This window comes from Centroberyx affinis, unplaced genomic scaffold (assembly GCF_046629955.1).
Source record: "Centroberyx affinis isolate AG114_WGS23_722 - 3 ecotype Tasmania unplaced genomic scaffold, CSIRO-AGI_Caff_v1 ptg000560l_1, whole genome shotgun sequence".
NCBI lineage: Eukaryota > Metazoa > Chordata > Actinopteri > Beryciformes > Berycidae > Centroberyx > Centroberyx affinis.
In genome coordinates, this window is record NW_027279203.1 from 1 (window position 1) to 72089 (window position 72089).

The 72089-nt window shown below is 41.9% G+C and overlaps 3 protein-coding genes across 3 annotated transcripts; 1 reads left to right on the top strand and 2 right to left on the bottom strand.

The window, feature by feature from the left end:
• Positions 1–132: 132 nt before the first annotated feature.
• Positions 133–37753, bottom strand: LOC139643094 (inositol 1,4,5-trisphosphate-gated calcium channel ITPR1-like). Its single transcript, XM_071518251.1, has 31 exons — positions 37662–37753; positions 34183–34253; positions 19425–19534; positions 18642–18728; positions 17342–17500; positions 15324–15422; positions 14815–14898; positions 14411–14557; positions 14100–14195; positions 13937–13981; positions 11568–11722; positions 9773–9872; positions 9428–9588; positions 9182–9323; positions 8584–8742; positions 6167–6339; positions 5431–5550; positions 4775–4969; positions 4103–4354; positions 3816–3957; positions 3550–3703; positions 3256–3446; positions 2912–3044; positions 2360–2414; positions 2109–2274; positions 1584–1757; positions 1387–1461; positions 1096–1233; positions 866–991; positions 543–743; positions 133–393 (listed from the first exon to the last, which is right to left on the bottom strand). Exons 1-31 carry the CDS (start codon positions 37751–37753, stop codon positions 133–135), a joined length of 4263 nt encoding a protein of 1420 aa, XP_071374352.1.
• Positions 37754–39350: 1597 nt separating this feature from the next.
• On the top strand, positions 39351–47642 carry sumf1 (sulfatase modifying factor 1). Its single transcript, XM_071518243.1, has 9 exons — positions 39351–39891; positions 41273–41446; positions 41653–41727; positions 43560–43642; positions 43873–43995; positions 44094–44208; positions 44998–45111; positions 45249–45308; positions 46364–47642. Exons 1-9 carry the CDS (start codon positions 39631–39633, stop codon positions 46463–46465), a joined length of 1107 nt encoding a protein of 368 aa, XP_071374344.1. The 5' UTR covers positions 39351–39630; the 3' UTR covers positions 46466–47642.
• A 2243-nt stretch (positions 47643–49885) lies between these two features.
• LOC139643089 (leucine-rich repeat neuronal protein 1-like) lies at positions 49886–52033 on the bottom strand. Its single transcript, XM_071518244.1, has one exon. The coding sequence runs from the start codon at positions 52031–52033 to the stop codon at positions 49886–49888; it is 2148 nt and encodes a 715-aa protein (XP_071374345.1).
• Positions 52034–72089: the final 20056 nt, after the last annotated feature.

The following is a 72089-nucleotide window of genomic DNA, read 5'->3' on the forward strand; positions in this document are numbered from 1 at the left end:
AAAATAAAACCTGGGCCTGTATGTATAGTGTGTCATAGGAGCACTGATCTGCAATCAGTTTGCCTCATCATTGCCTTATTGTTTCTCGTGGCTGCCAGATCCTCAGCACTTCTCTATTTGGGCAATTGTAGTTCATCTCACCTCAGGGATGCAGTCCTCATGGGTCACCACCCGTACTATGTCATCCAGTGGAAGCAGGGAGTTACACTTGATCTCTGTGTAGACGTTCTTGCCCTCAGTGCAGACAGCCAAGAGCTCCACCAGGTGAATGTGGTACATCAGAGGACTGTTTTCATCCATGCGATCCCGCTCCGAACGCATCATCTGGACCAGTGTCTGGAAGGAGGCGCGATCATTGTAGAAGACCAAAACATCTTCGCCGGCATTCACTAGCTATAACAGAAACAGATACACACAGTTACAACATGACAAAGGGAGAAACTGTGGCATAGTCCAAACAATAAAAGGTCTTGTTACATTGATGTGCTAGACAACAGGAAATAGTGGGTATGAAAATTGTGGAAAGAGCGAGGAGGTGTGACCTCAGCCATGACAATGTCCTGACACTTCTTGATGAACTTGTTCTCTGCTTTGACTATAGTCTGTAGGAACTTGAGGTATTGGACGTTGCGGCCATGTGTTTCGATGCAGTGGACAAAGTGCTGAACCACACGTTCATTGATCTCACTGCACAGCTGGAAGTTGTTCATGAAGATATGCTGCATGGTGATTGCTTCTAAAATCTGAAGAAGAGCAAGAAGGGTGGGGCACCAGAAGACAATGTTTGTTGTTGATTAAAACCAAAAGAAGTGATTTCTTTAAATGATTGGCATGAGGTGGTGAGTGTTCTGGAAAGACTGCTCACCCCTGGGTTGAGGAAAAGGTTGATGTGCTTGTGGAGGAGGGCTTGGTTCTGCTGGTTTCCTGCACAGAAGTTCTGCAGGAACTGATGGGCTAGCTTCATGATGTCCTGCATGCGCAGATCTTCCCCCTGGATTGGAAAAATGGCTGAGGTGAAGGTGTGTCCACTTTACAGACCCATGCACACACATACAGTACATCGCTGAACGACATCTCCTAGAGAGACATTGGTACCTTCTCATAGGGGATCTGTAGGAGCTCAAGGACCACAGCATGAGCCCCCATGTTTCTCAGCAGCCTCTGCTGCTGCTTCTTACTCTTCCTGCCCGAAAGACCTTCTTGGACACACAGCCTGCTGAGCCGCAGCAGGATCTGATAAAGGAGAGTGAGAGCAGAGAGAGGAAGAAAATGTGAGGGAGCGGGGTAAGGGAAAAGACGGTCAGTCTCTGCACTATGGGCATACAACAACATTTGAAACAACAGCAGCTAGTAGCTTCTTAACCATTTAGGATGTAAGATAGTTACCTCTTTCACCACTCTGTAGTTGTAACTGCTGGTGCTTTCTGGTTTCTTTGGTTTGTCTGAACCACCTGAGTCACCCTACAGAATATACCAGAATAAACCAGAAACACTGTATTGGTAAACAAGGCCTTACTGTAGAGATACTTAGTGGAGACTGGCTTTCCCGTGGTTATGTATGACTTTTGTGATGCATACTGTACCTTCTTATGCTCTGGCTCAGCAGAGAGCCCCTCTCCTGCGTCAATGCCCTCATCTGGCCCCTGTCTCTTATACACCCAGAGCTCAGACTTCTCCACGATAGAGCGCAGCTGGTCCAGGTCTGACTTTATCTGCTTATAGTTTTCTACATCTTGGCTGGTGACCAGTAGCTGGACCTGGTAACACATAGATGTTCCAACATGAGAGACAGAGACAGGCAGACAAATAGGAATGGAGGAATGATGCCGACTGTTCATTCCAATGTCATTGTGAATGCATTTGTATGTGTATGCATGTATGTGTCAGAGCTGTGCAGAATACTAGCTAAATATATTTAAATATTTGAATATGTTTCATATATTTGAGAAAAGAGTGTTGATGAGCTTATCTGGCAAGTGATGTGTCCACTTTCGAGGATGTTCAAGCACTGGGTAAGTATAAAGTACTTCAAAATGGTACAATTTTCATTGCTGCAGTTTTGCTCCAGGTCTGGCGTGTGTAGATGTGTATATTCACTGTGGAGGTACCTGCTTGAAGGCCTGCAGGACTTCCTGCCTTTGGCTGAAGTGTCTGAAGAGCAGGTGGAGGGCTCTGGACACCAGGGGAGGATAGTCATGCATGGTTAAGTGGAGAAGGACCCTCAAGAAGGTACGGCCACCGTGGTCATCCAGGTCCAATGGGGTGTTTTCTTCACTAGACACATACACATACACACAGATCAAGGCACATCCTCTATTTGTGTCGTTTATGACTCTTTCTGCATTGAAACTATGACTACCTTCCACCAAATATCCCCTCAGCCTGCTCTTCTATGTGCTCGAAATCCAGTGCCCCTGGAATAAAAAAAAAAGATATTTCCAACACAGACTTTACCAATAAATGGGTATTCACCAATTCATATTTAGACTGTTCCCACTAAGCAAAAGACGTGATTTCAACGTCGCGTCTATGCTTTAGCTCTCATATAGCCCAGGATCATTACGGCTATGTATAGACCTATTTTAGACCAAGCAGTAAATACATTATTACAATGAATAAACATCTGTAAATACCAAAAATATGCACCAGAGAAGTCCTGTAGACTAGCCTACAAGATAACTATCTGAGCACAAGAAGTAATTTAAACATTGCGTCTATGCGTAGCTCTCATATAGCCTAGGATAATTTTGTCTATGTATAGACATCTAATAAACTTTCACTTTTCAACCCCATTTAAACTTAATTTAGCCTAGACGGCTATGGGCCATTTAGACGTGTTTTAAACGTCTAATCAACGTAAAATTGCTCAGTGGGTTCAGTTAGCTCAGTGGGCCACACTGGTTGATCTGACCTGGCATATTGTTTGGTCCTTCCGATGTTCCAGCTATAGACAAGTCAGTCTGGGAATTACTCTCATCAAATTCCCTCTTAAAGATAGAAAGCAGACAGGAGATCCTGTAGTCCAGGCGCACATTCAGGATGAACTGCAGGACCGAACAGAAAAACACAGGACATCGATGATTGTTGTGATTGTTACGAGGTGAATATTTGGGAGGCAGCGAAGAGAAGATTAAACAAGAAATTAGGAATATCGTAACAGGCCTGTACCTGGTGGCAGCTACTGTATGTGTGTGTCCGGTATGCATATCTATGTGTGTGTGTGTATTCATGTGGATTCTTATGCACGCTCGTCACCTGTAGGATTTCGATGATCTTGAGTTTGGTGTCCATGACCAGTATGTCCTGTTTCTCTGGTTCAGTCTGGGTCTTGACAGCCTCTCCATTGGGGGCATTGATGTGTGTGGTGGGAAGAAAGCCCCCTCCTCTCAGGACCACTTGGGTCATGAGCTCCCCTACCCCATGAATAGACCTCATCACGTTAATACCTGGAAACACACACACACACACCCACCCACACATACACACACACGTCAACTCCATGTCCATGAAGTGTTTGGTCCTTCCCTGTGAAACCCAGGGTTCTCCTACCTTTACTCTCATCTCCTTTGTCCAGCTTGTTGAATGGGAAAATGGTGCTCACATGGACACAGTCTAGAATAGCCAGCAGGATCTTCGTCAGTCTTAGCAGGTCACTGAAGTTGTAGAAGCCAAAATAAATCAGGTTCCTGGCCAGATTCACCACCTGAAGGAGGAAAATAGGCAGTTTGGACAGGCTTGATGACTCCACCATTATGATGTGACCACTGTGGTGTGAGGATGATTCTAATGTTATATCCACAATGTGTCTGACTGACCTCAAAGGTAAGCTTGTTCTTCTCCCTGTCTGCAAATGGGAAGCTCTGACACACCACATCTCTCAGGTAGTTCTCCACAAACTCCATGGTCTGAGAGAAACGCTCCTTGATCTCGTCTTTAGACGTCCCATCATTGTCATAGCTACAATGAGACAAAAGATAAGAACATACAACCTGAAAACACTGCAAATACGTACTTTTGAGAGATTTTTGTTTTCCACATAAGAGTCAAAGACACATCAAATATGCTACAATGCTTGACCCATTGAATTTGTCCATTGACTCACTCGTCAATGGCAATCTCTGAGGGGATCTCAGACCAGAGTCGTGCGTATTTGACAGGTGTGACCTGTTCCTGCGGGTCGCGATCCACATGCATGTGCAGCATCATGCGGCAGAAGGAGGCTCGCAGGTCGTAGGGCAGGTCTTCGTCCGACATGCAGCGCAAGATCAGGTCCACATCCAGCTGCCCAGAGATCTTGTTGATTGCCAGGTACTGGCGGTCTAAACACATCCTGGCAAACAGGTTCAGCTGGTACCTGTTGTAGTAACACAGAGATACACTCCAGAATCAGATCTATACTTGGAACAGCAAAATGTGACCAAATGCACTTTAAACTTCAGAGGAGACCCATTTTACATGAGAGGTTTGATCAAAATCTTCTTGATTCAGTAATTAATAATTAAAACAAAATGATTAATTTACCTATATTATGTAATATGCTGTTTAAATGTAACAAACAATAATCTATAAAAAATATTATCTCCCAAAATGTGACTATTTTTCGATGTGGAGTCACAATTGCAAAACTGACAGAATTATCAAGTGCACCATGTACTGATTCTAATACAGAGCCACACCTTCCTTGGCTGGTTCAGTTCAAAATAAAGTCAGGTTGGGGCAGGTGTTATCCCCTTCATCCCAGCCAGCCACATGAAACGTGAGGTCCAGTTAGTACCTGTAGTAACTGACCACCTCCTGGTCCTCCTTCTGGCCCTCCTTGGCATCCTGGGCCAGCTCCCGGATGCTTTTACTGCGGATCTCCTTATTGCTGTCCTTCCAGAACAGCCACACCTCTTCTTCATCCTCCTCTGACTCCACAGAGTTCTCCCCAAGCGACGCTCCCTCAATCTCAAATCGGGACAGCACCAGTCTGCAGGAACAAGGGGGAAAGAAGCGGGAAGATACAGATATAAACTCTGATTACACAGGTAGTTCAAGCTATCAAAATTTTGTTTGTTCATTTATAGAAATTAGTATTTGTGCTAACTTTAAAAAAAAGTTGCGCCACATTGAAATGTGAGAACTGCAATGCAAAGAGAGGTCTCTGGGATCATGTTTGAGTAAATGCAAAACCTTGGCCCATCTTGCCATGAACATTGAAAAATGGCTGGATCAAAGCAAAGCTTAATATTGTTTCAACATATTAGCATATATTATTCAGTGGTCAATGAATGAAATGTATTTTACTTTACGCCCTGTGTGGATATCACATGGTGCTTTTATGGCAGTGGGCATAAAATGACCGGCATACTGAGTGGGAGAAGGGAGTGAGGGGCAGATGGGTGAAAAGGAAAGGGGGGGGCGGGGGGTATGTTAGGGGAAATGACTCACTTTGTCTCTATGAGGATGTCTCCATTAGCCGGGTCCAGCACTGCATTACAGATGAGCTCCTGTGTCACTGGGATGGACTTATTCATTGACACACACAGGTCCGACAGGTAGTCCAGAAACCTGGAAAGAACACACACACACACACACACACGCAGAAATACAGGCACACATACATCAGTTGCCCCAAAGGCTCCTTATAATAGATAAGAATGTATATACGTCTGACGTAGGACAAGGCACACAAAATTCAATCACTCATGATGCTCTGAAAAAATCCCCCCATTAACTCAGCCACCAGACTTCAATTATGGGACCCTGCAAAAACATAACATCTTCCCAGAGAGAACAATGTGCCCTTTACATGGTGTGTTTAGTATGTTTAATGACCAAAACATTCCAATCCACATTCATTTAATCACCAGACTTCCATTAAATATACTCTCTATACCAATGTGAGTTCATTTCAAGTGCCGCATGTCCTTACTTGTGGGTTTCTGGCTATGGTTGTTTTTCCCGGTGTGTGAATGCTCTGTTTCCATGTTCATATTAAAATTATTCTGTACATTCATAAATACAGAGATATTAGTGATTGGGATATGAAGATGCATATAAACTGCTTATCTCAAAAAATACTTTAACAGGGATATTGGCTAGTACCCGGAGAACACAAATTCACACACACACAAAAACACACATACACACACACACACACACACACACACACACACATACACACCTGGGCTCGCGGTTCTTGCGGACCAGGCTTACAAAAGTGTCAATCTCAGCGGCAGTGATATGTTTCTCCAGCAGCTTGCGGTTGTTATGCAGCAGAGCTGTGATGGTGTCCTCAGCCAGGACATCATAGCCAATCTGCTTCTGCATGAAGCGGAACTGTTTGGCTATATACTCCTGCAGGACAGACAGACGGTCTGATCATACACAAACATCAGCACAACCTCAACTAAGCACAGCTGCCAGACTCAGACTCATTGTGAAATAAAAATCTCATTATTCACAACAGGAATAAATCATTCATATTATTTCCATATAGCAGTCCATCCTAGTCAGATCACAATCTTTGCCAGAAATTTGGTATATAATGCATAATGCCTTAGCCTATTAACCTCTTTACGGTCTCTTGGAAGGTTATACGGCATAACCTTGTTAAATCTGCATCCATTACTTTATTGGCTAATAGTGGTACATCATAGAAGCCCGAGCTCTCTGGTCTTTCATCTATGACCAGGAAAACAGAGCTTGCTAAGAAGGACCAGAACAACGTAATGAAACGACCACTCTAACAATTACACTGTAATCTGTCAGAGGGAAATGCATGAGCCTTATAAAAAAGGAGTGCTATGTTTTCCTTGTACATGCATCTGTAATAGCATTAGTCTGTGAGCTACTCTAGCTCTGTGTTCATATCAGAGCAGACAATTTGATAAAGGGGCCAGGCGAGTGAGTCTGGTACATTGCACAGGACATTCAATTACAGATCTCAGATTCCAGGCATGATTTTTACATTCTAAGCCATGATAATCACATCAGTTCTGCCACAGAGACTGAAGGTCACTGTGACTTTCTGTAAGTTAGTTAAGGACACAACACTTCAGTAAAGCTCCTGCTGCACAAGAAATGAGAAATATCATAACAGGTCTATACCTGATTTGCTGATTTTTGCCCACTGAGCTACAAGACATGCTAGCCAACTGCTTTGTGTGAAAAGGCTTTGACTGTCCATTTACTGTAGCTGTCCGTTTACTAATCACAGCCAGTGGTCCCTTCAAAAATATGTTTTTTGGAACTGATCAGTTGTTTAATGTGTGTTTGCTTGTCATAGGTGATGACATTTGAAACATTATAGCCTAACCTAATCTTTTGTGGAACTGGTAAATTGTTTGTTGATAAATTGATTATTTGCTCAAAAAATAAATTTGCCCAATTCAATTCAACATCAGTTTAATGTTTGTTCATTTTCAGATGGTAAAGGTATAACTCCTTATAATATAATATAATCCATATAATATAATATAATATAATATCATATCATATCATATCATATCATATCATATCATATATATTATATATAATGACAAACAAACTGACAGACCACATACTTTCCCTCTAATTTCATGGTACATTTTCCTATATTATTGGTAGATTCCTACAGGTTGCATAAATTTGGTATCCTGAGATTCATCTCTGATGAATGGCCACCTTGTATACTTCAGTGTATGACTAAGAAATACCTTCTAATTTTCTCAGAAATTCAGGTGAACTGTGATGAAGGTGTTGTGTGTTCCCATGGAATTACCAGGTTCTTAAAGCCTTTATAATTGGTTATATACTTTTCAATTCAATTAAGGCAAAAATGTACCAGTATGTTCTGCAAAGGTACTAAGTAAACATTACAGTTTAAGTAAGCTTGTAAGTGCAACAAGTTTCAACATGCAGCAGCATAATGTTGCCACTTTGTATTCTTGCATTATTTGATTATGCTGCTTTCAGGTGCTGTACCAGAGTTGTTAGGATGGGATGTTCAGCACATTGAATCTGTGGCAACAACCAATGGTAAAAGTGAAGCATGACACCATAGTGGGCATTCTATCTAAATAATTAGTAGGCTTTTATTGTATGTTTCCATTTAACTTAAAGTTGTCATATAAAGCAATTTGCTAATAAATTAATTAAAACATCCTATTGATTCTCTGCAGCACAAAGTATCTCAATGCCACTTGATTTATAAAACAACAGCCAACAACATTTTTTTTAAAAGGTCTATTGTGTTATTATTTCCAACCAAAACAAATTAGAGTAGAATCTAGTAGCATTATACAACAGCATTATATCATCCCTGTTTCACCCCAGCCTATTAATGATGGGCTGGACATGTCAAACCAGCACGACAACATTATGTGAAGGCAGTTTAGATGCCACTCAGGCTGTTAACTTTTTGCACTTCGCCCACCTCTTCAATCCAAATGATTATCCTATCTTACGAAAAATAATTATGACACCTGCAACTATTCACCTCTGTGATGCATACCTCTAGCTGTATGGGACCTCTAGTGGCACGCACACCCACGTCTTGCGGGGCCCTGTCTGCTACTCTTAAGCAGACTTAATCGAGCTTGCAGACCTGACAGACAGTACCTGGTTCTTGCGGTAGTCCTGCTGGGAGTGGCGTAAGACCCGGTAACACAGGCGACAGATGTGTCTGAAGGGGGCGTGGCGCTGGTCAGCCAGCTCCTCCAGTCGCAGCATGGGCCCGTCCCCACTGTCTGTGAAGGGAGCCTGCAGCAGCTTGAAGATCTGGACACAGATGTTGTAACCATATTGAAATAAAAGCCAAAAGAACATGTAGATAGACATAACTGAACAGGTTTGTGTTATGATAAAGATTATAAATGTTGAGGTTAGAGGAAATTCGGTCAAGTTCAACAATCATTTTTTTTTTTTTTTGTCATTTAAGTATTTATTAATTTTCTTTCAAACATTACACACACGTGTGATTTGTAAATATGACATTGCAAACATTGTACAATCAGACATTCAAAAATGAAACAAAACAAAAAACAAGAGTAACGGAAAGACAGTCATTTAGAACACTCAAAGACAGCACCTATATTAATACATCGTACAGTTCCAACCGTAATGATAAGTTCAACAATCATTAACAGAAAACAAATCTATGGTAAACTTAATCAAATGATGTGGTTCAAAGTGATGTTACATCTACTAAAGGCAATACCTGCTTGAGGATATTCTGCTCTCTCATGAGTTTCTGTCTCTCCCTGTTAGGTTTGTTGACCATGATCTCTAGAACATCCTGTCCATTGTTGGGAATGTCCACCACAAAAAACACCAGATCCTCCAGTAGTTTGGTAACCGCTCTGGACACACACACACACACACACACAGACACACATCATAATACATGAACATCTTATGTCCTGTGTTAGAAATTCACAATCTTGTCCCACTCTGCACTCTGTACCTCCTCTCATTCTGTGTGATGGTGCCTTTTTCCAGCTTTCCTGCAATAGAGGCCAGCACTTTACTGGCATCATTGGCAAAGTCGAGGTCTCTCACTTCGGCTGGGGAGACAGGCACAATGGCAAAAGCCTCTTTGTCCTCTTTGAGTGTGGAGGTGCCAATCTTGAATTAAGAAATAATAGAAAGATGTGCAATAAATTTACAACTTTGTCATCTATCGGGTATTTCTTGGGTTGCCTCCTAAACATAAACACAGATAGGATTGTATCTCAGCATGCGGTACACAGTCTAGTGGTGGTGAGAGCTACAACACTTAACCAGTGTTGTAGAATGAGCTGTCACTCACACGCAGCATGACAGGCTTTTCCTCCTCCTTGTCAATGGGGTGGTTGGTGCTGTGGACCCATGTGTTAGTGCATAGGTGTCTGAGCCGTACATATGAGTTCCTGAAAACAAATACACATACACACACACACACACACACACACACACACAAGCAGGTCATGTCAGTAGTTTTCACTCTCATCAGCGTGACTCATCTCATTCTTTCCCTATACAAACTATCATGGTTTTCTCTGATTATTAAGAACGGAAATTTCTGGTTTCTAAATGGTTGGAACATTTCTAAATAACTGCAACAGAAATTGTAATTATTGTTCGTGACAAGTGCTTTGTTCAGTGGTGGAAGAAATACACAAATATTAGTAATAGTAAAAATACATTGATGTAACAGTAGTCGGGTTCTCTATTCACAGTTATACTTCAATGGAGGTAATAAAGAATTTGCTGTTGTATGTAAGAAACAGTCCACGTGCAATATGACATCCTTGCATTTCAGTGCTAGGTACAGCAGTGTTCCATCTTCAGAGGATAATCTCTTTGGGCCAAGCTAAAGTCACAGGTCTATTCATGCTTGCTCAGATTGCTTTCTCTCTCAGATAGCTGTCTCAGAGAAAAACATATGCATTATTTTATGATCACGTGTTGCATGCAAAAACTCTTTATTAAAGGTAACAAGTATCTGATAACTAGTGAAGTAAAAGCAGTTCTGTAAAATTGAAAGACTCAAGTGAAGCACAAATATGTTTAATTTCAACTTTGTACTTAGGAAAAGTACTTGAGTAAAAGTACTTAGTTACTGGCTTTGATGGTTATACTGTAAAATTGTTAGGGTTTCAGTGAATTGCAGTCACTTTCACGGTTGAAGCTGATTGGTCATCCTGTCCAATCTTTGTAGTAGTCCTGTTGTTTACATGAAAGGATCCTTGCATTTTAACAGTATATTGGGATACACAGCAGCACAGTGAAGCATAACAGCTTTTACTTCAAGTTGTTGTAAGTCCCACATGCCCAGGCACACGCACACACACACACACACTCATGTGAATTATTAACTGTTTCCTCTTCCTTGAGCTCTTCTAGTGAAATTCTGTAGATACTGTGAGTCAAACACACACTGTTGTTCTAATGTGTGACTGATGCGAAACTAATCACGCCGCAACACACACACACACACACACACACACACACACACACACACACACACACACACACACACACACACACACACACACACACACACACACACACACACACACACACACACACGGTTCAGGACCAAGATCTGGGTTTGCTGCAATTCATTTTACAGTGTGAATAATCCTTGTCTGCTCCTTTAGCACCATGAATAACAACTGAATAAGAACTCTCTAAGAACTCCCTACCCTTATAACCAGCATGACATCAGTGTTCACTGTGAATTACAGTAAGTCACAAACTCTTTTGTATACACAAGTGTACAGGCACACACATGCACGCACACACACACACACACACAAACTCTTTCCATGGTTTATTGTTTTGTAACCATAATAAAATGACTTAGATATACAGTGGAAGTCCCCTATTTCAAACATGTCTGTAGTCTCTTTGTCAGTGGAAAGAATGAGAGACAAGGGAATAGACCATGTATTCTACTTGACGCAGACACAATAGCACAGGTCTGATCAGGTTTGAATTCATGCAGATGGGTTTCTCCGTGGAAGAGCAACTTTTGTGTGTATGCACTGTGTTTGTATGCACAGAGTTGCTGGTCTCGGACTTGTTTTCACTGCAACACCTTCATGTTGTGGCCATCCTACCTGGGCACCAGGGAGTCTCCCCCTCTCAAGGTGGTAGGGTCGAGCTCAAATATGGAGGAGATGTCATTTCCGTCGGGGACAGAGACGAGGGTGTACATGACCTTATCCTGGGTGTTTCTCAAACGCGCTCGCAAGGCTTCCTGCTCCGAGTCCAGCTGGAGGGGAAGGAGGGCCACACCACAGTTTCATCAGAAATTACCAACATAACAGATATCATCTTAACACCACACACAGACGCTCACACTCAGTGACTTAGATATCTTACGTATGTGTAAAGATCAACCATCATATTGTGTGAGGTATTCCACAGTGACCCATGTCTACAGTAAGACACTGCAGGGCCACAGCTCAGTATGGAGTCAAAGTGGCTTAAATAGTTTACTAGTGTGGAAACATTTCTAGACACTGACCTCACATGCTCATGGTGTCAGTAAACAGGAACTGACACAAGATAAGAAACGCACAGCTCAAAGAGACCTTTCCACCAAAGAGCACAACTATATGATCTAATTTATTTTTGTTTAACTGGATTTGTACCAGTATAGTGTTATAGTCTTAATTCAGTAAACCCATAAAAGGTAGCCCAGCAAAGACTTTTGACCGACTTATAGCATCAAATCTTCCCGCTGTAGGGGGCAACCTGGCATTTCATAATAAAAGCTGTGGTATTGAATTAGTATAGTGTGCTAGTTTATGATACAGTCAGAACTTCAGAAAATAGTTGTTACAGTAAATTGGGGGTTATTTTCTTTTGTCTGGGATCTTTGTTATGGTTCTGTTCCCTGGGTTACTATTTTGTAATGGCGGCCCATCCCACTGTAGTAGTGAGCCAGTAAACTCATGCACAGCCATGCTCAGAGCCAGTTCACTTGACTGCCTGGCCAGCAGACGTGAACAACCTTGTGTTGACTGCCACAGCTTCTGTGCTGAGCTGGACTGCTGCGCAGAACCAAAGAGCTGTGATATGCATTCCCAGTGGAAGGCTACCATCTGCTGGTCACCAACACACAGAGCATTTCATACCCTCTCACTCTGCAAATACACACACTGCCATCTGCTGCTGGAAATAGGAAATACCACTTCTGAACCAGTGACTAACCTTCCATACAGTCCACTGACACTACAGGGTAATACTTTACAATAACCATCATTAGTAAATGAAAAGTGTTCAACTTGAATAATAACATATGTTGGCCAGGATTTATTAACAGGCTTACCTGGCCTATAGAGTAGGGGCCCACACCAACAGGGGCCCTGAAATTATCCTTAACAGTGTATAACAGTGAATATACTTTATATATATACATATATATATATATATTTTAAATCACATAATTCCCAGGGCCCCTTTAACTAAGTAGAGTTTATACATTTAATCCAATAAGTGATGGATTTCCAGTTTTCTTTAAACATGGAGTACGTAATTTACTGGTTGCTGACTGGTTTTCCCTCTGGTCAATCAAGGGGTTTGAAAGGTTACACTGTGTCATACAAATAAGGCAATAGGTAAACAACATTATTAGCATTGCTGTAGCAACTCTGGAATTTGGTTGTCAGTCATCATGGTGGATTTTTTAAAACATGAGTGTGGGGCACATAAAATGCAAATAAGAAAAGAACAAAACCACAATTTTCAAGCCTGTAGCTGAAGCAACATAGCTGATCGCTATCCCAGCAGTGATCGAGTGATCCGGGTAGGCCTACCTTATGCTACCTGTTACTAATGCAAGTGAATGAAAGTGCTCTTTCTCTAAGCTGGCAAAAGTGAAAAATAGACTCAGATTCTCAATGACACAGGAAAGGCTGAATCGTCTCACCCTGATCTTCCTTGAGAGTGACATACTGTGAACAGTGGATTTTACCAGGCTGACTAAGGACTTTGTTTCAAAGAAGTCAAGAAGAGGAAACTTCTAAAGGTAAGCACATAGTTTTCTCTGCGCTGCTTTTTATTGTGTCCATTTGTGCCATGAGTAAATATTGCATAGGATGTTGTGGATACAAATTTGATGTAGGCTCTTGCTTTATAGCTGTTGAATGGGACCTATTGGCTGGGTGGCAACAAGCCTTGTCCAGTGTGTGTGTGTGTGTGTGTGTGTGTGTGTGTGGGTGTGTGTGGAATGGAAGGCTTCTGTGTGTTGTGAATCATTTGTCATGTTTACTATTTGTATTTTGGTTGTTGTTAAAGCCAGAAGTTTTGAGACAGGACATGCTGTGCACATAATTTCTATGGTCTTGTCAGATCTGCACTGATGTTTTTCTGTTGCATTTTGTGGAATCAGTTGATGTGTGCTCATCCAATTTAATTTTATAATGTATTTGGCATTTAAGTATTACACACTCTAGACAATTCTCCCTCATGGCTCACTTACTGAGGAGCGTGACTCCAGGCACTCCTCTTCATAGTCTGGATTTACCTGCAATAATACAGAGTGATTCACCGCCTGGATTAAAAAGCTATATTAAAGTCTTTCATTGAAAAGTTCACAATGTTTGGTGATTAGTCATGTTATCCATAAGTGAACATGTACTGACCTCAGCAGCCAGGTAGTGTCCAGTGGCCAGGTGTTTGAACCGGAACAGGCTGTTCCAATAGCCTGCCCCGCCTCGACATGGATCATGCTGCACCACCTGACACCAGCAGACAGGACAGAGACTGTATCATACTGACATATATATATATATACAATATATTAAACAGGTGATTTGCGCTCTTTCACTCAAGAAAGGAGGAGGCTGATTTAAAAATCTGAGTCAGGCTTACTTCTTGGACACTTCTATTGCATAAAGTGAACAGCTACACTTTCAACATCATGCATCTTGCAACTAAAAATACTCTTCCTCACCTCGACCTCCCATAGGGCTTTGCTGCTGGTTGCCGAGGTAGCTGACTGCCGTCCAGTGGTGCGAAGGAAGACATACTGTTTTTTTCTGTGGTCGTCGCAGGTCAGGAATTTCTCTTGCTCTGCATGAAATAACCGTACCACGTCACCCTAGTGAAAGAGAGAACATTTGTTACTGTTTGAAAGATAAAACCTGCTTTAATACATCAATTACTCCTGAAGAATCAAAATAAAATATTTAATCTTGTGGGCTGTTTGTGGGCGTTTCAAATTCCACAACATTAAAATAAGAAACATGGCTCATAGTAACTGGAAGAATGGAAGGTATTGGCTGGGTGAATTAGGGGAATTAGAATACAAATTGTAAAATTAAGATCTGATTGTCTGGTAGCTGCTGTGAAACAAACCCCTTTAAGGACGATCTCCTGATTGTCGCTCCATTTCATAAACAAGACAATCTTCCAGCTGGTGTTACAGTTGACTGAGTTCACCTGAAACACAAATGATCACAGATGATCCAAACACAAATGATCCATATGACTGCAGGTACAATCAGTATATTCATACTGCAGATATGATCCTGCTCAATGGGAATATTGCACCAACACTGCCATGGTTAGTTGTCCCACTGTCACTGTAAGGCACTTTGGATGACATGGGTTAAGTGGTTCAGTAACTCAGACCATTCTAGTACTGTGAAAGAGAAACAGGATAACCTTCCAAGTGCAGTGTTAGCTGTCCCGTTAAACCTAACTGAGGCGAATCTGGAGAGCGGTGGAACAATGCTGTAGTGTTTCACATCAGGCAGCTAATAACCAAGCAGGGCACATTTAAAGCTATAAATAGATTCTACACCGCAGACACTCCCAAAGAAACATCTAGGAAGCAAAGATGAGTTACAGCAGCTCAGCCAAACCTCATTGCATCCTGGATTATCCACTAGCTGGTGTGTGCTGGCATGGAGCGGCTGACCAGCATTCACAGGGTTCAGGACCACTTTGTCCCCAATCACCACCTGCCATCACACACACACACACACATACACACACACACACGAAAGAAAAGAAGCACATAAAAGTGAAACATGAAAGGAAACTAAATGCTATAGTACAAGTATGAGCATCATTTCACAATATTTTAAGTGAAATCAAGTAAACTCGCAGTAAGCAAACATGATTCAATTCAAACAAACTCTGCAAATCACTAGAATTTGCACTCTAGTTTTAATTTTCATTTTATGTTATTGGGTTTCATATATTTATTGATTGATTTAGTTGTATATAGTAATGGGTACTCTATGTGAGCCTATTGCTGTTGTCATGTGAAAACAACCCCAATCTTGGTGTTCTTCATGTTTTAACTTTAACTTCACTTCACGTTCCTCTGTGGGTTGACGACATTCTACAACAGTCTTATGAAACCATTTAAAAGACCAATGGATAAACTCAAAAAGGAATTGTGGTCAAGTTGAAGACGTTGAATTTCTTAGTTCCTGAAATATTGGCATTTTGGAGATACAAGGTTTTAACCGGACAGTGATGATATCTGATGTCCTGTTTTGTGTCTGTCTGAGCACACCGCAACAAATTCCTAGCAACCTAGTTGACATGAAATAATTGACTGAATCTTGACTCTCACACATAGGCACAGCTCAGAGAGGGTTTTAGCTAGTACCCCTTTGCCTGCAAGTTTCCATTCTCAGAAGACAGAGACTGACTCTTTGACAATTTGTGTATCTCCGAGGCTTGCTGCTTAAGCCCTGTGCCATAGCTCATCCTGCTCTGAGAGGAGCTTAGAGAAGCCCAGTCTCTGCCCTGGGGCACTTTGTCCTTGGGCATCTGCCCATTACTTCCCGCAGCAGAGAAGGAGAGCTGGTGCCAGCAAGAGCTTTATGATCAGGTAAACACCAGTCGGGTGCTGGCCCAGGCCCATCCGGGGATAGGTGTGATCAGATAGGTGCCATATTGAGGCTTAGGATGGTAAAGAAGACCCGAGCCTGCCCTGTGGAACTGTCCCAGGAAGCTGCATCCCTTTCTTCAATCCCAACCTACTAATGCTGATCAACTGAGCTCAAATGAAGAATTTAATTCCAAACTAAGATACTATAGGGGACTATAACTGTGTCTTGCTGAGAGCAGAAGCCCAGTAGATTTTTAATCTGGGCGCTATCTCTCCAGAGGGACTTAATGAGGAAGTAGATTTCTAATGTTTTCTCTGATTTTGCTTCTGATTTTTTTCCTGTGTGTTTATATACAGTATGTAAACATATTTATATTTACTATTTGTATACTGGGGTTATATGTATTTTGGGGCTGTCACCGTTGATATCCCTTTTCTTTTCATTGCATGTACATAAGCCTTTTTTGTGTTCTTCCCTTGCTCACTTATGCGTTTTTGTTAATTTGTGTGCTTATATGGAGCTTATGTTTTGCATTCAAGGTACTTCCTATCGGTTTATTATTTTATAAGATACCACCATAAAAAGGAACATCTGCTACTGTATTACAAACTTATTGCTTGTATGAAATGAAAAATATTTTTGAAAAACAAAGGAAATTCTTGGCAATTTTAAGGCCTTTGCCTTAAAATTAACCCTAACAAATTCTAATATTTAGCATTAATCTAGATTCTGATTGATTTCAACAAACATATTTTTCTAAATATGCGTATATGCCACTTGAGAATGAAAGACATCAACTGTTCATGACAACATAGATGTAGCTCAAGCTATCCATAAGATACATTTGTGATGTCTGAAGTATTACACAGTCCAGATTTGTGATGCGGGGGAATGGGGAGGAGACCAACAAAATGGAGCAGAACAGGCTTCATCCCAGGCATGTTTAAAACCTTTGCTTTGCCTGTCTGATTGACATACATTATGGTGTTATCACAGTGCACCATGCCCACGGACTTGTAAACAGGATGACTCACACTGTCTCCAATGGAGCGCAGCTTGTAGAAGGGCTGGATGTAGAACCAGGATCCCTCGTTTCCAGCAGTGTCCAACATCACCCTCATGGCATTCTTCTCCAGCAGCGCGGGCAGACGCTTGTTCACCGTCAAGTATTTGTTGCTCTTCAGGTGGAGGAGCTAAGTGGCAATAATATACAAAGTAAAACATGACAGTACAGGTAATCTCATGGATTAGACATGATGAGGTGTGAGGTGGGGAAGAAGTGCTTCTAATGACGTCCTTAGGTGTGAGAATAAGAGTGGCAAGAGTGGTTTATCAGCAGTATGTTGTCTACAAGGAGAAAGCAGTTTTGCCTTCTATTTACCTATAAGGCACTTCTATAGAAATGATGTCATCACTTGTTATCCCTCTTACAGTATAGATCACAAACCACAGTAGTTGATAACCAGGATTTTAATGGTTTTAGAGTGGTGTTAGGAATGGATACAAGAATTGAGCAGTCTACTTTGAGAATGCAACAACAAATCTGTCAGTTACTCTCACTCATTCCCCTCTAACAACTGACAATGATTGCTTGTATGACTACTCTGGAAATTATCTTCTTATTATGTCTTTGCTTATGGATTGTGTAGTGTTCCATGGTTTGGTTTGATTTGTAATTTACATGAATTTTATATTTTATTATGTCACTATGTATTCTGGCTGTTTTCACACTACACAAAGGACTATGCCAAAAAGTGAGAGTCTGCTTCCAGCATTCTCTATTCAAATAGGTTATCTGTGTGAGAGATGTATCAGGCTTTACAGGATGTATGTATTACATTAAGTTGTGGTTTCATTGATCATTAGTTTCAGAGAGAATAGGAACTATGCCAAAATTCACAACTCTCTAACACTGGATCATAGAATTTATGGTCATTAGTTTCCGTCTTTTCATTAGTTTTGGGGAATACGCTTCATTGCCTGGCAATGTGCAGTGTACATGTATCATCCACATCAAGGCACTCCAGAGTTGTGCTCTTGTCCAGTGTGGACAACTTTAGTCCAAATTTAGGCAACAGTCCAAATAACTTGCACAGAGACATCCTGAAAGTAGGTTGAGCATCAGACTGGATGCATATTTTAAGTTTAACATATGAAGTGTGAGAGAATGTGTCACTGGATCAACTCCACTGATGGCAAATCAGAATATTTCAGGTTTAACCAAGAATGCATTCATACTTATATAATAGAATAATCTAAAAAAAAAAACAACCTAAAAGATGATGAATATTTAAAATGTGAAATGAAACTGTGCTTACACATAGACAAACAAACCTGAATGACATTCCCATACTGAATTACTGTTCCAAGCAGCTTTTTGTTTTCAGAGTCATTTTGCTTCTTCTCCAAGTCAGCTGCATGCTAGAGAGAGAAATGGGGAGTGATCAAAAAATACGACAGTTAATGGCACAACTACTATTTACATCATTATTCATTAATAACTGTTACACACAGTAATGTGGAAGAACAAGGCTAATCCGTCTGATGGCAGTTGTGCCGATTAGACAAGGCATAGCGGTAGTGACAAAGTTGTTATCCAGATATTCACACTCCAATAGAAGGCCTTTAACCTAAAACTCTGGCTCACATCTCCACGGAAATGCAGGAGAGATTTCAACCTTCCATTTTATGACTGTGCGGTCAGATAGCAGATTGCTTTAAAAGGTATTGTATTGCAACAGAAAGAGAGAAAGGAGAGAGTGGAGAGGGCAGAAAGGTAGGACAGTAGGAGTGAAATGCTTCAGAAATGTCTATAAAAGGACTTCAAAATTCTACCTCAGCAAATATATAATCCCTTTGAGAACTGCTCTCAAACTGTGGTTCAGGAGAAGAAAACCACACGCTGGACAGCAGTGCCCAGCGCATATACATCTAGAGCTTGGCTTGGCTTCAGCTTCATCCAAATCTACCACCCAAATTTAGAAATATTAATCAAGGCCTCTAACAGTTTGTCTAAGGCAGCTCTTTTTGTTTCCCTGAGCCGTGAGGACAGGTCTGTGTGAACTGTACTGGTGTGTGGTGACTGCTGAGAGGTGAGCTTGTTGTCACTTCACTCACATGGAGCTTGTTGAGCAGCACTGTGTCTGTGTTCCCTCCAGGCTTTGCTGCCTTCCAGAACTGCTTCTGGGCCGAGTAGCGGTTCATAGGACACAGTCTGAACAGACAGTCTGGAGAGAGAGACAGAGAGAGAGAGAGAGAGAGAGAGAGAGATTTCAAAATAATTAGAAAGTGACTTAGTAGGCTAAACAAAGTATGAAGCCAAAAATGTACAGGGGTAAAAGTTAAAAGAAAAGAAAAAAAAAGAGAAAATGTATGAATGCACTCTGGATTAAGCCTGGAAAGGTCGGGGTTGAGCTGCAGGAGACAGGGCATGGCCTTGGCTTAGGATAAACCAACAGATAAACACTTAAAGTCTGGGTTGCTTAAAGTAGATGATACAAGATGCTCAGTAAACACACAACCTACAACTACAGTATAAAAAAACTGCAGATAGGCATAACTTAATAAATGAGACTATAGACAGTAGCTTTGACATGCCAAGTGATACACTCAAAGAATCGATGACGCAAAACGTACATACAGTTGTTTCACTCCCTTTACTCAGTGAACACACAGAGAACACACACACACATGCATGCATGCTTGTGTACTTGCACACACTTCACAGTTCAGTTCACGCTTATTCATAAAGATGGTTCACATAATTCTCTTGAGTGGAGATCAAAGGGCTTTGCCTGGTCGAGGGAGCAGGGATGACGAATAAGAAACAACAGGTGTGTGTGTGTGTGTGTGTGTGTGTGTGTGTGTGTGTGTGTGTGTGTGCGTGTGCGTGTGTGTGTGTGTGTGTATGCATGCCCATAATATGCAAGTGTGATGATGTGTGGTTACATCCTGTGGTAAGCAACAGTGCACAATAAGGTCTACAGTATGTGTGTATTACAGTGTGACGTGATACAGCTATGTCAGATTGTGGCCAGTCAGTGTGCATAATGGCAGCAACAGCGAGGTGATGCTGTCCTGACCAGACTCTGATTGTGCTACTCATTTCCATAGATACAATAGAAACCAGCCACACAGAGAACACTCCTCTGATTTGCATGTAGACCCAGTTAAGCATAACAAGCAGAGTTCCTCTTCGCTTCAACGCCACAAGCTCTTCACACGTAGGCTACTACAGCTGTGGCCGGCAGTGCAATGACTGCAACTGAAACACACAGAGAGTTTTACACTGCTTGAAGTTTAAGACATATGACAACTTGGAGTGATACAAAGTCCTCCATGAGTCCTGTCTGTTTTTGTTTTGTTTTTCACATTCTTTCAGTTAGCCAGTAGAGGAGAAATAATGTTCGAATCTTCATTTCTCAGCTGCACTTCTGCCCACCAGCAGCTCCTCCCTCTGAGTCCTGGCTTTCCTCTGACTTAACCTCTCATCAGACCAGAGCTCTCTATCCCGAAAAGAGGAGAAAAAAGAACAATCTGTCCATCCTCCCCCAGCCTCTCTTCTCCTGCTATAGCCGCAGTAACATGACCAAATAAGGCCAGCCAAGAGAAGGGGAGTGGGATGACAGAGGGAGAGAAGAGGGTGGGGACTCCCTATCTTCCCCCTCTATATTCTATCATCCCTCCTTCTCCTTTCTGCCTTCCCCCGCCCGTTTTAGACATCCTTCTCTCCCTCCAAGTTAACAGTTTCTATCCCCCAAATCTTCCCCCTCACCCCCTCGATATGGTTTACATGACTCTAACCTAAAACAGGGTTAGAACAACAAATAAAGGGAAGTGAAAGAGAAATGAGAAAGAGAGGAAGAGAGAGAGAGAGTGAGAGAGAACAGACAGGAAAAAGTGGAAGAGAAGGCAAGAAAGAGGAGAACTGGAGCTACTCAGTGGTTGTAGATGAAGTAAATGTGTGCTTGTGTGCATCCAGTATAATTCGTCTCAGTAGATGGGACTGTTGATACAATGCCCGCATGAACTGGATCAGACTAGCTGGAGTCGCAGAGGAGGCAATAAGAAAAAGAGCACACACACACACACACACACACACACACACACACACACACACACGCACACACACACACACTAGATGCTCCTGTGTGAGCAACAGGTCTTAGTCTCGCAAATGAGCAGACCTATAATTAGGCTCAGCCATTTCATCATATTCTACAGGCACAACTACAGTTCACACAGCGCAGTAAACAGGCTTGCAGTGTGGGTGGTGTGTGTGACAGGTAAACAGCCTGTGCTGAAGGCCAGCCTTTTTTTTGGTTATAAGTCAGCTGTGAGAGACAACACTGGACAAGTCAATGATTCATTAGCATTCCTATGGCTTAAAGCAATGTTTCACTACAGAAAGAAAGAAACCCAAAACCATTTATATTATTTTGCACTTACTTGTACACCTATTTGAGTTCATGAACAATCACTCTTTGATATTGGCTGTCCTGTGTGCCCTTACTAGTCACTATCACTTGCTTTCATTTTGAAAGTCTGATTTAAAATCCATGCCTCTAGCACAAATACAGACTGTCATGTGTGCCAACTACAACATAGCCGTAAGGTATGCGTGCTTAAAAAGTGAAAAGAATACTAAAGTGAAACATTACTTTATCTAGGACCTTGTTCTAGGTTCATACATGAGTGGAATGATGTAGCCTATGCATGACCAGGCAGGACTTTGACCCATTAATGGTCAGCATGTCAGAAAACAGCAACCCCACAAAATACTACAGTACATTTAATGCATGAATACAGTGTTAAGTCTAAAGAGAGCCATCATCATTACATGTTAAAAGGTATTGTGTCTACACAATACTGACCCCTCCTCACCGCCTCATGAAGCTCTCAACAAGTTTTTCCTCAAAGTCACACAGACAGAGTTGCGTGTAGAATGGCTGACTCAGAGCTGTGGAAGATGGTGTTAGATGCTGCCATTGCCTAAAATATGTACAGAAAACAAGTGAAAACTAGATACACGTTTGCCGGCTGTGAGGATCTTATCAAGTAATGTGAAGTGTTGTTTTTCTTTGACTGTCAAGGATACAGACTCTCTAAGTTGTTACAAGTTATGGATAACATCATGACTAGTGAGTGATGAGGTAGAGAACAAGAAAACATTTGATTATATAATTTGTTATATTGCATCTGAAATGTAATGATTATTGTAAATGGGTGCCAATCGTCATTATAAAGTATTTCAATAACTGATGCATATGAGTTCTTCAAACAAGTTTGATCAGTTTTATGATTGTTTTGAACAGCATGGCCCTGCAATTCGTGTTTTTCAGAATTCAGACTTTCAGAATAGATGTAATGTATTATTTTGATGTATTAAACATTTTTTAGCTGAGGAATTATTTATTGCATGCATTGATTATAATTGAGGTTATAATCCAAAAAGCTTTTGTTGGATGGTAGCCAGCTTATTTCATGATGTTGTGCTTGATGAGGCCTACAGTACGTTTTGTACAGGGTGCAAAATTATGGAGACTGGTTATTTTATTTTTGTTACTTAGAGGCATATTTTGTTGACCACTCAATGTACAATATGCAGATGTCCTTCAAATCAAATAGTTATATTGGAGTCAACTTGTTTAATTATTGTTGCTTTGAGTTTCTATGTTAAAGTTAATCAATATACAAGATTAGTGCAGGGTAGCAGTTTATAATGTTGTTGTGTTACTGAAGTTTAGGCATGGCAAATTCAATTAGCTAGGAAGTTTAAGTCATTTTTAATAAAGCTGGTTAGTTTTATGTGTTGATTAATAGTTTTGAATGATCATTAGGGGATCATTAGGGATCATTCAAAACATTGAATCATACAGGTTTTGGTTTGTTATATCTTTTTACAATGGTGCTTGTCACGCAATGCTGTGTCGTAAGAGTGATCTTACACCATCAGATGACCTAGAAAGGTTACTTTTCAGACACAGTTCAACACGGACCTAATAAAAATCCTACAGTCATTTAGAGACTTCGGCAGATCTAGAGGGATCTAGATGTAGATTTTTGCACTGCTGGCACGCATAAAAACCGCAGAGGAACTGTAAAACTAACAGAGACAATTTGCCTCTTGGGCATTTTTTTCAGAGAGCAGAACCAAGTCACCATACTACATACTACTACAAGCAACAGCTGTAACAGCATTTAATTAGATCTAAGACAACACACTGCTGCACAATTCACATTGCTACAATGGTTTATGGTCCGTTTGTGGAGTATTGAACAAGTAAAAACACTGATATTCAAATTTGGACTTCAACTCCTCTTAATGCCTGTCTGCTACCTTGTCAAAAAAGCAGTCAAAGTGAATCATGACTGACAAAGATCCTCAGATGTCCAAATCACAAAAGCACTCATCAATGAACATGAACTAAACACAGGCAGCCTGGCCCCTCCCCTCTGATAGGTCTGAGCTGATCTACACTAAAGTAATTACAAAACATATGAGACACACTGCGACAGACTGAGTTCTTCCATTCAGTCTTAAATCAACAACACCTTAAGGGCCTTCAGGGTTCTTACCCTGTAAGAGATATTATAGAGGAAGCAACTAATCAGCTCTATTGCATCTAAGACAATGAATGGGTCTACCAACAACAGCTTCCGTTGCCTGTTTCCTGCAAGACCTCTCCCCTATGAATGGACAGGAAAGCAATATACTGTATGTGGTTATTAGGAGAGGAAGGGACCAACGAACAATTTCTGTTGTTTATCCCAGCTGAACCACCCATCTAGCCTATGCAGTATCTCTGACAAAAACAGGAGTTTCGCCTGCCAATGAGATATTTATGTTATTATTTATATTATGAGATATTCACATCAGACAGGTGGTGGCCTGGAGCGTTATGCTCCTAATGCCACTCCTGCTAAATGATCTATTGCACATGTAAATATTGTCTGAAGAAACTGAGATGTGAAAGGATGAGAAAAAAAGAAAAACGAACAAACTGAGAGTTGCAGACATATGAGGCCGGGACAAAAAGACAACGCAACACTATTCACTATAATGGTTTTCACATGCTACTGGTTTAGCAATGAAAATGTCAGGCCGCTGACAAACAAGCAGTAGAAAAATCAGATGTTGTTGCTTTGACATCTTTCTGTAAAAGCTGCTTTGATGGGGATTTTTTATGTTTCAGGAAAAAGTACAGTTCAGTCACACATTCCAAAAACATTCAAACAAACAGAGATAGACTATAAGACAATCACATGAATCAAGGCATATATTAGGGATTAAAGTTTTAAAATCACACTATATTGAAACAATTACAGGAATCAAAGAAGATGTCCGAAATTAATGCTTTAAAAACACCGTGGGGAACAAGAGTCTAATTTCAAAGCCCTTTCTTTTATAACCCTGTGGATTTCCTATGCATTTCTTTTATAACCCTATAATTTATAACCCTATGGAATCGTCTCCCCCTATGTGTTAAGACTGGCAGATTCAGTTTCCCATTTTAAATCACCTAAAACCGTAAACGCTTTAATTTACAGGCTGCTAATTATGGGGTAACTAGTTTGTAATTATGGGGTACTAATAAAATAACAATGCTGTAGTTACAGGGTAACAAAACAAGAAGTCCGGGAATTAAGTGGTAAGAATTTTGTAATAGGTAGTAATAGGTAATAGTAATATATAGTAGTAATATTAGTAGGTAGTAGTAAGATTTGAGTGAGCTAACTCAGTGAAACAGTGAAAGTGCAATAGCAATTAGCAATTAAATAGATGTTTTCCACATAAAACATACAGTATCTTAATATAAATTCCAAATATTCAGTCATGTGTTTTTTAATGTGTAGTTTATAAACCATGTATGAAGTGAGGCATCTCTGTCACCAAAGTTTACTGGAGCCTGAGCTTCATCTGATGAGTCATAATGCAGCAGGACAGAATGCAGCAGAGTTCATAGAATTTAGAATGTCAGAGTCATAAAGGAGCGATTGACCTGAAGACAAACACTGACTCACAGTTTAATCTCTGATCGGTGTTCACCTGCACATTGAGACAGTAAACTCACATTGCATTCATTTGGAGAAACATCACATATCTACCTTTTAGAAAGGAAAACATGGAGAGTAATTTCCATCTTGGTAAGCCACATGTATTTATAATTTTATAATTTAACAGAAAAAGATTAGTACAAAGGATTTTGCTGAACAGACAAACAAGAGACAGACAGTCAGGATAGACTAGTTGTTTGTATTGAAGGATTTACATTTGTGTCTAGTACTTCCTTAGTTTGATTTACATTGTAAATTCACAGTTAGAAACTATGATGAAAGGCATAAGATGAAGGTTCGCAACCGAACCTGAGGAAGCGAAATGCATTGTTCGCTCCTTAAGCCTATTTTTGCAAATGTTATAAGAAAAATAAAGATGTGAGTAAATTGGCAACAAAGACTAACAGTGTGCGGTTGGACAATTCCTTATGAACTATGATGAAGCATGTTGATGGTTATTTGATTATTAAGATGTTGCCATTGCATTTCTTTCAGCATCCATGCAAATTGTCGCTCAACTCAATGTCCTTAATGACGATCGCCATGATAACATCAACTGCATGTTTGCGAAAGTCCTGAATAAGGAGCAGTACCTTTATGCTGAAGCCTCTAGTTTCTCTGGAGTGACTGCTGAGCTCGACTGCGACCTTTCACCTCAGTCTGCTGTTGGTCTCGGCTCCAAACCTGCTTGTGGATTTGAGAGCCTCAATATATGGGAACCAATAGCCAGCACAGCTTCATCAGCATACAAACGTCTCTTGGATATGGACAAACGAGACCTTCCTCCCACAGAGAAAGAGTCTCCTCTCCTGACCGAGGACACAGCGTTAGGAAATGCTGGAGCATCCATCCACCCAGCTCAGCATGTTGAGACTCAATCCAACCTGCTCCGCCTTGTTGAGGCTCCATCCCATGAGGCTCAAATGACTGATGACTTAAAAATCATTGAGAGATTGAGGCTGCTTCAGCACTCCTCCTTTGGTTTTGACGATGACTACCACCTGGAGGCAGTTGGAAAGAGATACCTCTATGCCCCCCCAGGTGACACATCTGGATTTGTGGCTGACTGCTGCTCACCCTGTGGATCTACTCTGGGCTGCCTGGATGAGTGGGAGCCACTGTTCAAATCCCACTGTGAGTTGGAGAAGGAGGGATTTGGTGAGGAGCTCCTCTATGCTTCATCACATCTCTCTAGATTTGTAGTTGACTGCTCCCCACAATGTGGGCCGACACTGGACCATCTTGACAAATGGGAACCAGTAGTCAGTAGCACTGATTCTCACCTGATGCAGTTCCTCTCAGTCCTCCTGGAGGAGGAGGAACTTGGTGAAAAGCACATCTCTGCTTCCTCATCAGTGAGTTCTACATTCATGGCTGCCTGCGCTGCACACCATGCTCCTACTCAAGATCATCTTGATGAATGGGAGCCAATCGTCAAAGCTGATTCTAAACTGACGCTGTTCCTCCAGGACTTGGAGAAGGAGGAAGAACAATGTCCTTTTATCATCAAGAGGGAAACGGTCGACTCTTGTGCACAGATTGAAGCCGCTGCTGAAAGCTCTGTCACCGTCCTGCATCAACCTGAATGTTGTGAGGGAACAAAAGTCACTGTCTTCTCTGCTGGACCTGACAATAACTCCACCTCAGAGGAGGCTCTCCCCGTCTCTCTTGCTGAATACACCCTGATTCACCTGCTTAAGGAAGGATCAACCAACCTGCTTCAGGAGTCCCAGGCTCCAGCCATCCAGGTTGAGACTGTGAAGGACACAAACGATCTGTCCGGTCTGTCCCTGGAAAAGACACTTTCACCCGTCCAACTGGTCAAACCTACAAGACCTCAGATTTCCAATACCAAAGACAGCTTGTCGACAAAACCAAAGAAGAAGAAGAAGCGTGGCTTCTTTTCTTGGCTGTCCTGCATATTCCGGGGGAAGAACAAGAAATGTGCTGACAACATGGCTGCAACAGCAGAGACGCTGCTCCAACAGACCTGCCAGACAGAAGCAGATGAGCCAAAGCCCTGCTTGAACACCCTCTCATCTGCAATCCACTTCTGAACTCCTGTCATCTTCCTATCCACTTTACAGAATTTAATAGCTGAATTGTTTTATTTGAATACATTTACTTGCACACTACTGTTACAGTGTCTTTGCGCATTTCTCAAAACACACCTTTATTCCTGCAGTTATGGGAAACCTGCAGCCTAAAGCAGTGAAAGTGTAATGGAATTAGTCAATATATGTTGGCCATTATTATTATTAACAATATAATCAATATTTATTCTAAATGTGGCATTTTTTCACTGAGAGTATTTTAATATACCACTTGTTTTCTTTCTAATTATTATTATAAGTAATAAGGTGTGTTATAAGTACAAGGTGTGTTATAAGTACAAGGTGTGCAGGCTGTAAAATAAAGCAGTGCTTGTTCCCTTCTTGTTCACTGTAATTCTAGAGGAAGTACAAGGTTGCTCCACATACAGTTTAACAGAAAGTCACATATGTCCATCTGGTAATCGATGTTAGGAGAGGAGACCCTAGACCAGCTGTTTGGTGACATTTCTGTAACAATATAACATACACAAAAAATATGCAACTTCAACACACAGTAATAGACTTAACTGAACATACAAGAGCTTTGTTGAATGTAATTACAGTATGTTGAGATGAAATATCAAATATGTCAATTTTATAATATAAAATGGAAAATAAAAACCTTCATAATCCTTTTATAAAACAATTTCTAAATAAAAACTTACTCCATAACTACAGGGAACAAGCACCGATAACATTTGTTTTGCCCCCCCTAATTATGTTATTGTACCCTGTAATTATTTTTTAAGTATGCAGTAATTACAAAAATAGTTACACCATAACTACCTTATAAATCTCTCATAATTACAAAATTGTTACCCCTTAATTCCCAGACTTCTTGTTTTGTTACCCTGTAACTACAGCATTGTTATTTTATTAGTAATCCATAACTACAAACTAGTTACACAGTAATTAGCGGGCTGTAAAATAAAGCTTTACCTTAAAACCCATTTATTTAAACAAACATTTTATTAAATTTACAGTGTTTTATTTTTTTATATTCATGTTCCAATGGACTGTTGCACTACTTGTCTGCACTTTGTGTCCTGTGCTCTTTTGCCCTCTTTCTTTTATCTGTTTTAATTTTCTGTTTGTTTTTAACGTGCCTTTTGATTTATTTCCTTTTGTGAAGCATTTAGTAACTCTTGTTTTGAATAGTGCTATATAAATAAAGTGTTACTTACTTTCTTATAAGGTTCATAGTAACGGAAGCCAGCCATGCCAAGTTCTGTATTTGTGCATAGAGTATCTAAAAGGAACCAGTCCTGTGATCTGGTGCTGTAGTTACTGGATTTAGCAAGCAGAGAGGAAAGATACTGCAGGACCTTTGAAAGCAGAGCTTTATAGATAAATGTAATGCAATGCAAATCCCTTCTTATTCTTAAAGAAAACCAACATTTTTTTCATATAAATCACAATGGCGAGTATGACATTTATCTCCTGGCTGTGATAAATTGCAAGGCACTATGATAAAGCGCATCCGCTGGCTTTAGAGGGGAAGAGATACAGAGTATCTCCATAATCAAATACTGACATGATGGTGGATTGCACAATGGATTTCATATTTTTGAAAGAGAAACATGAGTTGTTTCTGTACAAGAATCTAATCTTAATTTTAAGTGTCTGAGTAAGGTGTTCCACATCGGTCTTGAAGGACAATCTACTGTCTAGCCAAATACACAGGTATTTGTAGGATTGTACAAGTTCAATTTGGGAACATTTTAGTGTATGGATACCAATATTGTCAGTATTAGGAAGTGAAGATCTTGAGAAACACATGTATTTTGTTTTGTTAGAGTCTGAGGCAAGTCTGAGCTTAATGAGAGATATACGTAGAGTATCAAAGACGGACTGTAATCTAGTAAGAGCCTGGACATTACAATGTTGTGATGGAAAAACAATGTTATTTAACATGATTAACAGCAGTTCAAGTAGAGAAATGATTTAAGGTTGACATGAACCTGATTCAATGAAACATCTGTGATGGGTTATTGTGCACTTGACCACCCCAATAACCGCTCTCACAAGCCAGGTTTCTACACAGGCACTCACCCTGGTAAACAGTGTCACATAAAGTGCATAGATACAGTACTTGGTGATAAACAGCTGACATTGCCTGCTTCACAAAATTGGGCAACCACCAATATCCCATTTACTACAAATATCTGTCAATACTAGTCAATAGCATGAAAAACACAGTCAGTTTTTCAGCTTTTAGAAGGAAAAAAAATACCTGACTGTTACGAAGATTTTGCAACACTAAACCACTGAGACAAAGGCATTACGTAAGTATGTGAACAACCCACAGACAACAAACAGCAAGACATGATTGACTGATTATTCAACAGGGGAAATGGAATAAGAAGATGACATTCTAAACAATGTGGAATTCAGTTTATACTGCAACTTGAGGGCACCACAAAAAGAGCTGTCAACACAGCAACTTCAGATTAGACATATCTATTGGCCGAACCTCCAAACAAGTCAGAAGTATAGATCAGAGTGACTGAGATGAGTGACACGGTGTAGGATGCACAGAGGATTATTATTCACAACAAACCGCTGTTTCATGTGGTCGTGTCTCTGCCTCAGAAGCACAGACTGCGTTTGCTGAACTGCTAAACTCTGCAGTCAGTGTGTGTGGGTGTGTGTGTGTGTGTGTGTGTGTGTGTGTGTGTGTGTGTGTTGGAGGGGGGCGGGGGGTGTTTGGACATTGTGAGCTTGAAGCATAAAGCAAGACTTCTAATGTCTCAGTGTATGCTACATGAGTGAGAGTGTGACTGTGTGAAGGGCGCTTGTGCTTACATTATGAGGAAATGGTAAGCATACCTCAGCAGTGACAGTGTGAGGCCTGGTGGACATGGCTAGTCTGGCACTGTGCCCATAGCATCCACTAAGGAGGATTATCTCTGCAGAACTGTCTCCCATCCTGGCAGCAAAGAACTGAGGAGCCTCCCAAATGAGGGACAGAAGGGGATCCGCCGGAGGACACCCAGACGGCTCGCACAACAGCTTCCCATGGCAGTTTGGAGAGAAAATAGATATGGAGACACACCAAGCCTGGCTGTGTTTTTGGATGTTTAGTAAAAACAGGGAAAATCCTGTGTCTTGTTTGGTTTAATAATGTTTATAGTGCATCTATGGCAAGTCCAAGTCTATGAGGCAAATACAGGAACTTCCTCAGTTAGCTAGAGGAGCGACTCTCAAATGTAATGCATTAGGACCTTGAATTGACATGAAGTTCTGACTCAGTGCTTTATATTATAGTATATGCATGACACTAATGAAGCTGTTGTTATCAATGAGACCTACCTAAAAAACACGTAAGCCAAGGTTGAATCATTTTGAATCTACTGATATAGGATTTGTTTCAGTTGCATCGTGAAAAAATTAGAAAATAACAACAGGTACAATAATATAAATAAACGTTAAGTGTACCCCACAATGAACATCTGTAAACATCTGGAAAATGCCATGTTCATCCTTCAAGTTAGCGAGTTAACGACAGACGCCCAAATCGATGAATCATTTACTCTATAAATTGTCAAAAATAATGACAAATGTTGATTACAAGTTACCAGAGCCCAAAGTGATGTCTTAAAATTGCTTAGTCTGACCAGTAGACAAAAAAAAACGGAGAAAAGCAAGCAAATCTAACCATTTGTGAAGCTGTAACCAGCAAATGTTTGGTATTTCTACTTTTTCTGATGATTGATCAATCAACTAATTGCTTCAGCAGCACTAGAAAGCACTGCACTACTCACACTAAATTCTGGCTCATGAGCTGGTCACAGCAGGCCTTTGTGCTGATAATGGCTTAGGCAAGAACCGGAGAAAATAAGTAAGTGAATGGGGACTTGGTCATTTCCAGAATGCTACGTGTCCTCTTTGTTCATCTGACTGAAATATAAACAGACTCAAATCAAACAACCCTTTTATCTTTCCAACAATATCAATATCAGCATATTGGCAGGTTATAAGGTCACAAATTTCTGTAAACTCAGTTTAGCTGCTTGCACCTATAACTAATTTAAATGTTAAAAGGGATTTATTGACACATATCCAGAAAGGTTCTGCAACAAACTTTTGGGTCATGACCTGCGTTTTGATTAACACTAAGGCCTAGAGGATGCCTGTATAATTTATTAATTTATCTCACAGCAGAAGAGCATTTTACAATCTCTCACTCTCTCAGTCAATCTCAGTATCATTAAACAAAACCAGATTAGAGTGTTGCTAAATGTATGATTGGGAGGTTCTCTGTGGTAAAAAATATTAGTTTATGTTTATTTTAAATGTCAAAAAGAGCAATGTCAGATTATTAAAAGCTTCTTTATTTCAATGTAAAGACTAACTTGGCCCTTTTGTAATCACTGTCTTTATCTGGCACCTTGCTCTCTAAATATTTGCTCTAAAATACTTTCTCTCTCCAGTATATTATGCATTATGGGCTTTACTTTCACCTCTCCCCTCATTCATTTGTCTTTTTCCATATGTTCCTACAGTACCTGCCTCCTCCTCTTGTTGCCTGCTGGTAGATGTCCCGGCGGGCCTCTCACAGTGACATGAGAGCCCCTTCTGGTCAAGACCAGCTGACATAGTGGAGGACTTGCCAAAGCCACTTGGCCACTTACTAGGAGCACACATTTGTGCATGTGTATAATAGAGACATTCCCCTGTTATGTAATGACACAAAATCTCTTGAACCTGTAATCTCACCCATAATTTAACCCCTCCCTCTCCTGGCACCCCCTGTGTATTCCCACCTTTCTACTAATGCAAAACCAGGAGATACTGCAAAGATATTGAAAAATGCTACCTCATGTTTTAAAAAGTCAAAAGTCAGTCAAACATTTTACCGCAAATATTAAAATTAAAATGTCTGGCCATGACTTGTTTGACGGAATGGATGGAAATGTTGTATAATTGTGTACTTACTGAAATGGGTCAGATTTAGAACAGGATTTTTTACCTTGAGTACAGTATCTTGTGATGGGTGTTAAATGTGATTAGGAGTGTGGGAGGATGAGAGATTAAATGAGGGGAAGTGATTAGTAAAAGCTTTCCATATAAGTGAGGCAACAGGCAGCTCCTTCGCTAATCAGGTGATTGGTGCCAAGAATAGTCATACTAATAATTACAATTAAATCAACTAAATGGCTTTGATCCTGCATGACTCAAACTCCATGGCTCCATGACATCTGCATTGTCTCTGTCTGGTCCCATAGATACACACATGCTGTCTAGGTTCAGCTAAAGCGTTAGGGATGCTACTGTGCCAGTCGATCTTTATGCCTTAAAAGTTATTGCATCTTTCAATTTTAGAGTCTGTTGACAGCAGAGACAGACATATGTAAAAGTTAATGGGGCCAAAATCATTAGATGCCAACAAATATGCAAAATAGATGTTTAAGTTTGGTTGATTGGAAGAGTTGGTTGATTTGTTTGTTTTCCACCTCTCTATGTAGGCCTATGGTGTGGATATACGTCACAAGACAGTTGTGGAAAGACACACAACACACAGCAACAGAGAGCGAGAGAGAGAGAGAGAGAGAGACCGAGAGAGAGAGAGACAGAGACAGAGAGAGAGAGACTCATCTCTCATGTTTCTCCAGGCTTAGAGTTATCAGTCTGCAGTCTGGGTTTGTTGTGGTGACAGTGATAGTCTCTAGGGGGAGATCACCTGTCCCGGGACACCAGAGAAAAACTCATCTGTGTTTGTACTGCTCAGATCAAAGCTTTCTTGTCTAAATACAGCACAATCTTTATTTAGTCCCGGGACAGTAGATAATGGCCCAAACGCACAGTATAAGTGCGTGCATGTGGAATGCTTGTTATCCAACACGCTTCAAAGCTAAACTGAAACGATCCCCTAAAGTCAAGTTGCTTAACATAAGAAAGGCCGATGGATTTGAGAACGGCATCAATCTGGTATTTGCATAGAAGAACATTTGGACTTTAGCATACAGTCTTCTTTTGAGATGCAAAACAATGTGTTCATCGTGCAATATTTTGGTCAGAATATCTTCAATTAAATCCTTCTACCCTGATTTACCTATCCAGGGAAAAATGACCAAAACATTGCAATGCCAATGAAATGTTTTGGTGTCGAAGAAAAAGTGCTGTATTTTTTCCTGTGTGATGGACATGCACATACACACAGGCTTAAGCACATTCATACTCCCTCTGTACAATCTCTGGCTAGTCCTCTCTCCAGAGACTTAAACCTCTGGCCTGAGAACTGAGGGTCATGAGTTGTACTTCCTGCGTAGGAGCTAATAATAGTAGGTGCACCCAGAGAGCATCTCAAGGCTTTTGGTTGGAAAGCATTCTTTTCAAGCGCCCTCCAGCCAAATGTGTTGGTCTCCAACAAATCAACATCCGCGCTGATTCTCTCCATCTGTTTGTACCGCCACAGACACATGTACGAGCAAGCACACTGGGATGTGCACACGTTCAACAACACACAGCAGTGTAAACACGTGCACGGACACACAAGCATGCGCACACACACACTCACACACAACCGCTATTATCATTATCAAAGGCAGCCCTGTTTGAAGTCCAGTGGGCAGGGATATTGTGGTTGTCACCAAAGAAACACAGCATAACACATTGAGCAGCGTCTCTCACAGAGCCCGCAGTATAAACAGAGAGCAGTTAGCCTGGTGACGTCAGGCCTCAAGAGCACGAGGGGAGGCGACTCCCCGATGTGTGTCTCTTACCTCTGAACTTCTTAGGAGGGTTGTTGAGGTCCCCCGTGTCAGGCTGGACGACGCAGCGGTCATCCACCAAGCTGTGGATGAGGACACACAATAACATGGTTAATCACATGCAGATACACACACGGATACACAAGTCAATCATTGAGTCAGGTTTTAATAATAAAGCATTGCATAGAAACACTGATGGAGATGAGCTGTTGTAGTTATTTCACTGTGGCATTTGAAGCTATAGCATCTTTATAAGCGTTGTGTGCTGTATGTGTTCTGGTCTGTGCATGTGTTAAACATGGTAGGGGGCTGAGATTATCAATATAACAGACGATTTTCCACCAAATATAGTCACAATAAAGCTGCACATAGAAAAATCCACTGGGGTTTCCTAACACTGAAAATCGCAGCACACTCTGCCAGCCTATTCTGATTCTATCTTTGTGCTATCGCATAGTTTCAGTGTGTTCGCTCTCTGGTTCCACACAATAATGAAATAATTCAGGATTAGATGACCTGTGGGTAGGCTAGAATTCCTGGTGACAAATTTAGCTTTTACTGGCTTAGAATAACACTTGTCTGGACACAGGCCAAGTCCCACATCCATTTCAGGCCTTTTCCCGGGGAATGTCTACAGTTGTCCAAACAGATCTGTTCACTCCTCCAGTCTGTACAGCGATATACCTCTATGAACAAGACTACAGACTTGGATATACAGTGTGACAACAGCTGGGAATGTTGGGGTATAATGAGAATATATGTATGTGTATGTGTGTGTGTCGCTGATCCCTCTAAGAGCGGTCATTGATTAACATGAGTTTAATAGTTACACCTTTGGGACAAATAAACAGGATAGGTCCTGCTGAAAGCTCACTGCACTTAGCAGCATTTTTCACATTTTTAACCTTTCATTTGCTCACAGACCCCTCTCTCCAGTTACCAAACAAGAGCTGGGAATGCTGCTCAGCTGGAGGTTAGGAGGGCTGGATAGGCAAGCAGCTGAGAAATTATGATGTTAGAATTGCTTTCTGACCAGCTCCGGAACTTTGTAGCCTCGAACTCGGATTGCTACCCGTCGTGCCCTCCCACTTCTCTGTTAGACTCAATCTTTAACTGTAAATCGGTCAAAAAACAGGCTATAAGCATAATTTACGAACTACTCAATACGTATGATTTGACGCCTTTACACATCCTTAAAAATAAATGGGAAACAGACTTAGATGAACCAATTTCAGAAGGAACTTGGCTCAAAATAATACAGGGTATTTTCTCCTCTTCCATATGTCTTAGGCATGCTGTTATTCAATTTAAAGTTGTACACCGCCTGCACTGGTCTAAAGTCAGACTTTCTAAGATCAATGCCGACATGGATCCCACATGTGATCGATGCAGGCAGGCTCCAGCCACTCTGCTGCACATGTTTTGGACATGTCCAAAGCTTTGCACATTCTGGCAAGCCATCTTTGAGACTTTCTCTAGGATATTTGAAAAAGCAGTAGAGCCGTCTCCATTTATTGCACTGTTTGGTGTGCCCCCGGTGGACACCCCTCTTAGTAGGTGGGAGATTAGCATGTTGGCCTTCTGCTCTCTCCTGGCCAGGAGACTGATATTGTTTAAATGGAAAGACCCTATTCCACCGACATATAGTCATTGGATCAGGGAAGTCATGTACCATCTTAAATTGGAGAAGATTAGATATACTGTCAATGGGTCTACTGGGACATTCCATACTATTTGGCAGCCTTTCTTAACCTTTGTTGAGGATATGGAGGCTGACAGCATGATAATGTAACCAATTTTTCTGTCATTTCATTCTATTTGTGTTATTTATTTTCCTTCTGTGGATGTCTGGCTATGTATAGTGTTTATATGTGTTTGTCTGGTATTTGGGGGGTGGTGGGTGGGAGATTTGATTAAGTTTCCTTTTCTTTTTCTGTTGGACCTGTTTGGACCTATGACATAATGTGAAAAATTACAATGAAAAGACCCTGATCAAAAAGAATTGCTTTCTGACTTGTCAGTTTTTTTTCCCCACTCAAACCAGATTCTCTCATGAAGCTGCGATCTGGAGAATGCTGCTGAGTTGGTGGTTAACCGTGGAGATGGCTCTGGGCCAAGACTTTCATGACGGTTTTGTATACGTGTATAACAATGTGCGTTTCTTTTTTTGTGTGTGTGTGTGTGTGTGTGTGTGTGTGTGTGTGTGTGTGTGTGTGTGTGTGTGCGTGTGTGTGTGTGTGTGTGTGTGTGTGTGTGTTTGAAGCTCTGGAACTCGAGAAAGGCCACGATGTCTCTGCTGTGACTCAGTCTTTGCTGTAGGTCATTCCATTTTTCATGAGCAGGGGTGGGGGTCCTGGACACTGAGCAGATAGCCCTGCTAGCATTACCACTGCTGGTCACCATATACAGTACCTGCCTATAAATCTCTTCTTGTGTTGTCTAACAGCAAAACATTGCCTGCAAGCTCTCTCTCATTGGATCACTCACTCTGTTTGAATCCAGCAGGGGAGAGACCAGTTTAAATGCAACAAATGCAGCTTATCATTGCAGGAATTAAATCTTCCACTGCACATGAAGCTGAATCCATGCTCAGCTACTAAAATTACATGATAGGAGGAGGATGGCAGATATAATGTGATATTTTATCACATTGTATCACCCCTCCAAGGAGGTCAGAGGTCAGGCTCAGCTACAGAGCAGCACACCTGGAGCTGCTAAGGATTCAATATCTTCCTCGCTGACACATCAGCAGACAGATGCTGGCTGACATGGGACTTGAACCCTGGTTCTCTGCTTAAAGGGCAATCTGTTTAACCACTCGGCCACCATGCCACCCCCACAGTAAATGATAGGAGAAGCACGTGATCAGTCTTACATCCAGAAAATCGGTTCTATTGTGTTTCAAATATGAGATGGAATTGATAGAGGAACAACAATGTATCTTATTGCTAAGTAGGGGCTCAGTGTAATGCATGCATGCATGGATGCGTGCAGAAGAAGACACACACACACACACACACACTTTATCTTTTTGTGTGCAGTTGCTGCCCCATACTTCCTATTCTCCCAGCACTATCAGTGGTGGAGCCAGTCATGGCCAAAGTGCCACTTCAAAGGCCTCCCACCATATTCCCAGCTTTGTTCTTTGGGATAAGATGGGAAAATGCATCCATTAATCTCTCCTTAACTACTAAATGCCATTCTATCACTGATGGAGCTGATGACCATCACACAGGCACACACATCGGGCACACACAAACAGAGCGAAAAGGCAGAGCCTTTTGTGGCTGTGACAGCACTGCCAAAATCTTGTCTCACTAAATCAAACTTTCTCAATAGGTTAACAGTCGCCAATATGACTGATTTATCTCCACAGCCTTCCTTCCTTCCAAATACACACAACTGCTCAGCTTGCAGTGGAACAGGAAGAGTGCAAAGTGGGCCAACACACTTACACACACTCTCACACACAGTGAGTGAGATGGACATACCCCAGGGTGCTGATGAAACCATTGGTGGACCCCTCTGCATACAGAGAGCAGATGTCCCCAATGTGAAGGAAGCTGGACATCTTATCCGACATGTCTGTCACACACGAGGGAACGTCTAAGGCAGAGGAAAGGAGACAATCAACAGTCTATAAAATGCAGTCAAAATTAAACATTTGGGCAGCATCTTGCATTGTGTTCAGAGTATTAGTTATGTTATCATTACTACACTCTACAAAGCAGCACAGATATCTTTATTTTCAACTCATATCATATTTGTAATGATGTCACCATGTTTGTAAGGATGATCTGCAATGATCATATTTGTTCAGTTATAACTGAGTAACACTGTTATTTGTTTTGCAATTTATTAAACATTCATCTGTCAATTTCAGTTTGGATTTGCAGATATGATTATGGTAAAACACCACAGGCCTCACAATCAGCTGGTCAATGAATCCTCCTCACAGCAACTTGACCCTCATGTACAGAGCTCCCAGTTAGGGCGGCAGTGCAGTGGAAAGATGGGTTCCCCAAGAGGTCGCTACACTACTACCGCTACACTGGCAGGATTTGCATAGGAGCTGCAGGAAAATTCTCTATTTGATGTTACTGTAGATTGCGGGCTGTGTAGGTGGCTGAGGGCTGACAGTTAATGATTAGGAGTGGGAGCTAGGCAAAGAGAAACAGGAGGGTTATGCACCTGCAATAGGTCATCGCAGCTGAGGCTGAGTTGTGGGCGCTGCAGGTCCTCTTCACTCACTTTGTGTCCTGACAATTTGCCTGTTGAAACGCCTCGATATACGTATAATAAAGGCGTTGCTTATGTAGTGGTGCTGAAACAGTCTAATACGGTGTCATTATCTTGACTGCCTACGGTAGTAGGCCTATATTAGTGAGATTAATTATACAAATGTTTAACATACACTGCAAAAGTGCGCATCTTCCTACAGGCATACTTATCTTTCCACTGTAGCCCAACAGGAATTTGAAAACATGCGCCTAATGGCAATGCTTTAGTGGGCTGTAATTGTATTCGGCATCCGCAATCACACAGTCTCACAGTAGTCCGAAATGATCGCAGGCAGACTATTTGCTTTTCGTCAGCAGTGTTAACGGGCAAAGACTGGTCATGAGCTCTGAGCAATTTGTTGCGTTTACCATTTAAGGAGGCCTAACTAAATCTTTGCCTACGCGACAAAAAGATGAGCTGAAGAGAAGAGGATAGTAAACTGCACAAGTTGTGCGCTCAACTTTACCTTGGCTGTGGTAAACGCTCGGACGCTCTGCTCACACTGGATCAGCTAAGAGGACATGACTGCGGCTCTGCTTTTCACCGGGCGACGGTGGGACACAGCCGTCAACGACTGCAGTCCAGTTTTTTGACAGCTCCCTCACCTTTCCGCGGCTGGACGCTGCTCCTGGTCTGTGTTCACTGAGGCGGCACTGGCTGCGCTGCCTGGCTCGCTGCCACTTCTGCTCAAGCGACCGTACCAGCGTTGATATCTGGGAAATGATGTTCTTGTCAAGGTCGCGTTCTACCACCAAGGAAATCGAAAGTGCATTTTATGACTACAACTCCCACTGCGGTGCCATGATTTTTTTTTGCACGGTTGAGAAACATACAAATGAAATAAAATGATGACAAATAACAACTATATGTATCAGACAGCCTATCTTTTGGTTAAACAATTAGGCTATCGGTGGAGCATTTTCACATAAGACTGCGTTTTTCCACATTAACTGGCAGTATAGGCTAATGTAGGCTATTATTTATCTACTATGTCTTCGAAACAGTAATCTTCAACTTCAGAACTGACAAAATCGCAGCTTTTACAAACATGCAACAGAATCAAATTTCCACCGGTGCGGGCAGCAAAGGGTTACATTGTAGCCAGCTGACTGACCACGTGACTATTGCGGAAGCATGGAACTATCAACATGAGTAGAAGTTGACTTGTCTCCTGCAACGATGGTGCGTTGTTTTGCCCCGTTTGTTATCTTGATCTGTCAGTGCGCTGTGTTATGTCTTCAGAGCTCAGGTGGGGCTGAATCGGACAGCGCCGTCCCGTCGGAGGCAGCGGGCTGCGGCTGTCAGAACCTGAAGAGACCCGCCGCTGTGGACACCGAGGATGGCGGGACCGCATCCGTCAACCCAGCTGAGAAATACTCCAGAAGCTCGAATGAGAGCCCGGCTGAAGTACAGGGAGATGAGAGGGAATCAAAGAGTCAGGTAACCTATCGCTGCTGCCGTGTGAAAACCTCGGAAATCCAATTCTGGGGGATTTTTACATTTTAACTTAATTAGCCTGTGGTGCTGTTCTACAACCCCTGGGCTTATGACACCGTTTGCCCGTTAGATAAGCTCAGCTAAAAACCCATGGTCGTCAAGCCAAACACAAGGCTTAGTTCCTGAAAAATTGACATTCAGATCAGAGGTTCTCACCCGACTGCTCCCTCGCATTTTTCTTGAATCCAGGTGGACAGCAGGCTGGTGAAAACTGCCCTTCAGCAAATCTGCTGCCCTGCTGAAGTGTCCTTGAGCAAGACACCTAAACCCTACCACAGTGGTTCAACTATGTGCCATGGAGGGCCGAGTGTGTGCAGGTTTTCCAACCAAAGACTACAGCAGCTGATTTCACTGATTAGTTCCTCCTCTGTGAGTGAAGGTGTGTTAATCAGTGAAAGTCAGCTGGTGTAGTGTTTGGTTGGAATGAAAGCCTGCAGACTCTTGGCCCTCCATGGCACATGACTGAGAAGCTCTGCTGTAGATGACCATTACCCTGCTCTCTGACCTACCTGGAAGTGGGAAATTAAAAAGAATTCCCTTATGGGGAAGTGTTACTTCATGAGGGTTTCCCAAAATTACAATCTTCTGGCTAGTTAGTCTCTAATGCCTGTTTCAGAGAAATAACTAAAGACTTTTATTTGTATGTTGTTGTTTTTTTAAGTAAGTACATGTGTTAACTTGATGCTGGCATTGTCAGCTGGCGTTTCAAAATCATTGGATTACCTCAAAGGTGTCCTGAGAAAGGCCCAGGCAATATTAGTGGCACATACTAAGTGCCACATACTACACAGTTAATTCAACCTCCTCCCATCAGTTGGGCGCTTTCTGGTTCTCCAATGTAAGACAAATGAAAAAAAACCCATTGTACCAGAAATAATAATGTTTTAAATACGATTATGAGGTTTCTAACACCTGCACTGTGCACTTTAATAGCACAAATATGTCTCTTTTGTTATGTGCTATGTTTATTCTGAGTTGTGTATATGTTTTTTTGTTTGTACCTTTTAATTGCGTCCTTTAAATTGCCCCATGTGGTTTAAATTGAATTGACGTCCCTTTCTGCAGCACGATTGCATATGCAATAATGTGTGTGTTTGGTTGACTGTATTGCTGGAGAAGGTGTTGTGCAGTCCAGTGGTCAACTTGCTCTCGAACCTATCTTTGCACTCAGATGTGATTACGTTTCCAGCCACAGAGCTTTTTATAGGCCCATAATCCTTCTAATTCTGCAACCTTCTTCTTTTCTGGACTTAATTAATTAATAGAACAGAATGCCTGCTTTCAAAAAATATAAAAAAGTGAATAAAGTTTATTTCCTATGCAGATGGTGCTGATTTCTGGAGGAGAGTTCCTGATGGGAACAGACAACCCAGGCATCCCTCCAGATGGTGAGGGACCTCAGAGGCCGGTGCACCTGGACTCCTTCTACATGGACATCCAGGAAGTCAGCAACCGCCAGTTCCACAGCTTCATCAACGCCACAGGCTATATTACTGAGGTATGATAATTATGTTCAAGTGTAAGCCAGACACTGTATTGTTAGCATTGGAAATTGTCTTCAAAACAGATTACAGATTGCAAATGGAGACTTGGACTCAAAATGAAAACAGAACTTTTTTGTTGTTTTGATAATTCTGATGTTCTGAGGTGATTATTAATTACCATCATCTTTGCTCATAACGTCTTTCTACCTTGTGTTTTTAGGCCGAGAGATTTGGAGACTCATTTGTATTTGAGGGAGTTTTGAGTGAGACAGTCAAAAGCCAAATCTCCCAAGCGGTAAGTATTGATTTTTATTTTTTTTTTGGGTGGTTGACCTATTGACCTATATACACCTGACTTTCTCTTATGCTGCATCAGTATGAATTGCTTTGCAATGAAAGGGATCACTATAATGATCACAATGATTCAGCCATAGGGAGGTCTATTGAAAAATTATCACAAGGCTTCTGAGACTTTTCCTTTGTTTCAATCTGCACTTCTCAGGGGAGACAGGGATCTTTCTTTACACACACACACACACACACACACACACACACACACACACACACACACACACACACAAGCATACACAACCATGTAATCACTCACAGATGGACATCCACTCTTGGGGGTTGCCATGGAAACTTAGAGCGCTCCGGGCCAGGGGGAGAAGTTCACACGCTTTGTTTTTCAAGTTGGACAGAGTTTCTGCTTCCTGCTCTGAGCGTGATTCCTGCACCATTTCAGCAGACCCCAATAATGTCAACCTCAGCATTACAATTCAAAGCTGTACTGAATGTGTCTTGTTTTTTATCAGGCCTTTTGATATGAGAACACTCACGTACACTATAGAGATATTGTGTGTGTAAAGTTTTTTGGAAGAATGACAGTTTTGTCTTTGTATAAATAAGCAAAACAAACACCTACATATGGTCAGAGGTAGTAAAGCTGCACGGGAGCAGGTGGCTTACCTAACAGTTTTCTCTCCACCTACCTGTTTAAATTCCCTTTCTGCAAACTTTGTCTATGCCTGCACAGGTGTAGGTGTTATAACATAAGAGATTAATTGTTACAAACTGAGAACAGTCCTTGAAGAAATAACAGTATTAATATAAATTACAAATGCTGGAGGAAAGAAATATATTTAACAAAAAAGCATGTTTGGTATTTTGAAAATACAATTTGCATTTTTACAGTTTTTACATTTACAGTACATCTTTGAAAAACTTTGACCGTTCACAAACCTCGACCCATTGATCAGAAGACTGTCTTCTAACATTTGTAAATGGTATTATTAAAATTACTATTAAATTGTGTTCTCTCTTGTTAGGAAATTACCATACATTTACACAGCCATATAATAATTAGAAAATGTACAACAACAGTAATTATAGACACATATCTCAAATACATGAAGTGTAAATATTCATAGCTAGACTTTGCCCACAGCTACATTGCTTAGTTTGAAAATAAATATTTCAAAGTTTACGTTGCTATCAACTGTAAAATGTGGATGACATTGGTTTTCGGTGTGGATGATATGACCCTGATATGACAACATTGCCCAAAAGCCACCTAAGGCAGTGTTTTTGTAGAGCAAGAACAAAGAGAATGTATGTGTGTTAGACAAGAGTATAAAGTGTAGGTGTGTGTGGTCTTTATCTTGAATGTGTGTGTCATTTTGTTCATATTATAAGTTCTCAGTGTTCCTAGGGCCACGATGTTCTATCTGTAAATCCTTTGACTTGTATATGGAGTCAGCCTTTTTCTGTCAACGCACCACACATATTTCTCTGCTCTGGATAGACATGAAGACTCACAGTAGTGATATTTGACAGTCTTGAGGATGTTCATAAATTGTTTGTGAGCAACCTGAGTACTGCACGCCTTCTGAAGACAAAAGCCAGACAGAAGGCAAGATGCTGCTTCATCTCAGCTGTCATTGGTAGCCTGGTTGTGTGGCAGAGATGGTGCCATGTACCCAAAACTATACCAGTCTGATTAGCAGATTCAGATAAACCTTTTAAAGTGAGTGTGAGTGTGTGTGAGAGAGGGAGGGAGAGAGAGAGAGAGAGAGAGAGGCCAAATATCATAGTTTTGTGATTTTCTGGGGGTTTTTGGGTTATCAGGTGGCTGCTGCCCCCTGGTGGCTGCCGGTCAAAGGGGCAAACTGGAGGCACCCCGAGGGTCCAGACTCCAACATCACAGACAGGTAGAAGGAAGTTATATATACTTGAAGCTCCATAATGGTAAACCAGAATACCCATGGTCACTCCTCAGTACCAAGGCCCTCACAGGGAATGAGTATGTTGAAACTCGTAACTTGAGTTAAATGTTGATCCCAAAGCGTGTTTTTGGTAGTTGTATGTTTGGGCAAAAGCACTCCCTGCTTAGCCTGATAGGATCTCAATTTCTAACCCTAAACTTGTTTTTGTGCTCTAGGCTGGACCATCCTGTTCTACACGTGTCCTGGGCGGATGCTGTCGCCTATTGCACCTGGGCCCAGAAGAGACTTCCCACAGAGGCAGAGTGGGAGTTTGCCTGCAGGGGCGGCCTGAAAGACAGGTGGGGCATCTACTCAGTGTATGAAGAGAAAACTTGCCTTTCTTCATGTCTTCATGTTTACTGAAGTCGTCTTCTTAATCTACTGCTCCTGCCTGTAGGCTGTTCCCCTGGGGAAACAAGCTGAATCCAAAGGGACAACACTATGCCAACCTCTGGCAGGGAGACTTCCCCACACACAATTCTGCAGAGGATGGATACACCAAAACCTCACCGGTAAGAGAGAACGAGATGGAGAGTTTGGTTTGGGTGTTTTATAGACACCTCATACTGCAGGTTAGGGAGGGGTGCCTTTACCCATAGTCCATTGTTGTGAAACAGGAAGCTGATTTACAATTCAGCTCCTGCCTATAGAACCAACAGGAAATTAATGGTGCTGGAGATAAGAGCTAATTTCAAAAGTTGATAATGTCATGCCAACAACTCACAGCTTCCGGAGATCAAATTAATAACATTTAGATAATATTAATCAAGTAAAATTCTCTACAGGGGGAAATGCGAGCTTTAAAGCCCTAATTTTGCAAGTATCAATCATAAGTGTATACACACATAGACTCTGTAAGGGTGTGTCCTGCTGATGGAAAATAATCTCTGCATGCTTCTGATCGCACTGTAACTGAAAATACAGATCCATTTTTGCTTCACTGTTTACAAGCAATACAAATGTATATTTATATCTCATTCAGAGAGTGAAAATGTCTTCAATCCAAAGGCAATATTAAAGCAATTTTGGCAGATGGGGCTGTACTCTGAATCCAGATTGCACCTTAAATGATCTGCATTTGTGAGTCATTCTTGCGAAAGTTCTTCAGAGTCACATGTTTCTTTCTGGCGTCGATACAAACATATACATAGTATCTATAATTATAGGACTTTCCAAAGCAAAGTTACATTTTCTATGCATTCAGCAGAAATAAGAGTTATCTGTGCTATGCCGCCCGAATACAATGTCTTATTCGGATCCTGCATTGCTCCAACCTGGTGCTACTCTGCACATACCTGCAGGTGATGTCCTTTCCTGCAAATGGCTTTGGCCTGTATGACATGGTGGGGAACGCATGGGAATGGACTTCGGACTGGTGGACTGTGCATCACCCCACAGACCGGCAACACAACCCAGTAATACCCCATTACCTCTTAGCTTCTGTCTCTGAGTGCCAGTAGCCAAATCATTTACCAGCTCATGTTTTTGCTTTGGATGGCGTTTACCAGCTTATGTTTTTGCTCTGATATCTCTTCATCCCTCTCTGTTTTAGGAGGGTCCTCCTTCAGGCACTGACAGGGTGAAGAAGGGAGGGTCTTACATGTGTCACAAGGTAAGGAAGAAAACCACTTTTATAAAGCTAGGTCTCCTCTACAGATTTAATCAAAGAATCAAGTTCACAAGATATAGATTGCCTCTAGACTGTGACTTTAGAGAGACTGCTGGAGTATTCACACCAGGCTGACTGCTTGCTGATATCCTTGGAACTGTTGAGTTAGCAGTTAGCAGTCTTATTTGGATTTGGATTTAGTGGCCAGAGAGGCCTTTTAAGATGTCAGTTGATCAGTTAAAATAAAATGCTAGCGGTGCTGACCTGGTGTATAGCAGGGGTACTGAATGTAGACAATAACAACTCTGACATCAGCATTTCCTCCTGTTTTATTTTTTTGGCCGCGCTGCAAGTTGCAAGTAGGGGAGCTCTCTATTACTGTCCACCTGCTAGATTACAAAGGGAAAATGCATTCTTTACTATTCTCACTTTTCGTTGTAGTATTGTCACTTAGTGAGGAGCTATAAGGCTAAAGTATTGCTCCACTGCATGAGAAACAGCTTGGCCACACTTTCAGTGAATCTGCTTGTTCTGAATGCTTATTTCTTCTTTTATCATGACGTTTAGAAGTGAGTGAAATTCTGTTCATGGGAAATACAAAGGAACACATATATCAGCTCATACAGTACATTTACTGTATGTACTGCACACTTTGAACTATCTGCCGGCGACCAGTCCAGTTTGCTTGCCACCGGCACTGGTTGCTATGGGAATGTGATTGATTGCATGCAAAATAAGTCCTAAGCACAGAGGTCTGTTTGTTTCATGTGAATGAACCATCTGAGGGAGGAGAGGACTTCAATCAGACATGCTTTGTGAATGTGAACAAACTGGCTCAGTGCAAGATGTACGAGAAAGCAACCTCTTTCTGTAAGGCAACTTCCCTCAAATGAGAAATAAAGTGCTGGCTAAATTGACTGGATATCTCTCAGATTGTCTCCACTGTGTTGCCTCTGATGGGATCATGTTATACATAGCCTGTGTTTGTTTTTCAAATAAAACAAACCAGAGATGATGAAGTTATTGACAGTAAAACCCTTTCTCCCTCCCTCCTCCAGTCTTACTGTTACAGATACAGATGTGCGGCGCGAAGCCAGAACACTCCTGACAGCTCGGCCTCAAACCTCGGGTTTCGCTGTGTCTCTCAGGAGCAGCGGTGACAACTTTAACACAGGGTCCTGTAGTCAAAGGCACTGCTCCCTAACCCCAGGCCCAGTGCTGGTTGTAGAATAAACTCATGAAGGGAGCGTTTGAAATTAACATTGATCAACAGCCATTTTAACTGCCAGAGTATTACAGTGTATCTGAGGTGGATAAAACACCTAAATGGGCCCTCCTCAAACAGCCTTTCCATGGAGTATGTTCTACATTCCTGCAGATCTTTTCAGAGTTCTAACATTTTATAAAGTTAAAATTGTTTTTACACATTTTTCCTAAAGAAATTAATAGAAAAAACTCTGGTTCTTATATTTCTAAGCATCCAGCTTTTTACATCATTGAACACAGGTGGAGAGAGCAGTGAATATTAAACTCAAGGTATTATACTTTTCTATTTAGGTAAAAGAACTTGGTTAATTCACTGGCAAAGATCACTGAGGTTTTGTAAATGTCAAAAGGTAATTGCCCAGAAATGATTGATTCTGCTTTCACACCATCTGCGAAAATAATTTAATTGGTTGTTATCATTGTCAGCAATGGGTTGAATGAGATAAAGATCCAATCCATTAATCGATAGAGCTTCAAAATCAAGGGATAATGGTATGTGACTAGTCATTACTGAACATGAATTTTGAATGAAGGTACACTGTATTGAGAATGTGTTTAAAAATGTGTAAACATGTAATGTTTGCAAACACTGATAGACCTGTTTATGACAAATGGACTTCTAAAGGACATAGTTGTGTGTGTGTGTGTGTGTGTGTGTGTGTGTGTGTGTGTGTGTGTGTGTGTGTGTGTGTGTGTGTGTGTGTGTGTGTGTGTGTGTGTGTGTGTGTGTGTGTGTGTGTGTGTGTGTGTGTGTGTGTGTGTGTGTGTGTGTGTGTGTGTGTGTGTGTGTGTGTGTGTGTGTGTGTGTGTGTGTGTGTGTGTGTGTGTGTGTGTGTGTGTGTGTGTGTGTGTGTGTGTGTGTGTGTGTGTGTGTGTCAAGGATTTGCTGCTTTCCCACATTTTTTCAGTTTTTTTTGTTCCACAGACAACTGATCATTTCTACTGGGAGGCTGTTTTTTGTGTGCCTGAACACATCCCTGTGTTTGATTGTTTTGTGTTGTCCTCTTTAAAGGTTTTCCCTGTTCGTAAAGGAAAAAAACAATTTCTTAATTGATCTTAATAAAAAATTGCTAAATACAGCACCTATTTATGTCTTGACGTGGCTGGAGTTAATTCAGAATATAATATTAAGTGACCATAAGTTTCTAATTGAGTGCTACTTAATTTGCTATCACTCTGCTCTGTAATATTGTCCACCATGATGATCATATTAAACTTAGATTTAATAATTCAGCATGAATCCATTCAAATCCCACTGACATATAGGCTGTATCTTTTATCATCCATACTGTGAGTAGACAGAATATCAGAGATCTCTCTGTATCCTGTAGCGTCATTGATTATGATCTATTCATGAAGGGTAAGGTGGACAGAATATATCATATTGAATATGTAGGCAACTGGACAGAGGCTACTACCACACTGGACCCAGACATAGTGCTGTCATTTGTGTCTATATTTATTCAGGTACATCCCAAACTCTCAGACAGATTCAAAAATAAACAGTAGAGTGCCCTTGGCTCCCTTTTTGTGGGCACAACATCCTGCAGCCTCTCCTGTAGTAAAAACGAACTGAATCATTCATGACCCAGGTGACAGAACAAGCCCGAAATGACACGAGACATAAATACAGTCCCTCCAAGGGCAAGGTGTTTCCAATCCAGCACATCAGGTAGCATCCATTTTTGTTTGTGTTGAATATTGACATCTCAGTTTAGGTTATCAGTGTGCAAATAGAACTATAGGTTTGTTTTTTTTTAGTTTTTTGGACTGTTGTGTACCAAGTAAGAGTTGTGCTGTAGTGGCAGTGTAGCTCCCACCAGAGGGCAGCACAGACTCAAATATCCAACCATTCCTGCCGCAGACGTTGTTTACTAATGTCAGAGTTTCTACAGTAGGACAATCTTTTTTTCCAACCGCATGATCTTCCCAGGCTGACTTTGAATTGCTGCATACGTGTTTAAAACTGCTCATTTGATATGAGATTGAGGGTCTGCAATAGATGATGAGGCTACATACAGCTGGTCATATTCTATCTATCTATCTATCTATCTATCTATCTATCTATCTATCTATCTGTCTATCTGTCTATCTGTCTATCTGTCTGTCTATCTGTCTGTCTGTCTGTCTATCCATCTATCCATCCTGCCCCCCTCTCTCTCTGTCATGGAGTACACACACACACACACACACACACACACACACACACACACACACACACAAACACACACACACAGACACACACATACTGTACACACACAAGAGGTTAAGCTGGCAGGATGTAAGCTCCCTCTGTGAGGCTGATTAGATTCAGCGCAGTGAGCACTGTGACAGTGTGAATCGGATCCAGTTTTGGGCTGAGATGGGCTTGAAGTCTTCCAAAACATGAGAAACCACACTGGGAAGCCACATGAAACCTATGTACCACCAAGAAGTCAGATGTCAGAGTGAAAGGTCATTGAGTACCTATCTAAATCTAAGGGGTAAAATATAACAATTCTAGGCATTGAACAGTAAAAAAAAAATGAAAGACCAAATGTATGCAAAAGAACCAAAAATTATTTATTTTGACTTCTTCAGTATACATTTTGCATGGGAGAATCATAAACTAGGCAATAAGCAAAAATGTCTAGCAAATTAAGTGAGAGTAAATGGGGGGAATCAAAAAGTTTCTAGTGTACCTTAGTAAAAACCCAGAATGTTTTAATAAACATTTGTGTTTCTAGCATTTAACAGCACATTTATTAATAAACTAAAATCCTATTTTCTTGCAATTGAAATCGAAACAGTTCAAAAGTATAGTTGATACAACATTACTGCACAATCGCTAACATTCAGTAGACAGTATAACAAGTCTAAATCCCTCCGTCAGCTTTTAATTGAAGTTCGTACAAACTCCATTATCTATCAGTGCACAACAGATTACCTGTTTTACAAAACAGAGAAATAAACATTGATCTCTACTAATACTGCAAGAAGACCATCAGTCCCTGCTGCTGCATTATTAACCCGAAAGAAAGTGAGTCAAAAATGCACCACAGAAATAGAGCATAGCAACTAAGACAACCTGGAGGCTAAATACAGCTGCCATCTTGGAGAGTCCAAAACAATCAAGAGAGATAGATAGATAGAAAGAATCAAACAAGGGCGATACGCTATACTAATAAAAATCCTGTCCTTGATCACTCTGCCTCTTATTAGCAAAGCTGAGAATACAAAAAACATTTGCAACTTTATCCGACTTTTGCACCAAAATGGCAAAAGTGTGTCTGTTTGTGCTGCGGGAGAGGCAGCTAGGCCTCCTCACTAAATCCTCACCACATGTAGTAGCTACGTGTGGTGTCAACAGGAGAGGGTTTTCCCTCTGTGCTGCCATCTTTGTCCTTCTCACCATCGGCCTCCCACAGGTTGATGAGCGGAGGGTAAAGCTCGTTCAGGGGGATGGAGGAGGTCTTCTGCATATACTTCTTCAGGGAGTGGTGATAGTTCTTTCTCTTCCATCTGCGGGCCATATAGACCCCGACTGTGGCCAGGCTGAGGAAGGCCAGCATGGTAGCCATGACAGCCAGAACAGCAGCACTGGGGTGCTGGTCTGACACATCCAAGGCAAAGGTAGCACTACGCGTTGTTACATTAACACAGGACTTGTGTGTCTGCAGGTGGATGTTAGAGACAGTGAGGCATACTTCATACTCAGTGGCAGGTTGAAGGTGTGTGAGGTTGTACTCGTGAACATCTACAGGGACACGTGCTGTATAGGTGATGTGGGGGTTGTCTATCTTCATGGTGGCTGAGGCCCACTTCAGATTTGAGGTCATTACATTGGAATTGACCTTCCAAGAGACCAGGATAGAGTGGGACTCGGTCTGCTTGACATAGATTTTCATCACCTGGGCGCTGTCGAGCAGGGTCCCGTTCACACGGATGGTGGTGACCCGTGTGTCAGCCCCCTCTGTGTTCTGGGCCACGCAGGTGTAACGACCAGAATCTTCCACCTGTACATGGGACAGCCGCAGGGTCCCCTCACTGCTCAGGTGGTAACGCTCTGACACAGTGTCTAAAGTGATTTTGGTTCCAAGAGGAGACACCCAGTAGATCTCAGGCTCGGGCTCAGCCATAGCCCGGCAGTCCAGACTGACGCTCATGCCCAGCTCCAGGCTCAAGTGGCTGGGGAAGGTGTCGTGGGATATGAGGGGGAGGCACTGCTCTGGGGACTCCAGCAGCCTTAGCTCTCTGACACGCTGGCCTCTGAGTTCTGGTGGGGAGGCACACAGCATGGCCAGGGGCTCCATAAAGCGTACTGTGGTCCTGTTGGAACTCATCCATTGAATGACACAGTCACAGCGTAGTGGGTTGCTGTGCAGACTGATCTCCCGCAGGTTAGGCAACACCTCCACAGTGCGCTGGTAGAGGGCATTGAGTGCGTTGCTGTTGAGCATCAGGCTCTCCAGGGAGGGCATGTCCCTAAAGGCCAGCCTATGGACATAGGACAGCTTAGGGTTGTTGGTGGCCTCCAGCTTTGTGAGTTCTGGTAGGTTGTCCAGGGCATAGCGGTCAATAGACACTAACTCCATCATATTGTTGATGCCCAGCTCCTTCAGACGCAACATGTTCCTGAAGTCTCCTTCCTGGATTTTGTGAACAGGATTTTTGTTCAAATCCAGAAATTTCAGATTGGGAACTTTCTGCAGGGCCAGCTGCGGGACTCTGACCAGTTTGTTGTCATAGAAAGAAATGCTTTCCAGGCTATCCAAGCCTACCAGTGCATTCCCTGGAACATCGGTGAGGTCCATGCCAGCCAGAACCAGACTCCTCAGACTCCCGAGAGGCTTAAAGTTCATGTCTAGGAGGCCGATGACTGGGTTCTCCCCGATCATGAGGATCTCAAGGTTAGGTGTTGCTTCAAACCAGCGACTGTCTATGACATGGAGCCTGTTTGAGTTGAGATGGAGGCGCAGCAGACTGTGCAGGCCTGCAAATGCCCCAGGAGAGATGGAACTAATCTGGTTGTGGTTGATGTAGAGCTCCTGGAGGTTGGAGAGGTCCCGCAGGCAGTGGTCTGGCAGCTGGCTGATCTGGTTCTCCTCTAGGTGCAGGGTTGTCAGCTGGTTCATGTTGGTGAGGCCCACGGCTTCCACACTGCTAAAGTTGTTCTGGGACAGGTCCAGCTCTGTCAGGTTGAACAGGGCCTCTAGCTCTCCACTGGTGTGAGAGATGGTGTTACTTTGCAGCAGCAACACCTGGGTATCTATGGACAAGTTGGTAGGGATGTGCGTGAGCCTCAAGTCATTACAGTCCACGGTAGAGGCCTCCCTGTAGGTGGACTGGGGGGTGAACCAAGGGCGGACCTCGCATACACACAACCGAGGACATTCTTTGCCATGTACCGGGGACAGAAGGGGCAGCAGCAACCCTGCACACAACCAGGTTAGTGGAGGCCAAGGGAGGGAGCTGAGTGCCATGTTGTCTGCTCTCTCTGCTCACACTAAGCTTAGATGAGAGGCAATGTTCTGGAGAAGGGCCTGGAGGGAAGGTGAACCACTGTTCATGAGCACCAGCCTCCTCTGCTGCTAGCTAGCTGCTTTAGGTCAATTTCTGAGCTGTAACGTCCAATCCAGGGGAAAGTCTGTATTTGTAGAAAGGAGGTCAGAGGATCGTCGGGTCCAAACTCCACCTCAACCGGGGGCCTCAACGGGGGCCTCAATGGGCTTTTCTGTCCTCACTTGTAAATATTTAGCAGAATAAACCTGAAAGACACAGACACCAGAATAGATGTTAACGCCTATAAATGTAATAATCAGTTTGCAAACAGGTAGAGGTTTAGATAATAATACAGAAAGGAAGTGAAACAGAAAGGGAAATATAGCTGAATAGAGAGAGAGGGAGTGATATTCTTGGTTTCCTTGCAGAGGGTCACAAACAAGGCAAGAAGCAGAACAGTGCCACCCCATAGACATTTAGGGGACTAATTTGACATGCCTAACAGGGCAGAATAAATCTGTCAAATTCTTCTTGTTGCCTTGCTATTGTGTAGACATTCATTCCTCCCTTTTAATGAGCTCTTACACAGCCAGACACAATTTCAAAACAGACAAAAAGCTTCTTCTGAATGTTGAAGTTAAATTGAATCAGATCACTCTGTAAGTACAACAAAAACTATTTAACAACCATCCTACCAGTCTGACCGTGCTCTTAATTAAACAGTGAAAACTAAAGGCACTGTTGCCCAGTGTGCAAAGAACGCCTTGTTGTGGTGGTTAAGAGGTGTCCTTCTGCTTCACAGAAAACACAGAATATAAATTGTCATGTGGAATCTCAATCCATTATAGAATACAGATTAATTATAGACTTCATAGTAAATAGGATATAATGTAGCTGTTCCATTACCCAAAATAGTATGTTTATCTTAGCATATGCATTAGCTAGCAGATAAGAGTGATGGAGAATTTTGGTACAGTATGCATTTGTCAGTATTCAAGATTTTGAGGCTGATATTAGATCTGCTTCATTGATGTATTGCGTATCTGTCTCCTCAGAGATTACCAACGTGTTTTTTCTCTTTGGGCTGGGTAGATTATCTGCATACCAGCTCGGTGTCAGTGATCCTCTTGGAGGGAGGGTGGGGGGGACAGCCTCCAGCTCTGGCTGTGAGCCCATTACACAACAGGCTTAATCTACTGGGACGCTGAGTGAGAGTACGTGCTCTTCATTGTTAACAATCACTCACTGTTTGTGATACAGGGTCTATGGGATGCAGCCATACACACGTGAAGGGAAATGAGCATTGTCATGATGCTAAGGTAATCTTTGAGACTTCTTGAGCTGCTGGCTGTGCTATGTGCACACCGCTTCTGGTCCAGGTCGGGTCGAACCCAGGCAGGTGGTGAGGGACAGCAGGCTGACAGGCTGAGCCCCCCAAGGGAAAGTAATGTTCAACGCTTTTGCTTTCCTCATATCGATTTCAAATGAGCCTTCCGCTCTGCCACATCACCCTATTTAACATGTTTATGAGACCCAATTATCAAAATCAAGCACACTCCATTATTCCTTCTCTCCGTTTCAAAAACAAAACAATAACTGATCCATAGTTCCTCTCAAAAGGGATATTTGATTTTCCTCTGAAAATATCTCCACTGTAATCTTGTATAAAGTGTGCCAAGACAATTCTCTGAGGAGTTGACAGACTTGCACTTGGTGATGATATCTGAGCACAGCCTATGACTACACCTACTCCTGGAGATATTTGTAAGAATGGCAAGTACAGCACTCCATTTACACAAACAGATATGACAGTGATGAGCAATGAGGATGAGGAATCAGTCATCAATTTGTTTAAATAAATCAAAAATGTGATCCCTGTATATTGAATTCTTGTCCATTCATGACCATTTTGTTTTGATACTGAACAAAATAATTACTTCATATTCTCCTTTTAAGCTGTGTGTGTTCAGGCAAGATTTCATTGGTGAGTGTGTGTGTTGTCAAAACTGGCAATTTATCTCCACAACCTGGAGGAATAATCAGCCTTCTATAACTCTCCCAGTGAGTGTGTGAGAGGGAGAAAGAGAGACATTCTTGGTTCCCTTGCTCTCACTAAGAGTAAATGCCACTGTGTCTCAGCCTCCAGTCTGACTCACACTCATAAAAATGCACATTTATCCTCATAAACAGACTGAGATTGAGCATCCAGTCAGTGTGTGTATGTGTGTATGTGTGCTTAAGGCAGAGAAATGGTTTTGGTGGGGGTAGGGGAGTTGTGTTTTGTTTCACATCAAAACCGACAAGTTCCTCTGAAATTCTACAATATTAACATAAAACAGATTCAGTTTGATTTCCCTCTCCTTTCATGTGCTTTCTGTTAATGTGAATTCAGCAGGAACTTGGCAGAGATGAGGAGCCCGGAGATGTGTGACACTACCTCACAGCTTTTATTGCACATTTGCATGCACAATATTTATAGCAGCTCCACAAATACTAGATGAAACACCTTATTATGTGGAAAAATTATGTATGGAGTACCATAAAATATAACAGATATCTCAACATACCAGAACAATGGCCCTGTATGCCTGTAAGAGCATTTGCCAGAATGAAGGAATTAAAGTACAGCAGGTTAAGGTAAGAGTACAGTATGCTGCACAAAGTATTGTATGTATAACCATATCACAGCACATCAACTTTTATCTCCTCTTGAGTGAAAATGCATATGGTGCCTGGTGTCTGGTGGCCTGTCTCTGTAATGGCCCGGTCACACTCAGACCAATCTAACTGATTCCCGCACTGTGACTGATGTGTGCCAGCATGGCCCTGCACCTTCTCATGTCCCTGTTCTGCGTATAGAGCCTGACTGGGAATACCCAGTGGAAATGAGTGGCATCTCCTTCTGCCTTCAATCATCTATCCAGCAGTCTCTCATATAATCCATTCATATATCTTTCAATTAATCTAGTCTGTGCCCTGGTATTCAGAGATCTACCAGGTAATATATTTGTCTGTCCTCTCTGTTCCTCCATGTGTTGCACCGCTCTGGTCTTAAATTGGAGGAGACAGGCGAAGTAATCGCTGCTTTCATGCTGAGGCTATAAAACTCAGACACCTGGCACCAGGTTTCTGGCAGCCTGGCAGCACTATGGGGGGCTGCATCCGTTCCCACCCATCTCTCACTGTGTGTGTGTGTGTGTGTGTTAACCTTACTGACCCAAGGGAGCTTTGCTGAGCACATATGCTCTTTTTCAGTGACGGCCTGCTTCACACTCACTGAGTTCACAAATTCATGCTTAGGAGTTGCCCAGTATAACCACAGTCTCCTATTGTTGGCCACAGGCCAGCTCCACTGAAGTGGTTGGAGTTAAGCTCCTTGCTCAAGGGTACTTGGTTGTTTTACTGCCCAGATTTCACCTGCTAGCCCGGGGATTCAAACTGGCATCAAGCCTGCTTCTGTAACCTCTAGGCCACTGCCACTCTGCCACTGTGTGCGTCCTTCATTTGCTGCACCAAAGTATTCGACACAAACAACCGTGAGATGCTCCGGCATCAGCTCTCAAGGCTCGGTGTGTCACTGACATTGTAATACATCTTACAGCATTTTCTACACTCGTGAAATGTGGTTGGAGGACTCTCAGTATAGAGGTTGAGGTCATGCAGGATATGATTCCTGATCCTAGTCATTTTCAACAACTTCAGCAGACATGTCACTTGGATGGCATTCTCTTTGGCATACTACATCCCCATGTGTGCACAAAAACTCAGACCCAGTAGCCCTTTAAGTTCATTATCCTGAGGACTGTGCACTGCTGGCCACACAGAAACAATGCAGCACATTCTCAACACAATATCCATCATACATCTGCGTCAACACGCAAATAAAATAAATCTCCCAACTCATCTACTATTCCCCTTCACTTTCCACCTTCTACATCAATGGTGTCTCCCTCAAAGTGGTACAGCGCTGCACCTCTCCATGGTGATACAATTGCCAGAACACTGCGTTCCCCTTTGTAATCAACTGTGTACAGCCGCTTGTATATGTCAGATGAAGACAATTAATACCTCTATGATCACTGCATGGTCCTGATGTACTGTAGCAACTGTAGCATTAACCCTCCTCATCTGGAATCCCAGGCTCTCAATTGTGCCACTGGGGTCCAGCAGAAACTATCACACACAGGACACAGGAGACCACTGTGCTGCTGGACCAACACCTCAAAACTTTCAACACGTGTCCCGGGCTGCTGTTTATCTGTTAACATTAATTATTTATGTGTGAGTGTGTGTGTGTGCGTGCATAGATGCTTGTGTATGTGTGTGTGCGTGTGCGTGTGTGTGAGTGTGCATATGTGTGTATTTGAGGCAAGACATTATTTTAGTTAAAGGATGTAGAGATCTTCATGGAAGCAGTATATAATAAGCCCAGAGATCAACAATGGCTAACAAACCCTAAAGCCCTTTTAGACATGCTTGTGATCAAGGGCTATATAAATAAATAGACTTGACTTGACAAACAGTGTTAAGTCAGGGGTAAGCATCATGGAAGTAATACGGGGAAACAGGGGAAAACATACTTTGAATTAATAGCACCGATCCAATAGTGTCAGATGACATAGATGTGTATTGTAAATTGTAAATACAATCTGAAAAGGCCTGTTTGATTTGGTAAAGCTACTCTACAAACAACAACATCCTGGTTACTACAATAAAAGTCCTGTTATTTCCTTTATCTGCATTAGTTTACAGAATGGAAATGGCTGTGAATTATGAGCAGAAATAACACACATTGTTTTAACATCCTGCTTCTGGCTAAGATATTTGTCTCAAAAACAAGGATTTAACTTGTCAAGAACAGCAAATGGAGAACTGAATCTCACAAGGACAGTAGAGAGAGAGCAAATGATGCAGATATCCCACTATTTTACCTACCATCATAATGTTTGTCAGTGGGAGTGCGCTTTTTTATAGCATAACACTCAGTACAGAATCCTTTTGGTGGGACAACACCTTTGTGAAATGGTGTTCTCTGGGACCTGACAGACAGAAATTAGGTCTGAGATGAATGCCCTCCCTGCCAAAGCAGCTCCTGTATTATGAAGATCTCCTGCTAATCTCTTGACCGGAGCAGCAGGGAATAACAACATTGTACATATTGTGAACACACACATAATCAAAGATGCATGCATACATACTGTACATATACAACTCTGCACAATTCCATCCCCAGTCCCTCACAATGGACATTTTCAGTTTGTCATTATTGTTTTTGACTCACACACCTTCACACACATATCTACTTACCTTGCACATGCACACCCCACTGGGAGGAAGGGAGTAAAAATCCCTCATCAGCTTGACTTTATCCAGCTGATTCAGTCTGAATTGAAGCAGAGCCAGCCTCCAGCAGGAGGGATTTACTCTCTTTGCTCACCCAGTGCTTATGTGGTTTTAATCTAAGTACACATAACATATAAACAAACACACACATACAGTATATACACAATGGTTGATATCTCTACTTGGTGTCCGTAAACCTCCAGAGAACCTATGGCCCTGAGTTTCAAAGGATACTAGACTGAAATAGGGCTAGATGTAATTGTGACACATAATTAGCTGTCTGTTTCATGCCAAGGCCCCACAAATGCATTTATGAGACAGCATTTCTAGACAACACAGGGACTAATGAAGCTAATCTGAGCCAATAAAGGAACACAGAGCCGCAGTCAGATAGTAGTGCTAGTGCGAGTCTCTCTGTACCCAGGCAGCAGTCTCTGTTCTGACTGGAGGAAGCTAGAAAGACTCCTTGTTTTGTGGACTTACACTCACATCAAGGAGGGCTCGTCTACATTCTGTTCCAAAAGAAGTTCTTTTTTATTTTAGGCTTTTGTTGAGTGATTTCGGTTAACTTGATTTTCCTGTGCTCTATTTTAGCCGCCTTCTGAGGCTCAGAATTGAGGTGCTACGCTACTTTGGGTGATTTTTTATCTGCTTTGTTTTTCACCCACTGACTTAACCCTCACCTTTCAGACAGTTCACCATGTGCCACTGGTGCAGCTAAGAGGAACCTCATTTGATAGCGTGATAACACTTTTCATAGGAGGAGAAATGCTTTTCTCCTCCATTTGTCAGCCCCTTTTCCCTGGGTGCAAAATGTAAGCCGTGTTTCCGAATCAGCAGCCGCACAACAGGCTCACATTCATGCCATCACCATAGCAACGTCTATGCCACCGGCATGTCTGTTTCATAACCAAATGAGAAGACATGAGAAGACAGCTATGCGTGCCATCAGGCAGCTAAAGAAATATGCCAATGAGAATTGCCACTATCACAAGAATATGACTGCAAACATCCCATGATCATCCACTAGCAACATGAAACCATATGACAAGAAAACACAGCATATGCGCATAATATAGCTGTTGACCAGTATATCCATCTAATTTATATGACAAACATCATAAAAATCTGACTCTTTTCACACATGAATAGTACACCACATTGCAATAATATATTTCCAGATCACTAGACTGAAGCTACCAATATTCCAAGACAGCCAGCTTCAATCCTCCATTTCCAGCAGCCGTCATGTGGTGCTGGCAAGGCAGGGCAGAGTAGTGCTGCCTGATGGTCTCTCCATGTCCTCACTGCGTTGGCCTGCCTGAGAGACACCCTGTTCCTGCTCCATTAGTATGCAAGCGTCTCGCTTCACATCACACAGGGCTTTGGTGCAGCTGCTGAAGGCAGACGTGTAGAGCCAAGGAGGAGAAGGATACATGTCCACTCAGTCAGGGAGAAGAGAGAAAGTAAAGAGGGAGACGATGGAGAGCTTTGCTTCTGGTGGAGGGCCACAGGAGGAAACTGCTGAACTCAAATACGACAGGGCGGAAGAAGCTATGAGAAGATACTAGTCAAGGAACTAAGAAATAATATGCAGCATAGTGCAAGGATGTTTCTTCACAGTCCATTAAAGTTTAAAAGTCATAGCCTATCAAAATGGTCTCTGTAGAGCTATTTACTGCACATCCATATATGGTACTGTAGCTTCATTGTAACGGCAGCACGTGTCTATTCCCTGTGGAACGGAGATGGATGCTGACACAATTTTTTCCTCTCTCTTTCATGTTACACTCCCCTTTTTGCCCTCATTCTCCCCCTCCGATTCTTCCCTCATTCCAATTACAGTGGCAGAGAAAAGCCAATATGTTGTCATTGGAGCATGGATCAATCATGCTGACTTTGCCAAAGTCCTCTTTACACTGCTGCAATACAGATACAACTGAGATATCTCAGGGGATGCCCCATTTCAAACAATGTATATAAAATTGTCAAGGAAGATTAAATTGCACAATACAAATGGACCCCTAGACCAAAGAGATCAATACCACAAAAACAGGCTTTCATAAACTTGCTTCCACATATCATTTTGATTACGAACATTAAAAACATGAATTACATTTTCATTAGTCATTACATTTTAGTCACTTTTGATGTTTTTCCAATGTTTTTCCACTTTTAATGCACATTTGCTTTGATATTGACCTGTTTTGTTTTGTTTTATTTTTTTATTTTTTTAGGTGTTTGTTTGAAAAAAAATGTTTTGTTTGAAAAACGCTATACAAATAAAGTTTATGGTACATCATATGATCATATCAACAGCAATATAAAAAGCCTCTCTAAGTCACTCTTACATCCTATCGAACTGAAATCCTGTGCATAACGTACAAATGCATTTTCAGTTTATCGATGTTAATGCTAGAACTAGACAAGCAGCTGACTCAGTCAGAACGTCTTTACAAAACCTTTCAATGGCCTGACGTGTTTCCCTGCTCCCTCAGATCACATTCACAATGGGAGAAGGTCAGGCTGGTGCACCCTTGTCTCCCCTCCACTGCTCTGGGAACCCCAGCACTACAGCACATGCTGCAGAGCCAGTCCCTCGCCCCCACAATGGCTCTTGCTCAAACACACACAGACGCACCAAGACACGTCTTTGTTTTGGCTGGTTCTCACACTCCTGATGACTAGCTGAGGAGATACATCACTGTGCATTGTGAAGGTGTTTTTCAGGGAAGGTGTTTTGACTATGCCACGGCCTCCTGAACCAGCTCTCATATCACTGGCCCAGAGGCTTGATCTATATCAATTGTCTCTATTTATTCCCAAGACAAAGTAAACTGCACAAAGTTGTGTGAGTGAGGCTGTAAAGAGTAGAAGACATGTCGAGACTGCAAATCAAGCAAATTACAAAATTAAACTAACACTGAACGATGCATAATGTCTCTCCCCGTTCAACAGAATTAAAGTCCTGCCTTTACTTTAGCATAGTGTGTTGATGGAATAAGTCTCAAAGCTTTGTGATGGTGGTGAACTCAGTAACAGGTGCCGCTGTAATGCAGCAGCTGAAACAACAGAGCCTACATGACAAAGGTGACCCTAACAATGCAGAGTCACCACCCTTTCTTAGCCAACTAAGTAGGAACAGTGGATTGTCTGTCTTTTCCCCCTATGGGCTCAGTTCAGACTTCTGCCAATTTCCTGGCCCTTTGCGCATGCAAATGGGTCTGAAGGAACACATGAGCCTAGCTGCTACTCAGCTGTTTCAACTGCACTCTGCACTGGTGTGTGACGCTGCAGTTTGTGTGAATGTTACACTACATTGTTAACACCGGTATCGCTGTGCAGTGAAATGTCAAGTCTCCTGCAGAGACTTCAACTTTAATTGCAGGTGATCACAAGCCCTTCAGGCAGACTTGAGAATTCACATGTCCTTTAATTTCTGGTAAGGATAAGGGAAAGTAGTATAATCAGATCTATTCAGAACATAATATGTCACAACATACTGACAGTGGTTTGTAATGTACAGATTTGAATGTTTTTCTTTGTTTTCGTCCCTTGTATAACTCTGATGAATCCATATTTATTGATAGTCTAGACATGAGATGGCTTCATAACAACCATATGAGGATTGACTGCAGAGCACAATGTCCTTGCAAATCCAACAGAGTGCAATGATGCATTCTATTGATGAGATTGATCCAACAGACACATTGCAGATAAATACGGAGTAAACCTTTATAAAAGACGGACACGGTTTAAGCTATGTGTTCTTTTCTAATGTCAAGATTATTATTTTTTTTTATTGTTCGTTGAAGGCAAAACAGCTTTCCTCTTCGCGCTAGTAACACGCACCGCGTGCGGATTCACAGCACGGAGAAAGAACGCTTTGTTGTTTCATTGCATCTTTGTTGATCTGGGCATTTCTTAAAACAAGAAAAAATATTTAATCTATCCGAGTTTATCACTCTGGACCGGAGTGAAACATTTTCATTTTCAAACTGAGCAATACATTCAAGAAGATAATTTCACATTCAGTTGATAGGCTACATGCATCAAAAATTCACAACAAGCATAAAATAAACACTGCTCTCACCTATGACGCGTGGTATCTTCCATACACAAGACTGCAGGCTACTGTATCTGACCCATGCACAATCCGCAGCTCCAGGATAAATACGCGAGGGGTGGAGATAAGATTTTAGAATAAAAATTCTTATTAACGCAAATAAAATGTATCTATGAGATAACAGCGCTTCTTAGTTGTAATATCTGCTCTGATCTCTACTGTTCGTGCCCGGCTGATTGGAGCAGTGATACTTAAAAAGCCAGTGGTAACGCTGCAGCGCACAGCTTCCAGTGACGAACAGCTGCCGGGTGCAGGTCAGCTGGACTGAAACGCGTCTGTCACTGACGGTGGTGCCCAAACAGGCAACCTCACCATCTGCTCGGTCTCCAGCACGATGGGAACCCAAGTCCCACCCTACCGCTGAAGAACCGTGAAAGTGTGAAGTCCGAGTTAAGTGGAAGAAGTGATGGAGCTACAGAGGAGCCAATGGCATCCGACTGCACTGATGAGATCTCTGTTTGAACGTTGCCGTGATTTCGTGATGATTTGTTTGAATCATCACTCCTCAAATCATCATAAGAACATAATTTATCATCAGTTAGGCCAGGCTTTCGGTTGAAGGTATCAAAAGAGTCTTCCCTTGGACCCAGAGTTGATATAAATTTGATGAGCTGCTATTCATCATTAACATTTCATTTGTGAAAACGGAGATGTGAGATGGACTTTTAAGTGGGTATTAACACGCACAGTCTCTCTCTCTCTCTCTCTCTCTCTCTCTCACACACACACACACACACACACACACATACACACACAGCTTGCACATACTGTATATTGTCATGTTGAAAGAGAGAGAAGACTTTCTCTTTAGACCTGTCACTTGTTTTCATTCTTCCTCCTCCTCTTCCTCCTCCTCCTCCTCCTCATCCTCCTCCTCCCTCTCTAAGGACAGCACTGAAGTGACAGTGCTTCATCACTTGCTGTTTGAGCTGCTGCTTTGGGAGCTGCCCAGCTGGCCCGTCATCCATACTGTAGCTGCAGAGATGTGATCAATGTGATCATCTCTGTGTTGAGACAAAAAAAGTGTGCTTCGCAGATGTCTGTGCATTAGTTCCTAAACTCTCATGTGTATTAGTGGACAACTGATTTTGCTTCATAATGGAAAACAACCAGGGATTTGCGTAAAGTCAGAAATACATATGTGTTTGATCTCCTGGGGATCATTCAGTCATTTGAGTGTTGTGAGTAATGTCTCTCCCTTATTTTGCAGGGGTTGGGGTTAGAGAGACCTTCCTATATCCAGTAGGTTCAGGCACGATCCCCGCAGCAGCCACTGTCTCCACCTCTGTGGAAACATCCTTGTGCAAGACACTGAAGCTGTAACTGCTGGTGCTGCTCCTGGCTGCCTCATTCATGGGCTGCCCCCACACTGTGAGCCCTCAAATACCTCCTTTACCCGTATACTTTATGAGACACACATGGATCCACAAAAGACATGCTGGAGCTTTTACACATCTACATTTTGCTGTCACCTTATCACTGGTGAAATGCATAAATCTCCATTAATAATGTAAAACAAAAAGTAAATATAATCTCATGTATTTAGCCTAAACCTTGTAAACCAAACTTTACAGTAACCGGTCCAGCATAAGTGACACTATTTTGGGTTGGCTAATATAAAATGAATGAAGGGCATATTGATTGACATTTAACCTAATTCAGTTTTGCACTTGAGCAATGGATGATTGATTAAATGACTTGATTTGATGATTTAAAGGAAAGCTATCTGTGCACTATGCTCTTCTCTGAGGCCACATGACAGGTATTATTCTTTAAAAAGGATCAAGCGTAACATAATAAAGCTAACAAGCTTATTTGCATATGCAGGCAAAGTCACATCACACTCATCTTACATGGATCAATTGTACATGAAACAAAGCTTGTCAGTTTTGAGTCTAGAAGATGACGGTATTTATTGCATTGTCTTCTTATTCCACCCCCTCAATGTAATGTCTATGGGGATCTGTGCTACCATGACTCATGCTATTATACTAGAAGTGTCTAAGGAGTTCGCCTTCTGCTATCCCCCCTACTGTGGTCTGTAACTGTTTCTACAAAGAGTTTCTAAAACCTTTATTCTAAGAACTACCAAAAAGAAATCTGTCAGGGGAATCCCTATTTGAGATGATTTTGGCCCTGCAACACTAATCTGAAAAATGTTTTTGTTTTTAGATGTTTTGTTTAAGATTTAGGATTTAATAACGTATGTCATAAAAGTCTACAGAGCTAGTACGATGGTTAATCATATAACAGTTCTAGAGAGTGAAAATCTGCTCAAAATAACAATAGTTGTACATTCTCTCATTATTATAGTATCTAGTATGCTAATTGAAATAAAAATTAATCAGTGGTTGTTCTTTATTTTGCTGGGGGCCAACTGGAGCCTCTTCAAGAGCCTTGGAGATCCAAGAGCCGCACTTTGGGAACCATTTGTGTTGTGCTACAAACAGAAAAAATCTGAAAGTTGATTCAGCGGTCACTCTGTGTGTTAGTTGACCTCTGCAACCAGCAAATCATAATTTCCCACCATTAACCTGCAGTGCTTGTGGTGCCGTTGCCATGGCAACAGCTCCCTCCCAGAAAAGGCGTTGCAGCATATCCACCGGTTTATTAGATCTCTGATCACAGAGCTCCCTCCACATGGCCATCTGGGAAAACCAGTCACACAGAAACGTATAACCCCCATTTTACCTTTTGCGAGTCTCCCCATCGTTTTGCCGCAGTTCACTCTGTTGAAGAGACGACAAGGTGTCATTTTTCTTGTCAATAGCACCTGTTTTCAGTCATGGATGGGAAGAATATTAAATGAGGGGGAGAGAGAGTGGTGAGATGTCTGTTGGAAGAAAATAAAGCGGGTGCTGAGAAGTAAACAGACACACGCACACACACACACACGCACACACAGGAATGAGTATACACACAAACAACACTAAGGAAAAGGGTTCAGTGTTCATGGTGGTATCAGTTTGTTAGTATGCCTTAATCTATACCTAACCCTTTCTCATAGCTCAAACCCAGTTTATTTGAAATCTGTTATATAATGTAAATTAGCACACAGGAGGATAGTGACTTTTGACAAGATAAATGTAACCATTTTTAACATATCTGATCTAAATAGCTACTAATGTGAAACAGCTTGATGGTGTCTTCAGCTGTAACTGGAGCAGATGCCTCCTCCTACATATTTAGCACATTTGCTACCTTGTTGTGACATAATGTCACTATCACACCCTCACTGGTGCCACTGCCACCTTCCCCCAGGTTAGAGCAAGCGCAGCTGACGAATTGCAGATGTTCTTCCACATCGCACACACATACACACACATGCAGACACAAACATGCACACGCACACACACACACACACACACACACACACGCTCTTGAGAGAAAAGTGGCAACTTGTCCAATTTTATCCTTTTCCCCAACCTAATACTGAGCAGCACTCGCTTTTTGCACAGTCCACATCCAAGGTTTGAAAATCCGTCTTCAATCTATCTCTTCTCTCTCATCTGCGTCTTTGTATGCCTGGAGTGGATTTAATAGATGAAACAAATAAAGGATCATAGTTTTCACCTGGATTTGCCTGGTAACTCTATATCATAGAAAATGCATGTGATCCTAATATTTTGTATACTCAGTGTACATATATTTGCTTATATATGTGTCTCATCAAAGATCCTGAATCTTCAATTCTCTCCCAGTGAAAGGCCACAGGATGTACTGGGGATTTGTTATAGACATTTTCATATCATTTAATCGCAGGTTGACAGTCACAGGTTAGGTCAGGCAGGGGCACACTAAATCAAATTTATCTGAGGGGCAGGGACAGTCCTGGCAGTGGGCCAGGTCTAGAGGGGATTTGAGCATATACAGTATGTGTGAATTCACATTTAACATGGCACACTGTTCTGAAACACTGTGCTTTTAGAGCATGGCTGTTTTCCGGTGGTGTTGACATTGACTGGGATGTGGACATCCGGTAGTGTTGCAGAGGCTTAAGGTGAGTATAAGTATGAAATGTCAGATCAGAATTGGTCTTAATAGCCACAGAGGTGATGAGGTTCTGACTCCTGTTACACATGTCACTTTGCATTAGGCTCCACATTAGAGTGTGCCACTCCACAACCAATCAAAGCCACTTAACACCAAAATCAACAGATCCCTTTATAATTGCTCCTGAGCAAAGCAATTTAGCAGAGGCTCTTGGGGATTGACTTTCATTTGGGGTTGTCAAACAAGCGCCTTGCTTGATTTGTTTTGGCCCAAAAGAAAATTGAAATAGTTTCTGAAGCATACATGTGAGTGTATGACTGTGTGAAGTAGCTGTTTGTACTCATTTGCTCTGTGCAAAAATAAATGAATAGAATTAAATTATGCTTGGATGTGAATAGGGTGTGGTGTATTATTATTGAATGGAACATTAGAATATCCTTACCTTAATCAAATTTATTTATCTATCCTTCATTTATTCCTCTCAGATAAACAAGAACATTCATGAGTGAAGTTTTTTTTGTCTTCCTCTCAGTTCATCCTCAAAAACCAGACCATTAATATTTAATTGACATGTGGCATCAGCAGCTTTTACAGCACTGATGTTTTGCAAAGGAGGGGAAGAAAATTGCTTTGACTGCCTCATGTAGACTAATGGAATTTACTTTCTGAAACATTACATTTTAGATACAGCTGGGGACACATTATAGAGAATTTCCAATTTCAGTCAGCTATATAGCACCAGTAAGTCATAGTTAAAATCATTTTTAAAATAATTCAATCTTATCCATGCAATTCATTCCAGAATGAGACTACACAGAGTTGAAGATGTCTTTACCATCTGTGTCTCATCATTAAATAATTATCTACAGTATGTTGAGATCATGGAAGCATGTAAGTTGTGCTGCATCTCCAGAGAATGAAGCAGAGCAAGAAGGAAAGGGTCTGAGTTAATAATGAAATGACTTTGCTTTACTTAGTTTTTTGTTAGTCACAACTACAACAGAGCGTCTCTTTATAGTTCACCCTTGGATATACAGTAGGCCATATGCTGTACATACAGTATGCCACTGTAGTAACCCCTAATTGTTTCAGTCATTGGTTGATTGTTATCTCATCTATATCTCATAGCTTATGTGTATGATATTGATGTTTTTTAGATCAACTTGGCAGCATTGCCTCCAGCTAAACAGAACCTTTCAGAACCATGAAATATGCTTAAAAGGAACCATATTGTATTGTACAATAAACTATATACTTTACTGTAGGTATCCTAATATATTCTGTAGGTATCCTAATATATTCAATAGGCATTAGACCTAGCAACGTAAGCAAGGGCACAGAAGTGTTTACAGAGATGCAGCTCAGGACTCTGGACCCTAACAGGTACAATTGCGTCGTGTGATTGGTGGAGGAAATTACTCTTCTCAGCTCTCTTTGTGCTCGTATTGAGTAGAGAGAAGTCGTTGTCTTTCCCCATCCTCCATCCTTATCCTTCCCTGTTCACCCCTCCCTCTACTGCACCAACTGAACAAAGACAACTGCTCTTTGTTGGCTGCAGGCTCCGTCTGAGAGTTGGAGTGAGAATGTATCTTTTCACTGATGCTGGTGGCAGAGGTGATGGTGCTGCTGATGCGTGTGTGTGTGTGTATGTGTATGTGTGTGTGTGAGAGAGAAAAGAATTTTGAAGATAATGTTAGGCCTTGTGCCCACTAGGCTTCTGTTTAGAGCATCAGCGCCTTTTTCAGCCATTTTCAATAGAGACAGAGTGCATGCAGCTGAAGCAGCTGCCTCTAGAAAAGCGCTTTACCCAGCACCTTTTTTTTTTCAGAATGCTCCACCTTTTTGTTCTGCTGCTCTGGGCGCTTCAAGTTGAAAATATCTCAGATTTTCAGAAAAGCACTGCACTTTTCCCATCAGAAGGATGAGATGTTGTCAAAGATACAATACTCACACACAGCGCTTTTCTCCTCGCCACACCAAAGCACTTCATCCCAGCACCCTGCCAGTGCTTTTCTGCTAGAAAAAAAAGAAGCCTAGTGGACATAAAGTCTTGGGTTAGATGGCAGTCTGGATTGCTCCACTTGGGGAGAAGCAAGGTGAATAAAAACGCATTGGGGAGACTAGGACTAGGGGGAGAGAGGATTTTGCGTAGGAGGAGAAGAGGAGGTGAAGAGAGTGGTAGAATTTATCCTATCCCTCCCGCCCCATCCTCTCTTTTCCCATATATGGCTCGACTGATATGCTGGGGGTTGATGAAGTGGTTTACTTAGTCTGTTCTCTGAGGGTATTATTTGGTTGAGGGGGGAGAAGGGGGATGGGTGGCCTCCTTTACTAGTTTTCTTTCCTATGAAAAACGTATCTTCTTTGTCTGTCTTTGCTCTGTCTATTCCTTACCTTATCTTGAGAGTGCTGCTTAATAGTCTTTTTGTGTTGGTATATTGCTGATTAGTCATACTGTGTCATTGTCTTCTGTATGAATAGAAAAGTAATATCAAAATGAATATTTGATTACTAATTTCTGACATGATGATAATGTATGTGTGATTAAATTGCCATGTGCATATACGATTGGCAGTGGGTAGAAGTCTGTGTGTGTGTGTGTGTGCACTGCATGTATATTTAAAACAGTCTCCCTCAGAGGGTAAATCCTATGGACTCTTAAAGTCACCCGGTGAATGGGATAATTTAGCTCCATTTCCTGGCAGGCTAATATCAATAGAGCGTGATGGAGAGTTAAAGAGCGTGAAGAGAGTGGGCGGCTATTAGCCATTATAAATCACACTGATTCCAGAGAGAGAGGGAGCTAGAGATAGAGAGAGGGTGGTAGTGGGGGGGGGGGGGGGGTGTCAAGGACGGGAAAGCTCCTGAGAATTTACCTGAAAGAGTCTTTTAACTTCAACTGAATGACCCACCTACTCGCGGTCAAAACTGTCTAATGTAGAAACACAGACTGAGACTCAATCAAGACTAGCAATAAATCATTAGATCAACTGTAAGGCTGCCCTCAGAAATCCTTGTTGTACATGATACAAGCAAATGTGCCTTGTCACTATTTATGGTTTTCCATTTTAGTAAGATAGACACACTCTGTATTTGAAAAGTCAAAGATACAACAAACATATAACAATCTTGTACACCTATGTGAAGGTCAGTGTTGTTATGATGATTCATCTGTCTCATCCCCCTCTACAGGTAGCCTAATCCTTGTACATCCCCACAGCAGTCCTACGGCTTTGGGACTAATTGCAGCTGCAGGATTCAGTGCAGTAATTGGACTGCATTTGGGATTTTTAAAAAGAGCTTCATTAGGTTAAATCAATAAGAACTGCTCTTCAAAGGGACACTTCATTGAAGCCAGTGTAGCAACTCCACTGAGCCTGATTACATTTGCATAATTATTAAATATCATTTTCAGTAAACAAACAACATGTGGTCCTGCTGCTCCAACCACGAAACCCACACATCTAATGCATTCTGGTGTCCTTTGAAGCATTCACTAGAACAGAGTGTTCCCACAGTGAGAGCCTCTACAGCAAAGGTTGCCTCGTATTTACTATTTTGACCAAACCCTGTTCAGGATCACTACATGTGCTACTGTATATAGTCCCAAGGTGTGCACTGGCATAATGTCTCCAGCAGTGTTGTCGTGTGTGATGCTGAGTCTGCTGGGGCTATGGATACTGCAGGGTACATCATTACATGTTATGGGATCATAAAACATTGGCAACTGCCCTCTAACAGTTACTAAAAACACAGTTATGGGATTACTTTTTATGGATATTACTTATTGGATTACCATGATTGTAGGTAATGGAAATAAACACCTTTTTACTCATATTCAAATAAAGGATGTTGATGGTGATGATAACACCATTTAAATTCTATAGTTATAGTCTTTAAATCAGAATTGTAAGTTTAACTTTGTGTCCCATGGATCTTGAAGGGGAAGAAGCCCAAAAGTAACTGGAAGTATTCAATACAAGTACAACACATATTAGGCACACTGTTCTTAACCAGGGGTAAGTCCAACAGTCAATATAAATAAATAGCTTCTGCAGGTGTGCCGTTGTCATGGCAGCTTGATGCACTCAGTCCACTGGTTCCCCGTCCAGTTTGAAGGAACCACAAATAGACACAGACAGAAAGGGAGAGGTTAATTAGTAGCAGGTGCACCTTGTTGACTGGCTGGACCGCTCCTGGTTCTCTCTGCCTCCCAACTAGCGCTCAATCCCCACCCTGTGTGCCACAGCCCTGCTACCCATCTCCCTCCCTCCCAGTGCAGTGGTTCTTGTCACTCATCACATCTAGAGAAACATGAAATTTAAATATTAAACAGCTCCTCCAACCAGAAATGACATACACTCTGGGACAATGGAACAGAGCATGGCGGTGGCAGGTGGCAGGTGGCAGCCAGCTCAGTGACACTACATCTACGTATTACACCTTATACCACAGTCAAACCACAGCCATCTCACTGGAGATTTAGACTGTGGCCTGATTACAGTCACATATGCTTGTCGTGAGCAAGTTCACCATGGCCAAAGGTTAGTCATATCAAGGGGACAAAGATGATCCTCAACCTCCAGAAGTCTTACTGTCTCTCCATTCCATATAGAGGGGAGAATAAATATGAATTCCTATTTTGACTTGCCATATTCAGTGTAGGCAAATGGTAAATGTAGAGATATAGTGTACTTGTACAGTATGCATGCTCTGTCATCCTCAAATTCAAAGTGCTCCCAAATTGGCTTGGATGGATTCCAGTACATTGTGGGAATTATTTGGGCGTTGTGGTGTCAGTGAATGGAGGTTGCCATTAGCCAGCTAGTCAGCCTGACGGCTGCACTGCTGAGCAACTCCAAGGCCATTTAAAGACGAAGGCCTGAGGGTGATGCTGTGGGACAGAGAAAGGCAGAGAGAAAAAGAAAGGCATGACTGAGAGTTTTCCTCTAGCCACTGCAGCTGAGAAATGTTGAGTTCACATTAAGGTTAAAGTATCGCTAGATTACTGTGCGATCACCCACCTCAGGCTACAGTCGGGGACGCATCTCTGTTCATTTGGCTTAGTGCCAAAGGCAATGCAGTCACGCTAGCACTGTAAAGACTGCTACATTATACTGTATCTCCCACAGTGCCACTGTCTACTAGTGGCATCCTGCCTCCACCATGGAAATGAGGCAATGTGTTCAGCAATCCTCTGGTTCCCCAATGGAGAGTGTGGTTCCATTTGGTATTTAAATGGGTCAAACTGTGGTGATTTATTCATGCTCTGGGTCTTTAGAGCCACTCAGCCTGACAGGCTTGCTCCAGGCTCACCCCTCCCAACATAAACTCTCCCTCCCTCCCTTCAGCTCACCCTCTCATACACCTCTACACCAACATCGCAGTCCTGCAGGCTTGTTTTAAGATTTGTTTATTTTTCTGTGTGTGTGTGTGTGTGTGTGTGTAAACTCATAACTATAAGAGATTCCAAAGTGTTGTTATAGAATTTCAGCACCTCTCAGTAGGACAGATACAGTAGAAACTTGTGCTCTACTGTATCTCATTCCATTATTTACTCTGCATCTTATTATTTTCACTTTCTCCTTCCCCTACAGCCCCCTTTTCTAATGGTTTGTGTTTTTAGGATTGTCTTCAAAATATTGAAACAAGCAATATCAAATCAACAATGGACTTACAGCCTCCTATGTTTTTGTTTGTTGATGTTGCTCTGTCTTTTAATGTTTTGTCGCTTTGTATTCTTTTTGTCATCTGTCATAATGTGTTAAGGTTTGTTATTGTCCAAAATTCTAGAATGTTACATATCTATTCTACCGCCAGTCAGGCATGTTCAAAGCATATCATATACAGCGTAACATATCTATTTCTTGTCTCTTGGTCCAGGAAAGAGAGGGGAAAGGTGCTACCTTGACAAATAAACCCATATTGATAGAAGCTGTGATGTTGAGAGGCATTCCTGTCCACATCCTTCCCCTCTGTCTCACTCCATTCATTCACTGGTCAGTAAAAAAGTTACCATCACACACTCTAACACAAGATCTTATCCTGGTTGAGTTTGATCATGTAGGCTAGCTGACTTGATTCTTACCAAGCCCTTGGGAGGCTTGAGTCAGAACAAAGAGATAGACAGAAAGTAGATAATTACCCTCCTCTGCTGCCACACTGGTTCTAGTGGGCCTATGTTTTTATTCCTCGCATCAACAAGCTCTCAGACAGTGCTGTCAGATGAGACACTTATTGGGATCCAAAGTGTCTCCATCTCCCTTTGAAATCTGTCACCTTTAGTGCTGCTGCTTACAGTGACTCCAGGTCACCTGCATGAACAATAGTAAAGAATAGGGGCTTTGTTCACTGCACTCAAACACAATAAAAAACTATTTTATTAAACACTTGAGATGCACTCACACACACACACACACATACACACGCATGCTGAAACAAAGAGTTGCAGTGTGTTTACTCTCTCCTGGGAGGTTCAAATGATGGAAAGAGAGGGAGAAAGGAGAGCTGAATGACAGCAAGGATTCACAGAGGTTAACCCATGCTTCGCCTCCGGTGAAAGTCTACACAAAGAC

Bases quoted from the DNA above. Each gene is read 5' to 3' on its own strand.
- LOC139643089 (XM_071518244.1), bottom strand. From the start codon at position 52,033: ATGGCACTCAGCTCCCTCCCTTGGCCTCCACTAACCTGGTTGTGTGCA.
- sumf1 (XM_071518243.1), top strand. From the start codon at position 39,631: ATGGTGCGTTGTTTTGCCCCGTTTGTTATCTTGATCTGTCAGTGCGCT. The intron at 43,996-44,093 runs GTGGGGCATCTA...TCCTGCCTGTAG, and splicing joins AGGGGCGGCCTGAAAGACAG to GCTGTTCCCCTGGGGAAACA. The intron at 45,309-46,363 runs GTAAGGAAGAAA...TCCCTCCTCCAG, and splicing joins GGTCTTACATGTGTCACAAG to TCTTACTGTTACAGATACAG.
- LOC139643094 (XM_071518251.1), bottom strand. From the start codon at position 37,753: ATGTCGGATAAGATGTCCAGCTTCCTTCACATTGGGGACATCTGCTCT. The intron at 14,558-14,814 runs GTTTGTTTCACA...CTCTTTCACTAG, and splicing joins AGGAGATCGTCCTTAAAGGG to GGTGACGTGGTACGGTTATT. The intron at 9,873-11,567 runs GTAGGATGGCCA...ATTTGTTTTCAG, and splicing joins GGAGACTCCCTGGTGCCCAG to GAACTCATATGTACGGCTCA.